Source organism: Scomber japonicus, chromosome 19, assembly GCF_027409825.1.
Source record: "Scomber japonicus isolate fScoJap1 chromosome 19, fScoJap1.pri, whole genome shotgun sequence".
NCBI lineage: Eukaryota > Metazoa > Chordata > Actinopteri > Scombriformes > Scombridae > Scomber > Scomber japonicus.
In genome coordinates this window covers 9414887-9486975 of record NC_070596.1, presented here as the reverse complement: position 1 = coordinate 9486975, position 72089 = coordinate 9414887, and positions in this window count along the sequence as shown.

Here is a 72089-nt window from a genome sequence, read left to right as displayed (position 1 = left end):
ATGGATTGTACTGAATGGTGTAATTGATTTCATCCAGAAGGGATGAGGTGGGATTTCGTGCAGGCTCAAAACAGACAAAGCTGTAGAACAATGGAATAAAACATTTATTTAGCACTGTTTTGCCTGTTTGTCTTACAGTCAGTCTATTATTTTACTGTCATTCATACAATCTACCAGTTCAAAGCTATTCTAACTATTATAGCACTTATTTTTCAAGGATTTACATAATTATATCCTCTACGCCAAGCACTGAACTTCCCATTTCGGCACAGTTCATATCTCACCCACTTATTATTACCTACTACAGTATTACAAACAGTCCTCCAAATTAAAACATCACATTATTTGACCATGAACTTCAGAACAACCCATACAAGCGTATTCAAAACGGTTCTATATTCTAAGGCAGCTCTATCAACAGTAATTGGCAGGAAATCATTTGTCAAATAACTGTTAGAATAATGGTGTTTTACGACATGACAACACTGTGATTAAAGGTTGAATATACAACATTCAGCTTCACAAGATGTTGCACTAGAGCACTAGCATCTCAGAGCAAAACAAATGGAACATCTGAACACATGGTTCATGAAACTAGATCAAACTGTCAAACTAGGCAGTGCTGATGAAATATGGAAAAAGATTCTGTTACTGCATTGCCTAGTATTTATCGCCTCCAATGAAGAAATATATTTTAATGTGCTGTTTAGTTGTAATATGAGAAAGTTTTCTGTCTCCATAGAGATAACATGCATGCTCACATGCACTTAGAACATACACAAAGAACAAAGAGGTTCACACACATTGCACACAGAGGGAGTGTGATTTCATTCGCTGCTCAGGACTCCATTACTTCATAATATCTTTACATAGCAAATAGTTGTATGCTGACATCTAGAGGGGCTGAATGTCATTTATTGCATTTTTAGGGTCTGGTTAGGTTAAGGCAAACAACAAATAAACAAAAACTTGGTTAGGTTAGGTTTAGGTTAGGGAAAGGTCATGGTTTGGGTTAAATGTAACACTTGAAACGTTAATACTTTCTTAAAGTAATGCAGTAAACTCCACAACAACTGTGTTTATAGTTTTTTAAAAACTGGAAATTGGAAGCAAACAGCAGTCTCCTGCAGCAAAAAAACACTTTTTGAAAGCTAGAATTTAACCAGCCATTCAAACCGACACCTCCGCATAGGAAAATATGTCAACTTATATAGACATCATCTGAAATGTGCCACTTCTCCAGGTTGTAACTACGGGTCATAACAATAGATCGTTTTTGGTGACTGACATTACGACCATTCATGTTGTTTTTCTGGAGAGGACAGGCTCCCTTATTAAGCTTTTTCCACCTGGAGTTCCACATCAAACTGATTTCAAATGTCAAACAAGGTAAACTTCGCTCTAAAAATAAGGAGCACTTCCTTGACAGTGAATGCAGAGGAATATTTCTGAAACTGAGGGGAGCTAAATGTCATGATGAATATGTAAAAACACCCTGACTGCCTTCATCAGTCCATCAATCTCACACTCCTTTGACTTGCATCAAGCAGCTCTTGTCAAAACAATGATCCTCCTGCATTTGCTCTCCTCGTTGCGGCGCAATATGCAGCTTGTCATATTCTCTTGTAATAATGCTTTGTTGATTTAGTTGGTTTTTCCCTCCTTTTTATGCAAATAAGTGTAAAGAAAATGAGTATATCTAAATAAATTTAATGAAAAGAAGTCAGTCCAGGAGTTTTCATGTGTGACAAACCAATTACTCATAAAAAGCTTTCTTGCATTCATCAGCTTTGTTAAATTAGCACACTTACTCGTTTTGCGTGACTGTTTTATGTGTGATTTTCTTACTTCATAATATATGGTAATTGTCATGCATCTACTTTCCGTACATTTTCAGGCCTTAGGAACTCTTTATATAGAATAGCTTAAAATACTGTCTTTGCTTTAATTTTCAGACAAAGCTGAAACCAATCAGCTTTACAATCTCATGTAACTCATCTGAGTTTGCAGCATGCCAGGTATGCTTTAGAGATGTTTGATGCAATACACCGAAATTTGAATTACAAATATGCTTGCTTGCACTTACGCCTCAATTTATAATGTCATATTGAGCCAAACTGCTGCCCCCGCCGCTGTACTTAGACAATCTGAATACTTTTAAAGCCCTAAATGGAGAGGGATGGGAGAGTTGATCATGTTTATTAAGTCTGCTTGGCTTCATGTGCAGAATCGTGCTTTGCAGCAGCCTACAGGAATGGTGTGGCGTGAAGCTGAGTAGATGTGAAATGTGGGCACAAGCTGTGGGCGAGATCCACTTCCTCTGTCTCCATAGAGATGACAGGGAGACAGGAAGGCCCTCTGCATGCTAGGCCGTCACTAATTCAAGATGGCAGCCACAGTCAGAAGAGCTGGCATCTAATGATAATGTGTCTGAGGAGGTCATTGCTGGTGACAACAAAGCAAAAACATCTGTAGCGGCTATGTGAAATACCTTGTATCATTTTCTGCTTGATAGAACTCTGCCATCTGCCTGTAATGCAGCATTCATCAGTGACACAGATTCACGAAAAAACAGACCATCTGCTTATGAGAGAAGGTCATTTGCCTATATTTGTTCTTTATGACAACAGTGTCTCACAGCATTAGTCTACTGTCCTCACCAGAAAAATTGGCAGTGGTTGCTTAAAACAATCTATATTTGCAATTTTATGACAACTGGACAAATTCTCTGCTGAGGGTGTTCATATAAGACGATTGGAGGCTCTGGAGCGGATGGAGCTTGTGGTTACATTACTTTGTCAAGATCTATTGTATGTTTACATTTCAATAAATAAAAAAAATGTTGTGGTTGTGAGAATAATGACTGAGTCTCAGTGGTAAAGTCCTACTCAGACTGTGAAACAGTGTCTAAAAAAATACTTCCCCCCTCCACCTTTTTATTATTTAAATTGGGCAGACTGTGGCTGACAATTTTTGCAACTTTCCAGAACTGACAATCATGCCCACTTCATCCAGTGACTAATGTGGAGTGGTGAGATAGTTAGGATTTAAACTTCTCTCGAGCTCTCTTTTGTTTTTGGTTCTCCACACTATTTTAACTTTTTGCATACACAAATGAGTGCAACTCTTGAATGCATCGCACGAATGCCTTCAAGGAGCTTTAATGGAGTTGTGCCGTTATCCCCAGTTGTAATGTTCATCTTGTCAAGACTGCAAAGAAGCGCAAAAGACACTGTGCTCAGAGTGATACAGCTAGAAGGAGACTATGGTGGCAGGCTTTTTACCCCGCCTTCACATGTGGCAGTTCAAAATGGGTATAACTACTTTTGCCTTCAGATTTGATCTTTCACACATACTGCCAGCTTTATCCTGCCACAAAAAAAACAGACTTAAGAAGGAGGTGTGGGTAGATGGTTTGGTGTTCAAACCACAGTCTACAGTTTGAACCAAATGTCAGTGTTGGGCTCTTAAAGGGGTGTTTTCACATTTGGACTGATTGAAGAGGTTTTTTAGTGCCAAAGCTAGTTTCTCTGAGGGTTTGTGGGTTTGTTTGGAGAGTTGTTGTTGATTTTGAGTGTGGTTCAGAAAAATGGTCTTGGGTCCACCACAGAATGGTGGTCTAGGGTTTACTTCAAGCAGGGGAGTAAATGTGCTCATGTGCTCACCAAAGGAATGGAAATGCCACCAGTAGCTTAAACTTATACTGTAAAGCCTCTATTTGTAATCTGAACATTTCCAGCTTCTCAGTGGTCATATAAAAAAAAAAAAACTACAAAGTACTCATCTACTTCCAATGGATCTGACCTGTAGACACCGAGACAGTAACTTATTGACTGTTCTGATTTTCACTGGAATTGTCTTATTTATCACAGGTCATTGTTGGGATAGTTCATATGGAACATACTGCTTAATGACTTGTTTTCAGTATGAGACCCTGCTTGTTTAATTTTTGTACAAACAGTGCAAATTAAATGCAATACAACTGCAGACTTTAACTGTTAAGAAGGTTATGCAATATACAGGTTACATCTTTTTAGTTCTGTGAATATGATGCAGATACTGACTAGAATTTGAACTTTTTGAAAACAGTAATATGCAGATTGCAGAAGGGGTAGAAAATTAAATATCCAACAAATGGCAGTCTTATACCTACAGTGTACATCCGTAGAGTCAGGCTAGGCTCATCGTAGACCTATGTTCTATGATAGGCTGTCTGCTTTTATAAATAAGCTTTTCCACTCTCACTTTTGCTCTGCCAACTGTTCTCCCTGATCTCTACTCATCTTTGTCTCCTGACATAAAAAGGCTACAGTTTCCTCAAAAAGAGAAGATCAGCAAGTGTATGAGTTGCTTTGATCTTTATGTGATTCCAGTAGGGAATAAAGACTGGCCCTAAAACTCCCTATCACTATGTCAGTCAAGTATATATTTATGTGCTTGACCTTAATAGCTGTGATTGGCTAACCTCCATTTAGCCCTCTTCCAGCATCCTGTCAATAAGTCAAGAGTGAAAAGATAATGGTTTGACTGTTCTCGTCCAAAGAGGCCCACCACCGGGAATAGAGGAATGGAAATACTCTGTGAGTGACACATCTTTTACAAATCCCTTTAGTCAAAAAGCGCTTTAACATGAGTCATCAGAGTGCGTGACGGGCTCAGTCAATACGAAGCCAACATCATTCACCTCTAACTGGTGGAGCCCTGTTTTGTGATGCCACTCTTGCTATCAAGTCAGAACGAATAGGAAAGCACACAGGGAGGAATGCGGGATAGGAGGGGTGAGATCATGGGGGGCAAGAAGACGGCAAAGGAGGAGAATGGAAAAGAGAATAGAACAAATTAGAGACATAAGCCAGATAGACAAGCAGAAAAATGGCTGACTCTTATTTTCTTCTATCAATCCAATAAATACAGGGTAAAATCACTCTAACAAATAATAATTAATAGCTAATCAAGCCCACATGTGTGACACAAAACAAATCAAGAATGAGGGTCTCTTGATCCCTTTCATTTAAATATATTAGAAAATCAACATTGTGTATTTAATTAACTTGTTTATTGTGTTGATCTTATCATTATCTCCTACAACATCAACAGCTATTCAGTGCTCCTTCCTTTACTGTTCATAAAGGCTTAATACAGAACTGTTGAACATTGTGTTGTACCAAGCTGGGAAGGTTTCCAGTTACCTGAGCACTGTCTTTGATGCCTTGTGGTGTGGTGGTATGTATCTTATGGCATGTATTTTATGTGGCAGCCGGTCAAAGACAAACTTCTCTAATGGGACAAATAAAGTACCCTTGAACAGTGAACCTCACCATCTCCATTCAGTTCCGGATCTGTAGGTGATTTCCCATTCTTTAGTACATCAACTTACCTTTTAGTTAAAGGTGAGTCTGCTTTGTGTTTTCAGACTGCAGTGTCGTCCAAACTATTCAAGGTGTTAAAGCTCTTCTGGCTCAATCTTAAAGTATGTGAATGTGTGCTTTCTGTTACCTCCTCCATGCTATGCTGTCTGTTGCCATAGCAATTTGGCAACTTGAACTTTTGTGAGGTTTTTCAGGTTATTTCACTTATTTCAGTGGCTTTTAGTTTAATCTCTATATAATAAAAGCACCTCCATCACCCAGCATTCAGATTTCAATCTTAAGGGCCACACTCAACGTATTATGTTTAATAGATTGTATAATTTTAGATACTTTGCACAATAGATAATATATACCTATACTAAATATAAAATAGATTAAAAATCTGCATCAAGTATATTGCAGCCATATTATCTTGTGCATGTCAGTGGCTTCATGCTATTTGAAAAGTACAAGAAAACCTACTATATCCCACTTCTAGCAGATGTTTTGAGTCTTATGAAACTGGATACAATAGAAAGGATTTAAATATGGTGGAGTGGGCTAATATTTTGGGAGGTTGCATTTGGTAATCCTGAGGGCAAAGCCGTAGTTCACCAGTTAATTAAGCACAAAATCACCCTGTCTAAACCATTAATCAAAATGTGCACATATGTGGTTAATATTGCAAGAAGAAACTAAAGAGGTTATTCATTTCATTTCCTCTCACTCTGGTACCACAACTATGCTGAATCAAATGTTTAAAATATCCCTGTTTAGCGAGAGAGCATGAGAAAAGAACTTTCACCTAAGCGCTTTTGTAAAGTGAATGGGATTGTCTGATAAAATGAGGCATTGCACATGTTAAGACCTTTGGATTCTTGAGGGCATCCATAGAAATATAAGGTGTACTGTCATTTGAATTCCATTACTGCTGCATGCTGCGACCAGCATTTGTTGAAAATATTGTTGAAGAAAATTGGAAATGCAATTTGATATCAGGACCCAGAATCACAGATGTGTTCTTACATGTTGATGAGCAACAGGAGCTGCAAAAGAGAGAGAGGGAGGGAGGGAGGGAGATAGAGACAGACAGACAGAAAGACAGAGATTGAGTGTGTGTCCTGCATGGATATTCTTTCTGTTCTCAATTCCTTTGTCTTCCTCTTTGTATTCCTGTATTCTCTCTCTCTCAAATACACACTCCTTTGGTCCATGGAGAAGAATGTAACAGCAAAGCACAGAGAGGAGGCCACACAGCGACATTTTTATCTGTGTTGTGCTGACTCGGCTGAACTCTCCCTCTGAGAGGCTGATGAGGAAGAATGGCCTTGTGGAGGAACCAACCGGGTGCATCCATAGCTGTCATCATCATCTGAATCCAGGACTGCTGAATCCGCAGCTTTGGCCCCCTACATGGATGGGAAATGACCTGTCTGTGCTCGCCTGACACCCTCTCTGTCTACAGCGAAACCGCTCAACCTCCGTCCACAACAACACAACCAAGCTCAACCCTGTCAGCAGGGTCGATGAGTTCTTCTTAATGTGAGGACTGACGCAGGTCCAGTCTTAACCCTGCATCTTCATTTTTCATCTGTGCCTGTTTTTGTGACATAACCTGTGTTGAAGGAGAAAGGAAGATGGGTTCTTAGAAGAAGAAGAAAAAAAAGCATCTGGGTAATGAAAAAAGAAAGAAAAACATGCCTCTTCAAGATTAACCACAGCAGATAGTAATTATGTTATGACATCCAAATTTCAAATCTTTTCCATGATGTTTTACAGTATATAAATGCTGAAAGAAAAACAGACAGTACTTCTAATCAGAATTTTTTTGTAGGCATAAAAACCATTAAATATAGACAATAAAGCAAAGGAATGTTTTGCTACTGATAATGCACAATACCTGTGCTGGTGGTCCATGCAGTCCAATAAATCTATAACCTCTTTGACACTACTCATAATGGTGGATAACTTGGCATTCTGCTTGTCAAACATCCTGCCAAGTGCCAAGCATGGTTTGCCGTTGACTTTTTCAACAGCAAACCTCTAGCCAGTTTAGAGATTAAGTCTTTCACCTGGCTGTTAGCCTAAGCTCCTTAGTCTCCCTAATGATCCCAAACATGTCCACATACCTGACATTAAAACACTGTAGGATTTGTATGTGCTGTTATAATTTATAGCTATACCAAACAATGGCTCATTTTGTGTGCTCTGGAGAGAGTTGGTCAAACAATTACCCTCCCATATTATCTCAATCTATATACTATTAGCTGCTATAGTAGCCATATTAGCAAGTGTAAAATAAGCAAATCATATACTAATACCTTTCATGATACACACAAAGTGAATAATATCATATACCAATATTCTATATTCATAGGTAAATGTACACTAATATTGCAGAGTCTGTTGACAAGCAATTTTCTTTGTTAATAATCTTACAGATTATTCCATAATGAAACTCGCTACATCATAGTGATTTGGTTTTAGAAAGCAGGGTTAGTAGAGTGCAGCCCACCTATGAGTCAGATCTGCCTTGTCAGCTCACAGCAGCTCTAGCTGTCATCATCCTGAGAAGTGGCGCTGCAAGTGAAAGCTAGACTGGACGTTACACAGATTCTCCTCCCAGTCTGAAGCATTGCGTCACAGTGGCTATCATTCCACTGTGCCTTGTCAGACATGGCCTGAGTGCAGGGAATTTGAGGTGAGCAAGACCACTGAAAAGCACAGAGTACCAACTGCTCACTTTTAAAACAGTGGAGCGAACTATGCTGATAGTCATTATCATGTGAAGCTGATGCCTCAGGGACACTCGCCACATTTGGACCCTGTGGGGCATTGGCACAGATCACAGCAGCTCAAATATGCTGCAAAGAGAAGATGATATGTTTTCCAAAATTTAAATCAGTTTTCAGGTATTGCACTCATTCTGTTCGCCACTGGATTGAGATTCCAACACCCTAAACTATTCTTCTCCTCCCCCTGTGGCACAAAGCGAGTCGTCAAGATACCAAACTGGCGCAGTTGAGGAAATAAGATTAACCCACCTCAAGAAAATAGCAGCCTGCGATTCATACCCCATAATTATAGGGCCCAGAGACCAGGTGCAATTGGTGCTCTGAATTGCCTCCTTATTGTGTACTTGTCCTGCATGCAGCATGTCTATAACCATGTTGCGCCTACATCTGGCATGATACACATGATGTATATTTGAGATGAAAAATACAATAACACTTATGTGTGCCACACTGTCGTCATAAGGACGTCTTTCTTGTAAATGGCTGAAATTATGACAGAGGTTCCTTATTACAAATATGTAAACAAATCAAATTCCATTGAGAATACATACAGGTAAATTGTTATCCATGCTGTGCATCTAAGGGTTACAGAAAAACTGGACAGGTCCAGACTGGGTTGGAGAACCAGTATGCATGTTTGGAGATGAAAAGGTATGCTTCCTCAGCAAGCATGGTGGCACATATTAAGCCATCTTAGATTTTGTCTAGGGATATTCTTTATTTTTCTTATTGCCAACAAATCCCATGAAAAGACTAAATCAAACTGATCCCACTAACAAGTATTTTTCTGTGTAGCCGAAGCCTGATTTAGCTTATTCATCTGTGCTGCAAACCTCCATTGTTGTCCAACAACTAAAAAAATCCAACAGTACATGCGGTGCATCATAGATGTTGGTTGGCTTTACAAAAATTTATAGTTTTTTTGTTTATTTGTTTTTTTGCTCCCAGCAGACAATGTTCGTGATATAACCCCAAATCTAACCCAAATTTATCCACTTCCACTGACATCACAATGTAACAGTAAATTATGGACTCAAACAGGGTCGCAACAAAATCAGTCTGATCAGAGCCACTGGATTGGGTTAGTATCTCAGGCTGCTGAAAGGTAATCAATGCTACCTTATACCTCGCTTATTTAGCAAAGTTTCAGGAGCAGGACCAAACCTCAACTGTTTCACTTCAGATTTCCCTTAAATACCCATCTAACCTGCTTTTCCCCTTTTGCTCTTGTGTTCTGCACTCGTTCTTGCTTTCAGTGCATGCAGCCTCAGTCTAGTTTCTTATTCCAGCAACAAGCTATCAACAGATATTAGCTGTTTTCTCTCAGATTTTTCACCAGACCATGCTTGATACCTAATTGCATGATTGTATTATCTAAAACTTGGACATATGTCAAAATTTCGATTTCAATAAAAGTCAATTCACCATGTGTCATGAACTGTAGATCAACCTGTCCAATTCAGATAATAATTAGTTTGATCCAGTTCCCTTCCAGCCACAACTCAGCAGTCAGACCACAGTCAAGCGTTGCAGTGGAGCCACTGTGCTCCACATAAAACAGCGGACACTAGCTTCAGCATAGCTGTGGGAGCAAGCGGCTGTCTCTCTACAGCGCACCCTCAACTTTGATCCAGCTGTCCACATCCACAAAAGAGCCCGACATCAAAGACTCCTGACTCAATCATCTCCTGACTCCAACTATTCCTGAAAGGGAAGGCATTCCCCTCAACTGCAGTGACAATAAAGCCAGACTGTTTCATCTCCACTCAGCTGCAACAACAATCAACAAGCCTCCCACGTTTCCAGTTTCCTCGCCAGAGCCAACTATGAGTCATGATTTGTGACATCACAGAGCCTCTGTCGCCTCCACACCCACAGCCTGCATCATCAACCCCTTCTGGTGGGGGGCAGGTTGTATTTCCCCCGGTGTGCACTCCCTCTTCGTGTCAGACTTCTCAGCCTCCTCCTTCATTTCCATTTGGCACTGAATTGCAAGTCACACATTCAGCTATTCCTACCACACATTAGAAACATCCCGCTGTTTCCACTATAGACACAGTGTTGCCAGTTACCCACTTGGCTATTCTCACTGATGTCACTTCATCTCCCACAATCCAGGTCCAGCAACTGCAGCAGCTTGGTTTCATAGGGACATCTGGTACCAGGATGCCAGCACCCCTGGCTGCCCACTTCAACAACTGCAGCAGCTGGCTTTAGTTTGGACATCTGGCACTGGGATGCAAGCGCCCCTGCTGACCCCTTCCAGCAACCACAGCAGACACAAACTCAGATGACATTAAGGACGCTGTTCCTTCTATTGCGTTTGGGCGTTTCTATGTTGGAATATGGTTCTCTGCTAAATGGTCAACTGTGATCATGCAGTTCTTGCCTCCAGAGAATTTCCAGTTGTTCATGATTTGCCATTGTTTTCGCGACCAGTACAACATAATCTTCCTGTCATTCGATCTTGTCACCATGACGATTTGTCACCATGGCCTCCAGCCAACCCTAGATAATTCCACTCCTCAGAGGACTTCTACACCAAGAGCTCAAACCCCTTGCCTCCTTCCTCTTACTGCAAACTTACAGTGTTTCTTGTGTTGTTCAAACCTTAGAAGCCTTGGTTCTTGATTGCATTCTTTGATTTCCTGAGATGCTCCAAATGCACGGCCTCAACTCTTCACTTCAGCCCAATCTACTACGTCTGTATTTCAAATTTGTCTTACTTCTCAGACGACACCATGGTATTATACTAGAAGTGAACTAAAGCCAATCAATCCAGTCAGTCAATACACGTTTTTACTTCAAAGTCCAATCTTTGACCATTGCAAGCGACTAGCAATTCCTGATATCCCGGAGCATATCATTGAAAAATCCTCTCTTCATCTCTGTATGCTGTTTCTGGTTCCTCCAGCACTTCCACAACATACTGGAGAGCATGTTGTGGAAGTGCTGGAGGAACCAGGAACCATCTGGCATTTTTCCCATTCATTACTCCAGACACGATTTCAGGATTGGAGCTGCCATATCAGCCTTCTGCAATGACATCTTTGAACACTTAGTACACCTTATGGGCCTTTGATCCTTCCAAGCATATCAATGCTCATCCATCCAGATCTCAAAGATCTCAGATCCGCTCGATTTTGTCTAATGGAGGTTTTTGAGCCTCCGTCATGCCCTGGTGCTACTGTGATTCAGACATCAACCGAAAAAAATACAAGCAAACTTCAAGCCTCAGACACCAGACATTTTCTTTTTTTATTTTAAATAAAGTGTTTAAACTAATTTTGCTGATGGTGTCGTCCTTGTGGAATTAAGAATTTTTAAATATTCATAAATGTTATTCATGCAAAAAAAGTAATAAAAGGTTATATTAAATATATTATATTAAATTTCATTTTCACGTTTTGTTTGTTTGCTTTTTTGTTTGTTCTTAAAAACAAAAAGCTTATTTTTCAGTTGCCAGCACCTCCAGCTCTGAAGTACACATTGTGTGCAAAATGTATTTATTTTTTTCTCTTTTTCACTTATCATTTAGGTATTTAGCACTCTGCTTGTTTACTCTGAACCTTTCATACTTCAATGCTGCAAAGCTCTGAGGTTACAGACAGGTGAATTCATTGTTTTCTCCTCTTTACTCATGCATCTTTTATAGCCATGTTCAAAGATCACACGTATTGTTGCCTGCTTTGTCGTGTTTACTGTTGTCATTTGATTAGAAAAGCAAGCTGCAAGCTGCTATGTGACTGTGTAGCTGACATTGCTAGTTTGCAGCAGTGCTTTCATTTGCTTTAGGAACATCTGGTTTCTAAGCCTTGAGGATTGGCTGCTGAATGGTAACTTTTTTAAGAAGCCAAAATCATACTATTCTTTGTCATTGCATTGCAATAAGTTTTGCCTATTGTTTTCCAACTCTCACACTAACACAGCAAACCCAAATTAAATCATGGGTTCTAGGGGCTTTGTTTCTTCTTATGGATGGGAATTTGAGGCGCAGGTCTATACTCGTTCTAATGTCAGTTTTAAAAAATGCTTTACTTTCTCTGTATGTTATTGCATTGGTATGCCCAGACTTTTGCTTTTGATCCATGGTGCTTTCATAAACCCAGTTGGACTGAGCCTGTGGAAGCCTTAGCTTCCATCTGGTGTGGTCTGCCAAGCTGGCTGCTACCTGAGAGCTGTGGGGAAACAGGAGGAGGAGAAGACAGGTGGCAGCTTACTCACCTGTATGTGTATGTGCGTGTGTTTGTGCGTTTAAGACAGTGGATATGTACATATATTGATTTATATGAATGTATATGTATACGCGTTTCTGTGCCTGCACTGTGTCTTTGACTGTGTTTGGGTGATGATATAACAGCTTATTCTGTGAAAAAATGAAAAGCACAGAACAGAAGTCTAGACCCTTGGGAAGGTTAAACTAGTTCAGACACGCAGGAAAGTGCTCATGAGGAGTGTGTAGACTTTGTTGTGTGCCCTATTTACTGTACATATTGTTTGTAACTGAAAACACACTCTATTTAAACTGCAGATAAAAAGCTCCAGATTAAAGCACGGCACATTTCAGATGGACTCTGTCTGGAGAATGTAGATAACTAAAAGTCCATGAGAGGTCTCACAAATATACAGTGCACATATGTATTGATAGCAGCAAAATAAAATCTATGATTTGTGAATCCTTTGATTGCAGTTTGAGTGCCCTATCCATATTTATGGGTTGCTGTCAGCACTCCTTTCCTTCGGTATTTTCTGCATAACTGTAAATCAAAGCCTGTCATGTTGGAGCTCTTTGACAGAATGCTAAGTAAGTGAAAGGCTCTTCATTTCACTGAACTGTGCTTCAATGATTGCAGATCCATATATTCTAAATGTGAAACATAGTCAGCGGCATGCACTGCCACCCCAAGTATTACCTCTTATTTCTTTCTTTAGTGTCACATAATGGTAACATGAAAAATGTAATTTCTACTGCACAATAACACACCCTAGTTTGCAAGTTTACCAGTGATAAATTGGAAAGTAAAGACACCAGAACAAAAGATAAAAGAAGCACTCTTTTTCACGCTGCCTCTTTACTATTTATTGTAATGAACTGTGTTACTCCCAGAATAGCTTTTCATACCTGGATTGCATTATAATACTGTTAGAAGTTGTATGGATGTGCATTCATTAATCTGAATCATGTTATGAACAACACTTCTAACAATGCAACTTTTTTTCTCTCTCTCTTTGCTTTGACTTCACACTTTGTAGCAGTGTAATAAAGTGCCAAGTCTATTCATCTGTACACATCCAAAACAAATACTTATATTTCTCAGATGAGCAAGCTAAAAATGTGATTCTAGCTATGTATACATGGTAATAAAGCTTTGAATCTTGAGCTAGGGGAAAGCTGTTTATAGCCAATTGGCATAAGAGATAAACGAAACCAAGCAATACTATATAAGTCAGTAACTGAGAAATTGTGAGTTTTCCAAAACCCCAAATTACCACAGATTTCCTGTCATCACAAAGCACTATTCCTTTCTCCTACAATAGATCAATTTACAATTAAGATAAATTATTCAGAGCTTTACTTTAAGGAATAATTGGAGTGCTGGAAATGAGCTGGAAATGATATTGATCTCTGACTTCCCCAATAATCCTTATCAATCCCCTTAATTACTCAGGAAATCCGTTCATAACTAGTTTAAACAGACCCTGTGTCATCATGTGCAAAATATGATTTGGGCTTTCATAAAGAGAGCCTTTATGCAAACAGCACATTTTCACTGAAGTCAAATCATGGATATTCATTTAATTTAACAGTTTTCTTTGGCTCACCACATTTTTAACCAATGGTGGCAAGCTCTGTCAGACATCTGCAGTTCAGGTAAGTTTATTCTGAAGTATTTATTAAGTTTGACAAATGATGTGTCATGTTATGTTTTATTAAAAGGCAGGGAGTTGCAGATGTGTTGACCAACTATGTTTAAAGTTTCAAAATCCTTGTGATATCGCACATATCTCAAAAACTATTGTTTACAGCCTGAAATAAAGAAAGAAGGTCTCCACCAGGGACAATATGATACATTTTTGAATCATCACACTGGCTTCTTAAAAGTTTCATTTTCTGCAAAGTTATCATCAAAACACTGGTCTCAGAGGGTAATTTAAATCTTAAAAAAAAGTGGCTTTGAAGAAATGTGTAGCAGCAGCAGCAGAGACATACAATGGTACACTTTGCTCGGATTCCTCCAGCAAGAGGAGATAAAGACTTTGTCATTGTTTGTTTTGCATTCACACACACAATATGCCATGGCGCATCCGTTGTTACAATGTCAAGGAAGTATGAACCTATTTCTCCTGACAAAACATATACAAGCAAGGGCCAGGCAGCGCGGAGATGCTAGAGAGGCATCACCTTAGATGTATGACGAAAAATAAAAATCATGACAGCCTAGCCTGAGAGAAGCCAGCGAAGAAGTGCAGCCAGCGAGTCCTCATCAGTTTCTATTACTGTGTCTTGCTTGCCGTGTGTTGTCACCAGTGTTTGGATCCAGCTGCGGGATAATTAATGGCTTGGGTCAGACAGGAGCAGACGAAGGCCAGCCAGATGAATAAAGGTGAGGGATTGGCTCTCTGACGCTGCAGGATCGAACTGGCTTAAACGGTTATCAGCCCACAGATATTGATATATTTCACCTGGGCACAACTGACGTGAGATGCTTCACTGAGAGCTGCACCAGAGGGAGGCACACAGCAATAGTATGTCACTGTGGCTTTATGGACCACAACACTTAAGATCCTAGGAGATAAGTATTACATGTGTGGCTCTAAAACATCAGATTGGGCATATTCGTTGTATTTTTTTTAAATCTTATTTTATTTTTTTTGTAATTATCTTTTTATTGATATCAAAATACTCAATTTCTTCCACACTTACATCCTGTACAGAGTCTTCTAGACACACAATGCAGTACACAAACTCCTACTGGAGATACTAACCATAACCAGACATAATCTCATTTATAATCATCCATACATCAAAATTAACATCAAGCCAAGTCCAGGTTTGTTTTCTCTTTTTTTTTCCAGTTCTCTTTCTTTCTTACACAGTCTCTTTCCTCTTAATTAAAATCTTATTGTCACACATGGAAGTGGAACTAAACCAAGCAACATTGTTTTCACTCGAGACCTGTCTGACTGAATAAATTAAGCCACAGATGACTCAAAACATGCCCTCAAAAATGCCATTTTTCAGTTTAGTGTGATAACAAAGTCAGTAAATTTAAGTTAAACAACTCTTTATGGGGAAATATCTAATTTTGTTGTCTCTGTCTGCTGTGCAGCTATCTGGATTTGTGTCACACATAGTTACAAGTGACAGCTTGTAAACTCAATTTGCTCACTCTGAAAGTATGTCTTATTTTTGGTAAATATGACTCATGCTGCTGTGTTTGAAAATAAAAGAATGAAGAAGCTGTTGTGACAGATGTAATGTCAGTAAGAGTGCTGCTTATATTGAAGCCAGAATACTGTCAACAAGTGGACATCCTTACTTATGATGAATGGTAATTATATAAAACCAATACCTTTTGACTAATCTGTCACCTGCCGTCCTCTCAGACTGACCAGCCTACTGGAGAACTGGATGACAGAGTAGATACCTTTCACCTGACTTAACACAAAACTGACTGATACTAGCACAGCAGGCATTAGAAGTCAAATTTGTATACATCATATGTACCCAACAATCAGTTAATGTTCTTTAGTTATTACAGCTGGTCCAATCATTTAGGGATAAACACCCAGAGTAGTAATTGCCAGCTACTGGCTGCATCAACTGACAGTTGTCTAATTATACTCTCCTTCTGATCCTTGTAAAATTCATTCTATGAGTAAACATGGCCAATTAAGGTCATTCTGATTCTGATGGTGTTGGAAAACCACTTCCACATGTTGCTGTGTAATGACTCAACATTCACTCTTCATAGCAAATTGCCTCAAGAGGTACTTTGGGATTACAGATGAGGCAGAACTGACCCATGTAGGGGTCAAAAGTTGAAAAATATTAATTGTATAAGAATGAGAACACAATTTGCCAGGAAGTGATGCATTGAAGCTGACAAATAAGGGTTGGTGGTGGACCAGCAAGCTTTTGGAATAGGTGCTAATAGATGTTTCGTGAATTTACATTTTAAGTAAGTCTACCAGATTTCAATTGCATCATGACACAAAGTAGCACAAATTGTTGGAGAAAGCGATAAGTTGCTCAGAAATGCTAACAGGCTAGAACCATAACTCAAATATTACCCAGAAATACATGCAGTGGAACTTCCTGGATGACATGGTGATGAAAATATCTCCACATCCTTCTCAGCCCATAGCGACATGCAACAAGTGGAGGAGGGTATGTTGAGGCATTTGCTCGCTTCCAGTTGGACTTCAGTGTAACACAGGGACAGTTTTTGCCTTCAGATATGAGGCTTTACAGATTAAAAACAATGTTATGCTAACATGGACGTTACTTGAATGTAGTTTATGTGATCGCGTCTGTTCATTTGTGCACACAAGTTATTACTTTAATGGATTGAACAAAACAAATTTAGGTGCTGATCACAAGCTGATTTGAAGGCTCAATTTAGCATTTTGTCTGCATGAGTTATTCATTTTAGGAAAGAAATTAATTAAGTTTTAACCCTGGTAGCTGCTGGGATCCATATAATTTCTCTACAGAAGATGGCATTAAAATTCAAGCGTTTAAATAAAATAGTCCACCTCAGGGCAGTCCCCCTGACACTGTCTGTATTTTATTTGAATGTACTCACTGGTTAGAAATGAACAATATGATTAATTAATGAACACAGACTATTAAGTGGACAGCCTTTTTTGTCAGCTTTGCTTTCTTTTTACCTTTGGTGCCTGAAGTGAAGGAAACAGATATGAAGATGTATTAGAGCCAGAGAGAGAAAGTGTATTATATGAGATTTTAATGAAAAAGGAAAACAAACAGGTTGGCTATGACAGATGCAGAAGGATGTTCTCTTTTTTTTCCTTCTTCTTCTTTTCTTTTTTTTCTCTCAGGCATGCTTCTCATCAACAAATTTTTTCTGACCGTGAATACTGTTCTTCGTCCTGTAAACATGTGGGAGGGAGTCTAGCAGGGATGGCCAGAGCTGTGATGGTGGGAGGCCACAGTGGAGACGGAGAGGAGACGAGCAGATGGTGTAGAATTCTTAGGGTTTATTTCAGGAGAGTTCAGCCTTTACGGCTCATATACTGACTTAATTATGAGACAGAGGGGAGAGTGAACCCCTGGAAGAAGGATTTAAAGAGGCAGGGAAATCTTCATTAAGCCCACAAGGAGAGAGCAGCACTCATTGAAATGACTTTGTTATCTTATCGACACCACTAAAGAGGGCAAAAAGAGTGGTAACAGTAACAGTGGTGGTAGTACTCAAACTGAGTGGAATTATATATATTTATACTATAAGATATGAACAAAGAGTCTTTATTATAATTGTAAAGATATCATTAATGCGAAACATAATGTATATATATGTTCCATATTTTGGAGTTTAAATATTTAATAGTATTCTTTGAAAGCAATTCTAAACTCTGAGAGAAATTGTAAAAGGGATAAAACTGTATGATTAGAGACAAATCAAAGCAGAGCCTGGTTATGGATAATGACTATAGAAGTCAGGCAGTCCTGAATATAAACTCTAGAGTAAAGTTATATTGAATATAATTTATAAATAATTTATTTTCTTCTTATATCCCTCTATGTGCAGAAAGGATGCTGAATAAATAGGAGGCAAAAAGGAAGTAGCTCTATAACAACAGTCAACAGAAGACCAGTGGACTGTGGACGTGTGTGAGAGATTGCTGAGATTGGATTGAACTGTTAAAAGGAAAGTTCCATTAAACAGGTCTGTTCTGTCTCTTACGTTTCACCAGACACTTCAGGTGGGATGCAGTTAAAGGCAGCAAGCTTCTTTTATCTGGTCGATACATTCTTACTTTAAGAGGAGGGTCCCTGCAGTCTTCATCAGCTCCTTAACCTGCACTGGCTGAAAGTATAGAGGAAAACAAGAGTGTGGGACAAGGACAGATGCTGGAGGCTGCCCAAACTTTGCGCTCCCTCAAACACTCTCAAATGCAATTATCACCTCAGATGGCCAATTTGGTGGCCAATTTGGTTATCCTCGCCAGGTCCTCCTGTTGTCCTTGTGAGAGCGGCTTATCCTTTATTTCTCCTCCAAAGGATAGACTGGTTGGTTAGGTCATAAGAAAGGAAGTGAAGAAGCATTGTTCCAGCCACGATTCACATAGAGCATCTTTGATAATGCCACATGCCTTTTATATTGCGCAGTAAATACAGCCTCTTGTTTTTTCACCGGCTGATCAAACACCTAACAGAGCTCTGCAGGAAAGACTTAAAAAGACTGATATGCTCACACAGAGTTTTGGCCCAGGCCAAGGGCTGAGGGAGATGAAAAAATATCCACTGACTGACAATACAGGCACTGTTTTACACAAGAAACAGGAAACTATCTTGTATGTACCAGTTAGAAAAATTCAAATATTGATTCTTATATGTTAATGACTCTAAGATTAATCTCGCTATATATGCAATGGCAATGAAATCAAGCAGACAGAGTGCAGTTAGTAGCTGAAAATGCTATAAAGGAAGCTCTTTAATAATGGCAAGCGTTTGGAAGCAGTTCAGATTCAATTATCCCCCACTGAAGAGGAAGCTTGAGATGACACCTGTTTTCAGGGTCTTATTTCATCTAATATGAGCTGCTTTTAGTCTAGTGTGAAACATAGCTGGCAGATAATCTAACTGGTCACTGACAAATGAATGAGACAGTGGCAAAAGTGGGAGTATGCAATTTTTTTATTTTATTTGAAAAAGTTCAGATAACTGCAATAATTTGAAACATATCACTGGCAGTCATATTCAATAATTTATCTCAGTGCTGCGAGACAGCTCCGAAATAAATGGTAACATTTCATCATACAAAGATAACATTTCAAAACAGCGACCTCAAGAATCAAAATGGAATTAAATCTTAAAGTTCACAAAGAGACTCCAATCCCTGACAATTATAAAAGTCTTTGTTAAGAGAGCACTGTATTGGAAGAATAGATGCTTTTGGTTTCTTGTACTAACACAGCCCACAAGGATATCAAATACTGCATTTGATGTGTTAAAAGAAGTCACACTATTCCAGGGCTGCGCAGATGAAAAGATCATGGTAAAGGCTGTTACTGCTTTTCTTATTCGCAATTCTATAAGGGTAGTACACATGGAAGGCTCAGCGGGTCTCTGGGTTACACAAACATCTCACAGGTTCAAGAAGGCTTGGGTCAAACACCCAGGGAAGAGGAGAAGCCAAATATCAATGAAAGCTAACAGCAACTGCGAGGAAACAGTGGTTGTGTAAGCAGTGAGGATTGGTACCTTGTTTTGAGAGCTGCTGGACCTGGTTGTGCTAGTTTAAACATGCTCAGGAGCAGAATGGCTTTGATATGGCCACTGTTGAGCCGTTGTTTTCCATGAGGAGAGAGCAGAGACTTCAATCCTTGAGGCACAGCTACTTCCAGCGTCGCACACCACTCTAATTTTGAGCCTCGTCACATCAGTTTGAAATGTGGCATTATTCAATGAGTTGAGAGCTGTCAGTGGTGTGACCTGAATTTGACGGTGCAGTAAAGCTCAGAACTCACTTATGCTACACCTTGCCTCTGCACCTTACTTTGAACTTCTGGACGGAGAGGACAGAACTTAATTGCTTCTCTGATGGGGCTGGCAACGGATGTTGTTAGAGAGCTGCTGGACAGTTGTCTCAACTCTGGCATTGCTTGCCCTCCAACTTGTCAGTTTGTTCTCCTGTGTCCCTCTAAACGCTGATAATCCCTCCTCGAGGGAGTTCAATTACACCTAGCGCTCACCGGTGGTGGATACCTGAAACTGAAAGGCCAGAAACCAGGTCAGTCTCAGTTGAGTTCTCATGATTCATGAGTCTTGCTGTAAGTTGTGCAGACGCTCCACAGAGACGGACGGTTAGTTCAAAAATGAATCACTGAAGAACACACGGCGAAGTATAGAGGAAAAAGAACAAACACTACTGCCAAGGCAAGACTAACAAGACTATTTAAGGCTCTGCAGAACTGTCTCACTTCACAGAAACAGCACAACAAACCAGACGCTGACCTAACTGTATACTGTATATCTGCACAATTACCACACAAATGATAATACGATGTCAAGCCTGTTGTTGTCTTTGCATTTCTTGGATTTTGTTCCAAAACTCAGCCATCTGCAAATGTGAACACACAGTTAAATAAGGGGCATATGTGCTGTCAGCATCAGCTGGCAACACACCACCATAAACAAATACAATACAAATGATACAACTGACATCCATGCATTTAGCATTAATCCTTGATAAATAGCAGTTGTCACCAGTAGTAAAGCAAAGTCACAACGAATTATTTATTTTCACAAACAAGTTACTAGTGTATCATATGTTCACTGTGATAATGCGTGAAACAGTATCATTTAAAGGTGTGATCACGCTGTATAGTTTTGGAGTGGGGAAAACAGGAAATAGATTCATCTGTAATTGGCTCAGGGAAACCCTACTCATCCATGCTGTTGAATGCATAATGTAAAAAGCAAATTAATCTAAAAAGAAAAGAAAAAAGAAGCTCAGGCTGATTTGTTTGTGAATGTATGTTAATGTGGTTGTAAGGCAGGGTTACTGCAGCACCATGCTGAGACTATGTCTGAATGCACAGACTGTGAGACAGGCTTTATTATTTTTGCTTGATCTGTAAATTATTATATAATTTCTTTGGTGTGTTTCAAGGTGGTCTTGCTTGAAGCATTTCAAATGTAAAAGCAATAATTTGTGCATTTTGAATCCAAACTACCTATTGTTACAGATGATGTGCATAATTTAGACCTTGTGGATATTCTAGCTATAGACGTAAGTAAGCCACCTGATCGCCTTAGGCTCCATTCACACCAAATCAGGCATGAGGCACCTTCCCGCGGGGTTGTGTGGCCGTGTGGGTGTGTTTGTTTGTGCTTTAGAGCATAACCGCTGTTAAACAATCAGAAAACAAAGAATTTTTTTCTCTCATTCACTAGCTTAGCGAGAGCAAAGCTAGTGAATGAGCTTGCTCGCTCTCTTCATTGACTCCCTAGCTCAATCGACCACTGCTGCTCTCTCTCTCAGTGGTGCTCTCAGCTCAATCACTCTCTCTCTCTTTCTCTCATATTTTTTAAAATTAGTCTGGAAGCTGACAGCAAAGCCTAACTTTATTTTTAACGTTATCAAGCGAAGAGAAACGTCCTCCCTTCGTCCTGGTAATGTCGTTTCTCCCTCATGGCAGGGTTGTACAGCTCTGATCAGTCTGATCGCCGGCTCATGTGATTGACCACCACAGCATGACGTTGGGTTATGTTTCTGCACAAGTTGTCTTTACAAGTCTAGTTCAGGGCTGCAGTGACTTTTTTGGCATCCCCATGCAGTCCCCACTCCTGCAGCCTTAACACACAACTCCCATTGAAATGAATGGGAGTACTGGCATTCTTCCAGCAATGCCTGATTTGGTGTGAATGCAGCCTTAAGGTAACAGTGTTCCTGACACTATGTATTTCTTTTTCTTTCCCCGAGTCACTGACTCACAGCTACTGTTAATGTAAGAATATGCTATTTTCTTTGCCAGTGGGCAAAAGCAGTAATGGTACATAGATGATCCCTAAATTCTGCCCTCCTCCACTCAAAGTGAAATGCACATAGCCTCTGGACTCTCTCGCATCTCCAGTCTACGTCAGATAGCTTCCTAAAAGTGCTGAGCCTGACTGCCTGAGACAATTACTGTAAGTTAACAATGAAGGGAAACGGCTGCTGAAGAAAATGCAGATGATGTGCTGAAGGACAGAAGAAACGACAGCTAGCAGAAAGATAAGATGGGAATTATTGGCTAGATGAATTAATGTTCTCATGGAAAAGTACTTTAACTGTAACACAGATTGCTGTTCTCTGTCTTTAAAGATGACAAGGACAATCACTGTTCTCCATGTTGAATCTATAGCTGTATTTTGCTGTATTTTGACTGCAGGCGCTAAGAAACTTTTGAGCAACTCAGTTCCTCTACCTGTGTTTACAGTGAAGGGACCAGGGTCTAAATTAAGTTCCCGGGAGACTTTTTTACCCATAGATATAAAATCTCTAAATGTGTCATGATAATATGCCATTCTGGGATGGATCCATATGGCAGCCGTCTTACCTGGGTCCAGTTTAAAACTTGCTGTAATTGGAACATCTGGTAAAAGAGGCTTATGTTGTCATTATAATCCTTGTGTTTCTCTACCAGTACACCCATAGTGTATTCAAGGTAATGAGAGGAAGACAACTATGCATGTCTAGAATGAACGAAAAAAACAAAGATTATGGTGAAATTGTAATTATTATACCTCCAAGACAATGAATCACACGTTCAATCATGAAGATAATCCCATAATTGTGCATTTATATTACAGAAAATTATTTTTTGTCAGTTTTCCTTGAACTTAATATGTAAGAATTGTCATATTCTACATTAGGCACTATATTTTATGTAGTAATCCTAAATGTGCTTTAGATTAAATTACATTGTTTCAACACATGTGAACATGTGTATGCATATGCAATAGCCTACTTTCACACATCAGTAATATTCAACTACTGTTTCATGGTATGCAGTTTAAAGTCTAGTCCCATTTTATCTCTGAGACTGCAAATCTATCTCAATTATTCATTGTACACAATATAGGCTGTAGTCTAAGCCTATTATTATTCATGCATTACATCCAATTAAATTGCCAGGTCTTCATATGCTTGTTGAGTCATCATGCGGCCACATGAGGGTTTGAAAAGAACTTGACCTGAACTGATGAAGTACAAATCTCCTTTTCCAACTGGATTACTTTACCTGACCATGGACATGGATTTTTTTTTTAGTTTTCAGTTTGCTTTAGTGAAAGGAAAATTGTCTGACTACTAAAATCAGAATTCAAGATCTTCATTCAAGAGCATCATTTTCAGGTTGTCTTTCCAAAAGCAGTGGTATCCCATTAATGTTGGTCAGATGAAACAGGCAGCCACAACCCACAGCAAAGCTAGAACATAGTGTTGTTTGTGGGTTAGCGACAGGTTTTGTTAGCTTTATGAAGTATCCATATGTCTCAGTTTGGATATTTCTATCAGTACACTTAAATGTAGTATACTGTGTACACTATTTACATACTTGCAAAGTGTGTGAATTGAATATGGCCACACTTACTGGAAATTACAAATGCAACATTTGGCAGTGTCCTCTCTCATTGGTACTCCAAAGTCAAACTTGTCAACACTTTAACACACCTACCTGAAAGTACTGTGACAAAATAATCTCAACAAGAACTTTTTTCATTCAAAATAACCTTGTGACACAGAGATGCAGTTAATTATGTAATATAGGAGGAGTCACGTGGGACTGCTGGAGGAGATGGTCGCCTAGAACTTTCCTCCCGAAAAAAATCTCCTATTTTCATGTACATTCGATAATTTAAGCCTATATTTTAAGTTACAACAAAGTGTAAAGTGTAGTATCACAAGTGTGTGCGAGTACGAGTGTCTATTTCGCGTCTTTTCCCTCCCCTCATGGCAAATACGTCGAAAAGTAGAACGGCTAAGCAAGGAATAAACTATGCTAGTATGGCTAGTGGCGCTACATCCAAGACAGGATCCAATTCAACCAGCTCAACCAGTGCTCCTAGTCTTGCAACAGATGCTATGGCCGGACTTCAGGCTACTTTGGAGAAAACAATGCAGGAGATGGCTCAGGTTAGTGGTATACTTAAAGAGCTACAAGAGGATGTTTCCCAAGTCAAGAGAGTACAAGCTAAAACTAGCATGGACATTACAGCAATATATGAAAGAATGGATGAGGCTGACAGCCGAATTATGGACTTGGAAACTGAAAATGCCAGGCTGGCGACGGAATTACAGAAAAGAGCAAAGCATTGTGAGGAGTTGGAGAGAGTCATGCAAAATGCAGAAAATAAGGACAGACAACTGAATTTGCGGCTGGTTGGATTAAAGGAAAATGAGGGTGAACATCTGAGGGAGCTAGCTCGTCAGCTCATTGATGACGTTCTGGGGGTGAAGCTAGCTGAAAATGAGCTACAACGGGTGTATCGACCAGGGCCATTTCAAACGGATGAGGAGTCCCCTCCGCGACCAGTCGTTATGAGATTTCATTCTTTACTGGAGAGGGATCGAGTGATGGCCGCCGCTAAGGGGAAATATAAGAGCAAGACTACGCTGAAATGGGAAGAGGCCAAGATCTCAATCTTTCCAGACGCGACAAAAGCCGTGGCTGAGAAGAGGAGAAAATTCACTGACGTTCGGAAGAAACTTCACGCGATGGACATTCGATTTACACTCGCCTACCCAGCGAAACTTTTCTTTACTTGGAAGGGGAAGAAAATGACTTTTGAAGACCACAAGAAAGCACTACAATTCCTTAACAAGGAGACAGAAGGCCTGGAGTGACTGTGGGTAGGCTTGTTTTCTTAATACAAACGTGCAGTTTGTGGATGACAGGTCTTTCAATAGTCTAGGACTTACAGTGCTATTGTCTTGAAAATTAACCTTGTTTTTTTCCCCCTGTTGTGTTTTTAATTTTTGTCTCACACAAGTCACTTGCAAAATAAGTTTTCACAGATTTGCTGCTATTGTCATTTGTAATTACTTAGCCATATAGCTAACAGGAATATGACCAAAAGTTTTTGATTTGTTTGTTTGAGGTGACTGATTTTGCTTTACACGTGTGGACCATTTCTGTTGATAGGGCTTAAATATTTGGGTTAGGAGAGTTGAAAGGTAACCATTGGATAAGCACCTCATGGACCAGATCAAGGGAGGGCTTTCCCCCATGGGGTTGGATGGTCAGATTGCATGGGGGACTGTGGGTGAAGATGGGGTGGTAGTGTTATTTACCCTAGGTTCAAGGGTACGTCCAGGTTGGAGTGTGTTGTTGTATGACTTTTACAGTCTATGGGCTTTTTTGTTTGTTTGTTTGTTTGTTTATTTTTTCCCCTCCCTTATCCCTACTGATGGGTGGTGGCAGTATGACATGAGGGCGCGTGATGTCCATGACTACACAGGGTAACAGTAACAGTCATATTAGAGTGATTTCTTGGAATATAAATGGGACACAGAATCCTACCAAGTTGAAAAAATGTTTGCTGTATCTTAAATCAAGGCAGGCAGACGTGGCACTTTTGCAGGAAACTCATATGAGAAACTCAGAGGCATTGAAACTTCAAAAGGGCTGGGTGGGCCATGTCTTTCATAGCTCATTTGATACTAAGAAACGAGGTGTCGCAATACTTGTGCACAAGAAATTGAAATTTGTTTTGCTTAAAGAGCACAAGGATGACGAAGGGAGGGTTATCTGTATTGAATCTGTAATCAATGGAAAGAAAATTAATATATGTAATATCTATGCCCCTAATGAGGATGACCCTGATTTCTTTCACAAAACTAATGCACTTCTTGGGGCACTGGAAGATGGATGTACAATACTGGGAGGGGACTTTAATCAGACGCCAGACCCTATATTGGATAGATCCAAGTATTCCCAGACACCATCTAAGGGTCGAGTAGCATTGTGTCAACTCCAAGAGGACCTTGGCATGGTCGACGTTTGGAGACTGATGAATCCTACTAAGAGGGAATATACCTTTTACTCACATAACCATAAATCACACAGTAGAATCGACTATTTTGTAATTTCTAAGGACCTGGTTGAATCAGTAATTGATAGTACAATAGGGGTCATAGCACTAACTGATCATGCCACAGTAGAGCTGTCTGTATCTATTTGCATGGAAAAAATCAAAAGTAATAGATGGAGACTCAATGTATCTCTCTTACAAGACGCAGTATTTAAACAGTCACTCTCAGAAGATCTTACAAACTTCTTTCAGATTAATATTGGTTCTGTCTCAAAACTGGGCACAGTATGGGAGGCCTCAAAGGCGTTTATTAGAGGCAAAATCATTGCCGAAGCATCAAAAAGGAAGAAACAAGATAGGGCGACAATCAGCCAGCTGGAGGATGAGATAAAACAAAAAGAGGGAGAACTGTCAGAAAGCTATAGTGAAGATTTGTTGAAACAGGTGTGTGAGCTGAAGTATAGCTTAAATTACATATACAGCAAGAAGGCGGAATATGCAATGTTCAGGCTTAAGGCCAGCTTCTACGAAAGCGGTGAGAAATCTGGTAAACTGCTGGCTAGACAACTAAAAAAACGGGAGACTGCAAGTGCAATCCCTGGTATTAAAGGAAGTACTGGAAATATAGTTACTTCAGCTAAGGAAATTAATCAGGTGTTTGTGGATTTTTACAAGAATCTCTACACATCAGACACGGTTTTTGACACTGAAAAATTGGAAAAATGGTTTTCCAGTATCCAGTTCCCTAGGCTGTTGCCAGAACAAGTGCAGCGGTTGGAAGCTCCAATTAGTGAGGATGAAGTTAGAAAAGCCATTCAGTCAATGCAGTCAGGTAAAGCTCCAGGATTAGATGGTTTTTCTGTTGAGTATTATAAACTGTTTATTGATATCATAGCGCCTGTCTTAACAAAGGTGTACTCAGAGTCTTCATCAGCCGGTCAGCTGCCTAACACACTTAATGAATCAGTAATTTCTGTCATTCTCAAGAAAGGAAAGGATTCTCTAGATCCGGCTAGCTACCGACCCATTAGTCTGGCTAATGTAGACTATAAAATTTTCACTAAAGTTCTGGCTACACGGCTTGAACAGATTATCCCATGTATTATAGACCCAGATCAGGTGGGCTTTGTAAAAGGAAGGTCTTCCTCTGATAATCTGAGACGTCTACTCCACCTCATGTGGCAAAACAGAGAGGCCGGTGAACCTGTTGCTGCCTTCTCCTTAGATGCAGAGAAGGCCTTTGACAGGGTGGAGTGGCGTTTTTTGATTCATGTTTTGGAGTCATTTGGGTTTGGACCTGGCTTCATCAAATGGATTCAGTTGATATATGCAGAACCAAAGGCATCAGTGTTGACCAATGGGGTAGTTTCATCTTTTTTCAATATATCAAGAGGCGCTAAGCAAGGAGACCCTCTCTCCCCACTATTATTTATTTTATTTCTCGAGCCACTTGCAATGGCAATCAGATCAGACACAAGCATACGAGGGGTGAGAGCAGGAGGTAGGGAGCACAAACTGTTCCTTTATGCAGATGACATCCTTTGGCTTTCTGTAGATCCTGTCTCCTCAGCTCCCAGGCTCTTGAAGACTATGGAAACCTTCTCTGAAATATCAGGTTACAAGATTAATTGGCATAAGTCTGAAGTCATGCCAGTGTCTAAAACCTGTCTACCGACAATAAATAATGCACTTCAATTTAGGTGGATAGATTCAGGTATGCAGTATCTTGGGATTCGCCTTACTCCAATTGTCACTGACATGGTCCAGGCAAATTTTTTCCCATTGCTTCAGCTTATAAAGGCTAACCTGGATAAGTGGTCACTGATCAATCTTAGTTTATGGGGTAAAGTAAACACTGTTAAGATGATAGTTGCTCCACAGGTGAATTACATATCCATGATGGTGCCACTGACTGTCCCAGATTCTTTTTTTAAGCAGTACAACAAAATAATTAGAGACTTCCTGTGGAAAGGCAAGAAGTCACGTATTAAGCTGGAAAAATTATATACAACTAGGAACAAGGGAGGGTTGGCTTTGCCTAATGTGGAGCTATACAGGACAGCTTTTGAGGTAAATAAAATTGCTAAGCACTGGTGTGGTGAAAGTTCAGCTGTGAGTTGGTTGGATATAGAGCGGGAACTGGTGTCTCCATTTGGGACTATTGAGGCTTTGTCACAAGCTGTTAAGAAGATGTGGCATCCAAACCCAATCTTGCAGTATTCTAGGGAGACCTGGGCGAAAGTGCATAAGCAACTGCATATATCCCAATATAAGCAAACGTATTCATCCATATGGAATAACCCATCAATCAAAGTAGGAAGGCAGCCTTTTGTATGGACAACCTGGCTGAATAAAAGCATCAACAGGATTAGTGACTTGTATGTTGATGGTCTGTTTTTGTCATTTGAAGAACTTAAACAAAACTTCTGTTTGATGGATAAAGCAGACTTCTGGAAATACTTACAGCTCAGGAGCTGTGTGACTAGTCTTAAAGTCTCATTTGATAATGACACTAATAAGCTGCTCTACTATTTGAAACTGCCTGAGTTGGTCCGTAATGCCTCTAGTTTTTATAGAATCATGGCAGATAGTTTGTATGGCCATTCTAATCATTTGAGGATAATATGGGAGAGGGACTTGAACTCAAACATTGAGGAAGAGGCATGGGAAAAGTTAGTTTCCAATGCAGGGTGGCCAGTGAGGGATGCGATTAGCAAATTCACACATTATAAGGTTATTCACAGGTATTACTATACTCCAGTCAAGCTGCATAAAATGGGATTAATGAAGGACAGCCTGTGTTGGAAGTGTATGAGCGACACAGGCTCCTACCTCCATCTTTTGTGGGATTGTCCCCTGGTCTTTCCTTTTTGGAAACAGATCATTAAAACTATTGCTGATTGGTTAGCCACACCATTGCCAGAATCCCCCCAGCTGTGTCTTCTTGGAGATAGGTCCCTTTTGCCACCAGGGGTTTCTAAAGCAGAATCCGCTCTGACACTAGCTGGGTTTATCACTGCAGTACGAATCATTCTTAGACACTGGAAAAGCCATGTAAAGCCTAGTTTTGCTGACTGGCTGAAGCTAATGACAGACACAGCCTCATTTGAAGAGCTTATTGCAAGGCTGAACGATGGTAAGGGTAAATTCTATCAGGTCTGGTCTCATTTCCTGCATTTTATTCAATTTGAACTGCCTAGTGCCCCATAATTAATGTTATTATCAAGCTTAGCTTAATCTAAGCCAACACCCCCCTGCCCCCCCCCCCCACCCTATTTTACCTATTATGTATGTGTATGTGTTTCATGTGTTTTTTTTTGTTTTTTGTTTTTTTTTTTTGTTTTTTTTTTTGTTTTTTAATTATTATTATTATTATTAGTATTATTATTGTAATGCCCAGATTGCTATAATGTGTTAAGTGTTGTTACATGTTGTAAAATGTGATGAGTATGCTATATGGTGTGTTTCTCACATGGAAAAACAATAAAAAACTTTGATTACAAAAAATTATGTAATATAGTCTGTAAAGTACAAATACAACTTACAAATACAAACTATGTAGCTTAATAAAATCTAATGAAATGTAATGTAAGCTGATCTGGTTATTCTAATATGTTTATTGAAATGTGGTGATATATAGAGCCCCAGAGGCAGTGCTGTTGAGCTGTGCATTAAAAACATGAAGCTTCACTTTACATTCAGACAAACTAATGAGGAAGCTGCAATTATTATATTGTATCTATGAGAGCTCCATTAGTTTCCCGAAAGGAATTGTATCATATATGAAAATGTTACAGTGACATTAGATCCAGTGGTACATCACCACATAGCTGCAGATCAGTTCATTGGATCATTTCTACTCAGGATGACAGCGTGTTATTGGGCTGCTAGCAGCTAAGATGACCGGCTAAGATTTAGGGTGAGAAGTGTCCAGCATTCCCCACTCAACCTTTTCACTGTACAAGTACATCATCTGGGTACTCATAGTGAACTATCTATTGCCATAATTATCAGTGTGAATGCACATATGCACTCAAAATATATAAGTATGAGATTTGAGACAGAGCATTTGTCTTCTCTCCCAGCTCCCAGCTAAAAGGTTTTGAAATACAGTATTTAGCTTAAACCTACCCGCAGTGCATGAGGTGCTTAAATGCATGGTTAGTTTGAGTGAGAAACAAACAGCTGATGTTGAAACAAATGATCATCTCAGTAATTGCATTTTTGAAGAGTGATGGCATAACAATGAGAATACATAACAATCCTCAGATTGGTTAATTAAAAGTGGGCACTAGGAGGACGCTACATATGGCTCTGGAACACAATGAGATGATCAACACTCTACTTGCATGTGAAGTTTGTCAAACAGAGCATATATTCCAAGATAGCATCTAGCTGTGCTGATAAGGTGCACAGTATCCCTGCTAGTGTGAAGCCAATATAATGACCTCAGCATGGATGGAGCACAACATTAGGTGCACATAAAAAAATGATCACAGGACTCTTTCCAATAACAAAAATGCAGCTTTTAAAAGAAATACTGAATTTTTAAAAATGTTTATAGGTGTTTATGGGTTTAATATGTCAAAAGAAATACATTTTTCTACATCAAAGAAATCTTAGTGTGATCTTGGATTTATTAATTATTCAAGACATAGTACAACGCACCCTCTAAAAATGTCATTTCATTTGAATAGTTTGTTCGCTTTGTTGATGATTTAATTATAATACAATTATCATATTTTTTCATTTCAAACGATATGTTTATTGGTAAACATATCGTGATTTCAGGTGATGTGTTTTCTTGTTGACAGTTAACATGCATTTTCGACAGGTGGTGAAGAAATTAAAGACTAAATGATTTCACAGACACAATTACATCAGTAAGGCAAAAAGTCAACCACTGTGAAGCAATTCCTGCTATTTCCATGCATGCATTCAGTTGAAAACTGTAATTAATTGTGTCAAGCACAGTAACAATATCAGAAATGAATTTGCATCAGTCAGAATCAGCTTAGAAAAGTTGTTTATGTGGCATGGTATTACAGAAAAGTGAAATTAAATGACTGTAGTTCCAAAATACTATTGTTCCTTTTAAACTCCTTAATTACCCATAACCAAGAGTCCCCAATAACAGTGTTCCTAGCTTTCTCAACATTTAATTTCATTACTTTCCGTTGCAAACATAATTTGGTTCTTTTGATCAATGTTTAAAAGAATCAGGAATTTAATTAAAATCTGTATTTGGAAAACTCAAATTTTTCTGTCAGTCTTTTAATCATTTTGCCAACTCTCCAATTGATGGTTGCAGCTGCAGCAGGGCAAGTAAAAGCCATATAGCCAGTATGAGCATATTATACATCATTTTAGTGAGAATGGATGAGGACTCCTTTAAAAATCTCTTACAAAGGCTGCCCATGTATCTTTAGTGATTTTACAATGAGGTCGGTATAGAAATCATCCAAAGCAAACTTTAAACTTGTCTTTATACAAACAAAGCAGTTGGAAAGAGAGGCCATTTGTCTCCTTAAGAACTGGACTCAAATAAAATGTATTATGTGAAACCAGTGATTCAACACACGGCTGAATTTACTCTCTGTGGAATTCAACAAGATGTATGAAGGATCTCTTTGTTGGCAGAAAGGAACTACAGTCATTTTTTAAGATTTAAGATGATACAGGAGCACTTTTTCCTGTCCTTACACTATGATTAAGATACTATAATTCTGAACTTTTCACATCTGAAGGGATTTATGGAGTAAAAAAAAAAAACTTGCTAGGAATTGTACATTAAAAGCATGTCTTTACCTGAGGTATGCTAACAAGAACTCTCATTCTGAAACGCTGCAGCAATTAAAGTCAGAGGAAGATTCATGTTTAATTAAGAAAGCAGACTACCTTGTTAATGAATACATGGTATTATGAAGTAGAATGTATTTTCTGGTGCAACTGTCTTGCGCCAATAACTGTCCATGTCTGCTAACCAAGAGAAAGAATTTTAATGTAATACGATCAATAATGAAAAATGCACAAGATGTGATGTAATGATAATGTCTGAAACACTGAGGATCCACAAAAGACAAGACACAGTTCAAGGAGCCATGAGAGGAAGAGATAGTGTGTGTGCAAGTTCACTGCCCTTATCTGTACGAGCTCAAATTCTGCTCCATTATTTATCAAGCTCAGCAGACAACAGTTACTCACCAAGATATGTCAAGTCAGTGCTCTCTTTGACTTCAGACCTAATGCTCCTCAACATGGCTCACTCTCTATCAGGACACTTGGTGTGTGGTATCATCGCTGTTTCTCTGTGTCTCTGTCACATTTCCGTTCATGTTCTCATTTGTACATGTAAGACAGTGACATGCAAACACATCACACAGTCTGGTGTGTTTTTTTTTTGTCTTCAAATATGAGAGCTACAGTAGGTCTTTAAGGCCCAAATAGAAAGCATGACTGGTAGCAACGCTGTCTATTACACCTTGGTTCTTCTTTAGGGGCTTTATATTTTCTATATTTATCCTAAAATGAGGTATTTATGCAATGGACACCAGATTCTTGCAACTAACAGGTGGTTATAGCCCCAAATATAAAAGTGAGATGACCTTTGCAGTCCGACCTTTTTGGAGACAATTGTTTAGCCCCAACCCCAACCCCAACCCCGCTCCTCCCTGACCCAAGAATGGGCAGGCCAACAGCCACCAGAGTTCACAATGTAGCAGTTTATTTTGTCATCTTCAGAGTTGAGCATTGCCCAAAATATCAAACAAAAATCAACCTCCTGACAAAAAGAAATTGAAACAAAAGACAAAGCTGTAACTTAACTCCTAACTGGAAAACAGGAGACACAATCATGTACTTACAGAAAAAGGGCTTGTCATTCCTACTGATTGTGACTGCTACTTTGGTTTTAACTATTTACAATGTACAATCAGCCACCATCTGCTGGCAGGACAGCTGTTTAACAGTTTTAGCCCACGCCTCAGTTCCAACAGAAAAAACTACAACATACTAAACCACTCAAGTACTCTCAGCTAACACTCAACTCTAAGCTTAGAGGAAGGGTCTCCATTGTTAGGAATGGGAGAGAAGAGAGAGGGGCGGGAGTCAGCATCAGCTGGCGTTTAAATGATCTGTCTCAGCCAATCAGCCAGCTGCTTACCCATCACCTATGGGCCAATCAGGCAGCACCACCTGCAACTTATTAACACACATACACAGAAGGCACAGGACACAGGAGAGGAGAGAGCTAGCACAAAAACAAAAACAAAATGACCATGCTGGGTCATAGCATGTGTTCTACTGTACTGTAAGGTTATTTTGTAACAGAGGAAGGAAGTGTGTCTCTATGTTGGTTGTGTTTTCTGTATTTCACTTGAACATTGACCTCTCAGGGCCACTGTATTTCTTTGATCACTTTTTCACAAAATGTCCCCGTATTCATTATAATGTGACTTAATAGTTAACTGCCAGGTTTCAACTACATTGGCTGAAGAGCTACCCAACACAGAGGATACATTCTGTTGTTTTTAGTCATGATACCATTATTTTTCTTTAGATACCTTTTCCCAAATACTGCATGATCCTTCTCGTGGCAAAAGTGTCAGTATTACACATAATCGTCAGCATACCAAATCCATCTCCTAAAGTGGATAAGTTGGTTTTATCAACCTCATAACATTTTCTCTAGTGCCATCAGGATAAACTCAATATATTTAGGCCCACTAGTGACATGTCTCTATGGATTATGACTTTTTTTTTTTCTTTTCATAGTGGAGTATGACAAACGTAACAACTTGTCCAAGCAGCTAGTGTGGCTGTTCATCACAGTAGATTCATAAAAATATCATTTACACCACAATCTCATATCCTGTTTAGGATGGTGTACTCTCAGAGTGCCATTTGAATGCTGCTATCGCACATTCACTCGGTTGCTGTTATTGTTTTATATTGTATTACCATACATAAATATTAAACATATTAAAATCAGTTTCTCACACTAGACAGAAGTCTGTGTGGAAACAACACATTATTTGTAAGAGACTATCTTCAGAAAATGATAGATCATTCTGACCTTATTTCATCAGAAAAGAGAAGAAAATGTTTACCTTGACAATACACTATCTGATGTCCTGCTATCAGTTATCTTAAACTTGAACAAAACACTGTGTGCGTGTGTGTTTGTGTGCGCGTGCATGTGTGTGTCCCTGCCTCTAAATGACTGATAGGGCCAGATAGACAGAATACTAAGTTTCCATGACACTTTATCCCAAGATAATATATTTCAAACATGAAATGCTTTATTTGTCTATTGACTAGGGTACTTGCTTAGCTGGCATTTAGAATTTAAATGACTTTCACTGTGGTCTATTACCCCTGAATTGATATGGACTGAGTAAGCTGGGCAGAGTCATTAAATAAAGAAAAAGTCATTAAGCAAAATTAGCTAGCTGCTGTAAATATAACCAATTCAAAATGCCACAACGGGGTACCTTTCCCTTGAAACAAATATGCCAGATAATGACTTGGCTAATGTTTTGCTGCACATACTGCTCAAATATTCTTATGTAATCACATTCAAACACTAAACTATTTACAGCAATTGGGTGGTTGTTTTTTTTTTGTTAAAGGTTTTGCTTGTTTTTGTGATGAAAACTGTACGGTGAGACCAATCTTTCCCCTTTGTGTGTGCACATCAATGGGAGGGAACATTACTCTAAATGGCAGCCTGATAAGTCAAAGTCACAGAGGTGAACCCTTTAATTCAACAATAGGTCAATTAAAAAACAATTTAAAAAAAAGACACATGGTTAGGACATACTTCAAATGAAAGGTAACTGTGCAGGCGCTTTAATAATGCTTGCTTTTAACTCAAGCCATTTGGACACCTCCTAATGCAAGCATGCCATACTTATTACCTAGGCAGTTACTGTTCAAGCATAAAACGCCTATCTAAGTGAACTTGATTTGCACTTAGTGTGGATAATCAAGTTTACTCTCCACGACTACACTAAAAAATGCATGTTCACCACATTAGTGCTAATGGATGAAACGGAAAAATATTTCTCTTTCATAAAATGCAATTAGTCTACAGTACATTGAAATGTAGCGTTTTGTTCTGGCCCAGAGAAAGGTGGCATGTAGTCTGGCATCACAACAGTTGCGTAGGTGTGTAATGCAGTAGTATCCAAGCTAGAAGTAATACATCTAATTGTGACCTTGTTGGACTTGGAGACAAAGACAGCAGGCATGTAGTTTTTAATGATTAAAAGAAAGTGTTGTCGTTTAGAACAGTGGAAGTTATCATTATCCTTCTTTCCAGATAGAAAAAGTTTGCTGAATGCCACGCACTTAAGATAGAACCGATTTGGTGTTTACGGCTTGTTCTCCAGCATGTTATTTTTACACTGTTTTGTTTGCAAATTCACAGCTGAGACAAAGTGATTATCTTTTATTATGGCTGTGATATGAAATTGAGTATGGCATGCCTCCATTTTCGAAAACACAGAGAAAACTGCAAATGGTTTGAATATATAATGTTTGATCATGAATACTTTTCATTTTTTCATATATAAAAACAATGTAATTTCTCAATATTTGAAATTGCCTGTGATGAAGGCAACATAAAAAAATCAGATCATTTTAACACTGGCTCTATCTTTCTTCACGTCATGATGTCGCTGAGTATGGAATATAAGGTCTAAAACAATACAATACCATAGATCATGGTTGGAAAAAATGATTTTGATCTGATGGCATTTACTGACATTCTCTGACCCCATCCATCATGTCTCTCTGACACATTCTCTTCCCTTTACTTGTTTTAGTTTGATCTACCATTCGCTTGAGATGCACAAATTCAATAGTAAAAAAACACATTAAGTTAGCTGCATTACAGGTGAGTGTAGCTATTCTTATAACTCGCAAGTGGAATACAGAATAATAAAGGTTAAGAAGTCATATCAACACAGTTTGTAATTTGAACGCTGGGTGCTGTGCTGCTGAGAGCTTGAATATATGAGCCAAGTGTGCCATTGAACCCAATTAGTTGTTGTTGTTTTTCTTGTATAATAGAACACTAGTGATACTTACGCCTTTAAATTGCTAATATTTGTCATTGGAAGTATAATAACACTGTACTATTTAGTAATTTTCATCCATTACGGTTAATTATGTATTACCATGTTGCTATTAAAGTTTTTTTTTTAGTGTATCATTGTTTCCATATTTTATAGTATGTTGCCTGAATTCTACAAACATCATAAATTAGTGGTTTTCAAACTCTCAGACTGTGGGCCTCCTGTCAGACATTATAACACACATGAGATCTCCCATTCCACCCCTATAATTTGCTTGTTTAGTTTTGCTCAGTTCCTGGGTGGGATCATGATTATGCTATTTGATTGAGCCAAGATAGCCTAATATAGCTGTTTGACTTCAGAAAACACCAAATACATCAAAATGTCTGTTTGAAGGTATTTATTTGTTTGTGACTCTGGGAAAGTGGGAAAAACTGCTTTGTCTCTGAACTATATCTTCAACCAAATCACACACATTTAGGCTATTCTATGTGATCTCCTTTTGATAACTAATGTAATAACTAATATTATTGATTAATATTAATATGTTTTCACTTCCATTCACTGGGCCTCCCCTGAAACTGTTTGGAGCCCCTCTGAGGAGGTCTCCCACTTTGAAAACCTCTACCATAAATCATTAAAATTGTATATTCATGATTGAGGATATGCATGTACATATGTCATTCTTCATTGGTGTGCTAATTACAATACAAACATAAACGTTTGCTAATATGTTCAGACTTTAAATACTCTCTTGTAATAACCCTTTAGGATGCAGTAAAGTACAAAACATTGATTGTAAAGATTAAGTTAAATCAATCCTTCCTGAATATTCACCTATGGTTAATAACAGCTGTTCTCCCAAGCGCTATAGACACAAACAAGGCTATGTAACGTTGCCATAGAAACCATCTGTTTCACTCTAATGTCTCTTTGTTATAATGCAGAAGGAGGTGGGCTAGAACTAGAGTGACTCCAGACAGGCATGACTGCTTTTGTTCAGGTCTCACCACATTATGCACAAAGACTGCCATCTTCATTTGTTTTAACCTCGCAGGCATTTCATGACAAATCTCATAAAGGAGCAGACTGTGACACCAACATGAGATTTTTCTGAGATTGGGTATTTAGTGACTGATCCTGCAGTCAAACTAAGGCACCATGATAGTTCACAGCAGTAAAATGTATAGCTAGATGCTCTGATGATGTATGGTAAGTCATGCATTCTTTTACAAAAAGTCTCTCAGCCATGGAGGTTATACAAGTTAGAATGCACTATACTGCACAGTCTATTTTACAGTCTTGGATTAAGTATTTAGAGCTTTTGCTAAAGTAAAAGCAGCAATACCGCCTTGATATTGCATAGAAAGAGTTCTAGCAAGTATGTCATAACACAACAAACATTATTCCTACATTGCATTCCAATAAAGATCTGTTTGGATGCTATGAAATAAGCCATAAAACATAACTATAGGGCCTAAGATGTAACTGCACCCAAAATTTTGTTTAACTAAATTATTGTGTTTTTTGTGCTGTTCTGTTATTTTTACACTGTTATGATGCCAGATGTCAATATGCACAGCTTTGTTTTGTTTTTGTAACTGTAACACATGTAAGGATATTTCAGGAGAGTCCCAGAAAATAAATATAGACTTGGAATGTGTATGATATGCCCTCTTTAAATTGAATAAAATGCTGCACTGCTCAAATCTCAAAGCAAGTGCTGTCAATTATGTTGAAATATCCCAGTGGTATAATTAGCTCTAATGGCATTGCCAAAAAATATTAGTTATGTAATTCAAATATTGACAACAATGTCTGAAGAAGCATTTAAGAGGTTTGTATGTGTTAACCAGCCTTTGGCACATTTGACCGATCAGCCTACTCACCAAACAGAATGCTGCTACTGACAGATTCTGCAAATCCAATCCCTGGATTATGATTTATGGCATTTTTTTTGCTAACATGTGTTTAATTATATTAAAGTCACCGTTGATTATTGGTCTGAAACAAAACACAATTCACCCAGTCTGTCATTGTTGAACACATCACATGTCAATCCAACACCTCGACCTCAACATCACCTTTCACCAAGCTAAATAACCATTATGCTACTCATAGAATTATTGCAGCATTGGCTGTAAATCATGTCTTGCAATATGCACATAAATCCTAAGTAGACATCTGCTGAATCAACAACCTATCTTGAAGTGAATCACATCTCACATTTAAACATCTAAATCTGGCAACATGAAAAAAATATGAGCACCTGCTAGAAAATGTGCCCTCTTCTGTGGAGTCAAATGGTACCGTCTTGAGGGGGAGCATTCATACATAAGTTGACACTTAAGGGACCAGACAGTCTTATAGTTAAACAAAATATGAAAGTTCATCTTGGGTCTGTTTCTCTGACAGTCTGGAGACAGGCCTGGCTGATGGCTCTCGATCTTATCCTTCACTGGGGGGTATGTGACAGAAGAGAAGAGAGGCAATGCAGACAGCCCTTGGAGGCAGGTCTCTCTGCGGCGTTCTTCTAGAAAGGTCACTTGTGCTTTCAGATAAATAAAACAACACCTGGCTCTTAGAGAAGCTGCCGGCTCCACGCCAATTCCTGCGGAGAGACAGGGGTCCCAGGTGCCAAGCACAGCAACCACTTTGAGCTGCCTGAGGCTGAACATTACACCCTTTATCCTTAAGATGGGCTCAGTGCACACACACCTGACAATACTTTTTTTTTATTTGCTCTAAGTGAAAACACACAATAAACAGCAACAAAAAAACATCTTAGACACATTATTTTGGTGCACATTGGTCTATACAGTTGAATAGGAAAAAAATGTTAGCACTTAGAAAAGGAGAGAACTCTTTCTGACATGTCCTCCAAATGCTTTTATGAACGAAGAATGTGAAAAATATAAAAAGTATGTAAAACCTGTGCAGCTCAGATGTCCGTCCTTGGATATTCCAGGCAAATTATGCTTGTAAAATTCTATTAAGTACAGCACCAAGGGTACAATACATGTGACTTAATGGATTTAACGGCTTCTTTATAATTGCCTTAAGGTGTTCTTCTAGCTGACAAAGCTCACTTGAACCAACATTATGCTCAGGTAGGTTTTATCTGTTTACTCAAACCTATACACAAACTAGATATGTGGCATTTGTCTTAACATCAATAGGCTCATATTCAAATACCAGTCAGCAGACGGAGATAGAGGAGGGCAGGCTAATATGTTTCTGCAGACTTAAAATAAATGCATAGGGCCAAAGGCTCATCACAATCGAGGCTTTGGGAAACCATGATCAGCCTTTAAAATGTCACCCTGAAAATTGCCCAATCCAACAGATGAGGGGCACCAGATAAAATGAGTCTCAGAGACAAGACAGTAATTATATCCTGTGTAGTGCACCGCAGTGGATGAGAAAAGATTCCTTACAATTTACAAACCCCTGATGTCAGAATATTTTGCTTTTTCTCCCCTAATTTGACATCTACAGTGTGCTTTGTGATGCTTCAAACAACATGGTTTCTGACTTTTCTGATCACAACAGGCTCTCTCTGGCTGCCTCAGCTTCATCACATTTGCACATCATGCAGGAAGTGAAAGACTACAAGATTGTCATTGTGTAGTGCCATTGGTCTTTTGGCCAAGTCACGGCAGGACCATGATCACCTAATCTGACACTGTGACCATCTGGAAAGACACACTGTGAATGTCATGTAGCCTAACTGAACAAGCTAGAAGTACTCAGAGACATCCCAGGAACCTGGCCCAATAATCAAACTATGTTGCCTTTTTATTTCAGATTGACTTTGATCAACCTGTGCAGCTGCATCAATCTCATCCACTCTTGTCATCACTGATGTGTCCCTTCTTTGACAAAATTTGTGATGATGAATCTAGCAATGCAAGCAGATGACAATGACATTAGCAATCTTTCCTGCAAAGTACGACTGGTCTGCTGCTTCTCCAACTGATGGAAACAGCTGTCAATGGGAACAACAATGAGAAAATTGGAAATGTTGGTAATGATTTAGAGGATTCAGGAGGAACCAGGCCAAGAGGACCCCAAAAGCCAACAATAGAAGCCAAGCCCCAGGTACCAAACCATCTTTCCACCAATTTCCATCTTCTAAGGATTTGTTGACTTTGCTTGATCTTGTGAGATGAATCAGAACATTTCCTGCCAAAACAACCTGAATGACAGTTCGAAAAAGGACTTGTTTAAGCATTTTCCAATCAGCTAGCCCTATTGTTAGGGTTTGGTTCAGTAAACAAGTCCTCCAAATTAAGCGATAAAATACAGAACATAGGGCTTTGGGTTAAAATGATTACTTATGGTAAGGAACCTTGTTTGTCAAGATGACCATAGCACATCCATTCACCTTGACCACCTCTTTATGTAGATATTTTTTTCTTGGAAGGACAGACTTGCTTTAATTACACAACTATAACTACTTGATTAAGGTTAGCAAGATACTGTTGATTGTTCATAGACTACGATTGATCCTGGTGTTGCCCCTAAGAGGCTCATTGTAATTGTAACAAACATAGATTTGAATCCATTTATGTTGTTTCATTCTCTCTCTCTCTCACTATCTCTCTCTCTCTCTCTCTCTCTCTCTCTCTCTCTCTCTCTCTCTCTCTCTCTCTCTCTCTCTCACTCTCTCTCTCTCTCTCTCTCTCTCTCTCTCTCTCTCTCTCTCTCTCTCTCTCTCTCTCTCTCTCTCTCTCTCTCTCTTTCTCTCTCTCTCTCTCTCTCTCTCTCTCTTCTAAGAATTCTAAGAAGTTTAAGACCTGTTGAGAGCTTCCTCAATGGTTTTTCTGTGCTTTCCCTTCACTGAGGATGTTCTGAACTTTAAATATAATGTCAATTGGAAGATAGTCTTTTGAAATACCAAAGACAGATTTTTATGTTCCATTTAAGGTGAAAATGCCTAATTGCAGCTCAGAGGAAAACAAAATCAAAGACACATGAGAAAAATCTTTATTCTGTGGGCTTAAATATGTACAATGCTCCAACACATTAGCTATGGGCCTTCCTCAGGGAACACATAGTAGTTTCAAACAGTACCATATCCTATATGAAAATGGAAGAAAGCTGTGGATTAAGCTTCTTTACTTATTCTGTTCTTTTGAGTTATAACCCCATCGACAACTATTCATTATTGGCTTCTCAACTGCTTCTCACAAATCAGAGATTGCATAACTATTTGACATTTCTCAACATTCATTATTGCTGTCTCTATTATGTGCTCACCTCTTAAACAATATATATAGAATTTCCTAATTATGTTGGAACATACATACAATATCTAAAATGTCAGCCATTTGGGCAGTACTAACCCACTTAGATGGTTTTAAGTATTTTTTTAAATTGTACAAGACAGCAGTCTTCACAGACATTGGTTCATTTGAAGTGATTATTCTAAAAGTTAATAGTCTAAAGTTCTAATTGTCTCCCTTATAATCAGCTCATTTTATTCATTAATATTTCCATTTAAATCTCACCTCCTCTGGTGTGAGACAGAACAGAATATACAGGGACAGCAGGAGACAAAAAGTCAAGAGTGAAACAAATCAGAAGAACTGCAGAAAGGAGATCAGACACATGAATTCGATTCAGCTGGTCTGTCAACCTCGTCATTGGAACCACCATGCATGTAGAGGCATCATTCCTTTGTGCACAATCATTATTCTGGACAAGGCAAAAGCATCCAGGTAAAGAAAATCAACAGTGTGCAAGGCAATGAATTGATAACAAGAAACAAAAACCAATAATAGCAAGCAGAGGGTGACCCAGCAGAATGGAAAATGAAGGACAGTGTGTGTGTGTGTGTGTGTGTGTGTGTGTGTGTGTGTGTGTGTAGAAGTGATTGTGTGTATAGGAGTGCGTGTATGCATATGATGAAACGACAAATAATGATTTGTATGTAAATAAGGTTCATCATTTATTTGATGTTATGAAAAGGCTTGAGGCATTTGTAATTAATTTGATGATAGGTCTTTAAAGGTCTCATGATATTAAATGCAGATTTTTAACTTCATGGACTATAATGTTTTATTTTATCATTGCAATAAAATAATTCATATTGTAAAAAACAAGATTGGGTCAAAACCTAGTATATAGCTGGACTGTGTGTGGGTGTGCAAAATTGTGGCCAGTTTGTTACAGGAATATAGTGGTGGCATCTATAATCTGAATTCCTGGATATTAAATGTTCATCTGAAGGCTGTGAAATTAGTTTTGACAGCATTGGGTGACAATTCAGGAGGCTCATCTCTGCCCAGTTACAGCAAGCACACCTGCACTAAAAACATAAAACAGCCCACGTGAGTCTCATGTTTTACCTGCAAGGCTTCTATTTTAATATAGTTATTCATCATGTGAAAATGTCAAAAGAAATAAAAAGCTTGCCTGCTGGTATTAGTTCGGAGTGTCTCTCCTTCTGGCTGATGACAGCGCTGCCAGCTGTAGAGTTGAACACACTGGACGGTGGAGGAGGAGACAGCAGAGACGCTGGTACGTGTCTGTTAAACAGGAGTTTAGGCGACTTCACTGCATGTAACACCAGAACTGAGAGCTTGGAGCAGGAAACACAGTCGCTCTGCGTCCCACTGTTTCCATCACAGTTATGTTTTTAGGTCATTTAGAGACAAAACTGTAAAAGTTTGCAGTCTGTCATGTTGTCACACATACCCAGTGGGATAAAGTCAGTAAATCTGAGTAAAATACAGACTTTGCTTATCTTGTGTGAATGTGCCGAATGAATCACAGATGTTGGGAAGTGGGGGTGGATTAGTTATTTTCTAAATTACATGAGGTCCCCAGGTAATACTAGTCCCTTCCAAATAGAGCTTTGAGTGGAACACCTCCTGATGACATAATAGAAAACTGTTCACTCTGATTCATTTTGAAAGAGCGATAGCCAATGGGGAAACACTTCAGTCAACCAATAGTGTAACTTCATCACTCAGTCACTCACAGACAACCATATGTGTAGGGTTGATGCTGTTGTTGCAGCCCGGCCAACAACTTAGAAAACAGAAAGAAAAGTTATTATTATTATTTTTCTATATATGTTTTTTTGTTTTGGCTTCGGCTACAAATTTGTTTTTCATGGTTTTATAGGGCTTACATCAATGTTAGCTTCTCCAACAGGCTAACATCACCTGCACTTCATGTATCATCAATTGTTTGGTAATTTATCACAGTATTTATTTTCATATCTACCATAAAACCAATATTTAGCTATTATTTAAATATGTATATATATATAATGTTTTTATGACATAAAAACATTAGGATACCTTTGTATCAAATCTAGTAGAATAAACTCATTTGGTTGTATAGCCTGTATATGTTTGAGCATTTTGTGGAAGGTTGCCGAAATGTGAACAATGTTGCTGTAAACTGACAACCACATAAATACTCACCTCGGACCCATGATACTGATGCTAGCATTAGCTTATGTCTTCACGTTTTATATGACAGGAGGTGTGAGGGAGAAGAATTTGATCCCTTAGTTGAACAGCTCCTGAATCTTCACTCTAAATGGTTTATGTAGTGTAAACTGGGCACTGAGTTGCCAGTTTAATAGATGCACTGAGCTATATCCAATACAACAGCTTTGTAATAAATCCTACCTTCATGAGGCCTATCATATTCATTTTTTGTTGATATTGTGTCAGAAAGGTGTTCATTCAATTATTTGGTTGACCAATGGGGTGAACAGTTGTTTTTGAGGGGGCTTATGAAACCACATGTGGAACAAATAATAGACAGTACCAATATACATACTGTCATAAGGGCATGAAGGTTCTCATGCAAATCCATTGAATATGTGTGTCAATATTAGGGCTCTCCTTATATTAAAGCAGGAATGCAGGAATTTTGACCCCTCCTCTGGTAATTATAAATACACTGTTGACATGTGCTAACATCATTAACATAATTTGACCAATTTGGTCTGATAACATTAAAAAAGTCTATAAAAGTCACACAATTCAATTAGTTTAGCCCTATTCAAGTTAGAAGAGGGCTTACTGGAAGATAGGTGCTCAGCCGGTGGTATGTATCCATCCAGCCAGTGAAGCAATACCACATTTAAAAACTCTGTATACTGTGAAATACAGAGAGAGATTTATCTGTGATGTGAACTCATTTGGCAAGGATGTTTATATACATGTAAAAATCCAATACTGCAGGACTAAGCAGGCAATTCCACAGTATGGAGGCTACAGTACTAAAAGCATGATCTCCTCTAGAGTAGACTGCAGAGCAGCCAGCTGTTTAAGGTTAGATGTCCTAAGAGGATATAGTGGAGACGTGTGAGGTTGAAAGATCTAAGACATGAGTTTCTTAAAGCACACAGTGAGGCTTTAAAATCAATTATATCTCGCAAAGGCCACCACAGGGGGAGACGTGGTCTATTTGGTTCTTGCGGTTTAGGTTGTAGACTGAACAGAGAGGAGAGACTACTTCTTAGGGAGTTTTACAGTAAAACAGCTGGAAAAGGACTTGATTTTGGAAATTGTTATTAATGGGAGGAGAGCAAAAATAACTTCAAAATGATAATGTCGGTCAGTTCTAAAAATCTGGGTCAGAAATGATGCCAAGATTGTTAGAAAAAGGTTTGAATCTGCAGAAAACTGGGAAAGCAGTGATGATGGAGTTAATCTTGCTCATTAAGCTTTACAAACTCATTCAACTTTTGATGTGTTGAACAGGTAATTAAATCATTTGGAAAACCAGGGAGACTAAAATATGCACCAGAAATGTGTTTTGTTATTCAAATGACTTCCTTCCTTTCCCTTAAAATAGTTTAAATTAAACACAGTAGACCCACACTTGTCTGCAGTCAGCCCTGATCAATTTGGTGCCCTCGGCAAGATCTTAGCAGGTGCCCCTTGGATCACAGTCAATTCCACAACAGTCACATAAAAACTGCATAGCATTAAATCTTTTAGAATATCTTTATTTAAGAAACAAACCAGTCACCCCCCCTAAAAAAAGGGTTAGTGATTGATGCTGTATCGCTGGAAGGTGCTGAGGTGGAGAAGATGTCTCTAGATGGCCCAAGACTGGTAAGAGTGGGATTCAAATATTTCAAAAGTGCATCTGAAGAAAGAAGAGGAGTATATGTGACCATTGGGTATTACATTATATTAATAAAAAAGCTGCTGATGGTGAAACTCAGCCAATAATAGCATCAAGCCCCCCCTCCCACAAAAATTGCACCAATCACAAATGAGACAGAACCACAAAACTCATTATACAAATGATCTGTGATGATCCCTCTCTGCCTGCCAAAGGACCAACTGATGTCTCTAGCTATATCTAAATGTTGATGAAGGGAAATCTTGGTTGTGTGTGTATGTGTGTGTGTGTGTGTATGTATGTGTGCATGCATATGTGTGAGGTTATTCATTCATTTGAACTTGTTTTATATATTTGTATAATTCTAATTGTACTGTTTTAGCTAAGCTAGAATTAATTGTTTAATACACAATACATTGTTTTACCCGCCTCTTATTTTTGGGAGTTTATTGTGATACTGTGTATTTATATGAAGCAGATGTGACTGATATCGCTAACATTGCTTGTTATATGTGAAGACTGTTAACAAGTAGATACAGATACAAATTGGATCCAAAAAGTTCAAGAGTTATTAAGTAATGATAAGAAAGCTAAAAATTGTTACAACTGTGCCCGGCCTCCCCTACACTTAGCATTCATGCTCAAAACACGTATTGCCTATACAATGCTTGCTGTTGACTATACATATAAGACACTGATTAATAAAGCTAATGGAAAGGCTTATAGCCAATAATGACAAAAGTTGGATGGAAAAAGAAAAGCATTTTAATAACTATAACAAACAGGGCTAATGTTGGCTAACTGGATTAAGATGTAAATAATAATATGCTTGCTTTGTTGAGGCAGTGGGTGGTTCAAGCAGCAGCACACTTAAAATAAAACAGGGTCCATTTAATATCTTATGCTAAACAATGATGTTGTTGTTGTTGGCTTGTTGTTGTAATATTTTGAAATAATAGCAATAGAATACTATTAATAAAAAAAAAATATATATTTTAACATTATTTGACACACAATGAGAGAGGATGGTGCAGTCCAGTCACAGATTTTCAGATGCAAAATGACATTTTTATGTTGCTATTTGGTGTCCTTTAATTATTCAACAGCTTCATTTCCATCCAGCACACAAATAGGCACTTGTCATTATATCTCAATCTATTATGATGGAATGAGATGTCTAATTAAAGATTTTAATCTAAAATCATAATTGAGCCAATACTCAATCTGATGTAATGGTTAGTTCTTGACTGCAACAGGTTTAATGCATTTGGTGATAGCCATGGTACAACTGATTGTGATCATTTATCAGTTATAGTAATGGGTGATTTGTGCTTCTTGTTGAGCTATGGCTGTGAAACTATAGTTGAATGGCTAACTGTGAAAATGAGTGCGCCATCTTATCAAGTCCCAATTCCCTTACCCCATAATATACCATGATGCTGTAATACTGGCCCAGACTTTGTACCTCTGTAGCAGAGAAAGAAACAGAAGGAAAAAAGTAATATTTAAGTCAATGAGGCCATAGTTCCAGCTGGTTCACTTGGGATCCAGTATTCTGTTCTGGAGAGCACTTTCAGCTATTTGTGGAAAATAGCACTAACATATCATAAGACATTTTCAGCACATAGTGCAAAGTAGCTACCAAATAGACAAATATCCCTTAAGATGATGTATATGCGACACATGCAAGCTTTGTATTTGGGCAGGGGCAGGCTAATGCTAAGACAAGCAGTGTAATTGGAAAGGTTATATTTTAATGCATTCACTTTGATAGATGGTGTACACAGAATGCCTCTTGTACAGCACTGTGGTTTCTGAGGAGGGAAATAACTGGGGTTGAAATGATCGTACCCTGTGGTTTATTAACACATAGTGTATCACTGAAGAATTCTACATCATAAATAATGCACCTAAATTTTAACAATATGCAACTTTTTTCCTTTTTTCCATTGCCTTCCAGGCTTTCTGATTTATAGCAGCATCCAGCACTAGGCCTAAGCCCCTGCTGAAAACATAAGCTTTAAAATAATAACTCACAGTGAACTTAACAAAGATCTATGATGCAAGGGGACACTGATGGCACTCCAAGGTACAGTCACTTTCTATGAGTGATGTAGCTATTGCAAAATCCCATATCATAAACAAAGTTTGTTGGTTTATTATACCACACAAAAAACATTAAATTACATAAACCAGGACAAGAAAAAAAAGAACACCACAACCCTACATGTATTACAACTGATATCCAAAGAAGACAAAGACAGTAAAACCTTTCAAATATGCATTGGTGGATAACAAGTTTTTCTCCATCTATTTTATTAAAAGGATAGATTTGACTAAGAGAAGATACTGAGCAAACCTGACTTGGTAATTCCCTAAGCCACCAGTCTTAAAATTCCAACACTAATTGATGTCCCACTTGCCCAGTGTACGCCTAGCTCTTATGCAGCAGATAAACTTTCAGCTATCCAGAGTCATCTAAAAGATGTTAAAATGATATGACAAGTAGCACAGTAGACATTGTTTAGGGAATAGCTGGTTGATTTTGCCTCTGCCCTTTTCTAAATAACTTCTCAGTTCACTTTATTCTCTATCTTCCTGGATGTTACGCAACAATATTACACCAAGCGATTTGCAATATGTAAGCAGAGGGAGTTCAATGTTGTGCCAGTGATACTTGAATCGGAAGCACTGTTCTTGATTGGAAAGGTTCCATTAAAAAAAAAAGGCAAATTGCCAGATTATTTCAACTGTTCATTATACCAGCATATTGTAATAGCTGCTGGACATAATATGCATTACTTTTATATATCATGTGGGGCTAATAGTAGAGATTATATGGGAAAAGAGTAATTTCAGGGAGATGAGAGCACTGCAGGAGTTTGGTCAGCACACAGTGAATGGGAAATGAAATGATATTATCTCTCATCTATCTTTTGGTATAGACATTTACAGTACAGTAACATTCAGATTTTGCCCTTGAATACTCTCTTAAGGCAATCTTGGATTACATGTTTTCCTGTTTTCACACATTTAACACCACCGTCCGTGTCCAAACCAGTATCATTTCAATCAGGAGAGACAGGTGAATGAGAGAAGAGTAATGTTTATCATACGGATAGAAATGATAGTTATAATGTCTTTGGTGTTTGGACCCCACTAGGACATCATTCCACAGTAGCTGCGAGATGGATCCCCCCATAGAGTCCAGACACTTGTGGCGGTGATGGCTGATGACTTTGGATGAAAACGACGGCCGATGAAGTGATGGGACTGCTGATCCTGCTGGGAGGAGATGTGAAGGTGGTGGGGCGTATATAACAGCTGCATGCCAGACTAGAGCAAAGACAGAGAGATACATATTTAAAAAGACAGCGAACAGATGATAGGCTAACAATGCGAGTGTGTCATTGTGTTATTGGATAAACGTGATCAGCAGGTGACAACTGAAACTGAAACTATTTGCCTCTTGAGCACTGATAACTAAGCATGTTTGAGAGAAGAGTATAGCAGGGTGGAATGAGTAACAAACTATGCCTAGTATGCAAATGATTGTCTTCCTGACTGGAATTTGGCTGAGCTTCATTTCGCTATAAAGGTTAGCATTAAGACATAAACTAGCCTGACTTTAATAAAGACTAATATCACTGTAGTCAATGTTGTGTCTATTTGCTGAGCAACATAACACAGTTCTTTGTTTTGTGTATCAAGGTCATTTGCTCAATGAAGCTAATGATTTACCGAGGCTTGTTCAGTGTTGTTTGAGTAATGGTGTTGCATACAGTGCTATTGCAGATGTTGTAGCTTCCTTGTTGAGGATGAACACAAAGATACAGTCTTTGTCCAGTGTGTCCTTTATACTGCAATTCCTCGGACGATTCAGAGTCACGGCATCGTAAGATGTCAATACAGCCTGCAGTTATTTTTAAGGGCTGAAAAAGGAAATGTGCAGTGCCCCTGAGTTTAAAGTGTGCACTTTTATCTACTATATAATCACAGAAAACATAGAAACAGTCACTTTATTGCGTATTGCAAATAATGTTTTAGGTTAGAGAAGACCTTTACTCATAATAAAATTCAGAAAATGACTTGTGGGTATTTGCTGAGCTGCCATCTCTGTGGTTAAGGTATGTTTAAAGTTCAGATGGACATTTATATAGCACTTTCAATCAAAGAGATTTATAAGACAGGTGTACGTGTGATCTGGAGTGTGTGCAAGCTATCCTGGCACTGGCCTAATCATCAGGAGCAATTAGAGGTTCTATATCTTACTCAAGGACATTGACACACAGACAGGAGGAGATGGGATCGAACCTGCTATTAGTAGAAGACCCATTCAACCTGCTGAGCCACAGCTGCCAAATTAAGCAAGAGAAAACGTTGCTGTGTCGGTAATATCACCTACCAGATACATTGGTTAAAGAAATGAACAATGTTGTAGGAAAGAAAACATGAAACATGTTGTCAGTCACATGATTACTAGACACAGAGCCCATAATATCTGTAAGTGCCAAAAAATATTCAGTCACAAACAGGTGGTGCTGGAAGCTTGATGCCATGTACTGTAGTTATTACTTGCAAGCTAATAAAAGGGAACATATCTGTACCATCTTGGGCTGTCACTTTTTATTCAAGAGACTCCTGTCATAGTTAATAGGATACCTTCCTCCATACTGAACTCTCCAGTTTTTCCCCTTCTTTTCTTTCAAAGGTCAACTGCAAATTAGTCTTCTATCATATGTGGAAATGTGTATATGGAGAGTCAATCCATTGTTCCTAGTAAGTCATTTGAAATGAACTCATTTTGATCCAAAATGTTATAAATACTGGAGCAATATGTCACAGTTTTTTCTTACTGAGACATGGCTGCAAGAAATCTTCCACCAAGCAACAGCAGAGGCAAACTACCTTGTAAAGCATATGACTTGCTGAATAGTGAATTAAAAAAAAAAAACAGGGAACTTCTATTCATCACCTATGGAGAGCAGCAGAGTGGAATAGAAATTGCAGAGCTATTGACAGCATCACAGCCCTCTGCAAAACGCTGACTTACAGTCAACCTCTAAATGACAGCCAACATGAAATGTTCGATTATTTCTCAAACATGTAACACTTCATTGAATTAAAGTATTTTAAAATGACGTTTTGCAGATATATCATCAACATGCAAATGAGTTGACATCACTTAACATCTCCCCACAATATGTTCTGGTATAGTCAAACACAATGTATCACATTCAGCACAAACAAATCCATATGGAGGTTTCATTGGTGGTACTGAGGCTCTGTGGGACTGAAATCACACAGCGCACATCAATCAGCTCCGCCCTCTCCGAATCTAACAATGACTTTATTTTTCATGAAGGGGTCTAGGTACCCCGCATCTACAGAGACAGTGATTTCCCCAGACAATCCACAATATACTGCAGAGAGGAAACCATGTGATTAGCAAAGACATGCAATGTGGGTGTTTCGGTGTGTGTTTTGTGTGTACACGCTTTAAAATCCATGTTTAATTAGCCAAAATCTTCTGGAGCAGCTTTAATCAAGCTATTAATGTAATTTGCTTATTTGCTATGTATGGATTAGTGTACATGTGTGTACATGTTGACATTGTGTAAGTTAACACATTTTTTTTTTTGAGGCAGCTGATGGAGTGCTGCGTGGAGGCTGGATTGAGAATTGTTTAATTAGACATTGTTGTGATACAAAATAAAACATCTGATGGACCATTCTGAGGGAAGAAGGGCTGAGACAGAATTTTCATATTAGTATGTTTTTAATGACACCAGACTTAATCATATCTGACGGATTACACCTAAGGAAGCTGTGCCTATTACTTATAGACATAAATCCAACCATTAGGAAATATAGAATGAAATTTCAAAAGAAAATTGTGAGGTTTAGTTTGAAGTCTGGAAAATTAGGAGCTCTTGTTGTCAAATGTCAAATATGAGAGATTTCTTAGGATTTGCAAAATTGACAATAAAAGTAAGGGTCGGGGGGTTTTGTTTGGGGAGCGAAGGTCAGGGATCAGAGGTCATGTGGCATTATGACGGTTACGGTGGACAGGGTCAGCTCAGAGATTAAGTGCTTTCTTTGGCTGTACAGGACAGTACACTCCAGCTGTGAAGTTTTATTTTGTGGCTGTGGTTCCTGTGGGAGCCCCAGTGGAGCAGGGCTGTGTGCAGGCCAGTTGGCAGATCTCCCAAAGCTTCTGCATGGTTGATGTAGGGCCAGCCTATCTGCTATGACAACTCCTTATTAAAATCTAGTGAGTTTGTCCTTTTTCTCCGTCCCCTCATCTCTCCTTCCCTTCCTGTTTCCCTCCCCCCTACCTCGACAAGGGGAGGTTGGGGACTGGAAGAGGACATAAATTCACCGAGCCGCTCCAGGCAAGGTCTTCATCAGAAGCTCATTTCTCATCATTTTACCTCCAGTCAGCAGTCTGCCTGTATAATTACACCGGGTTTTAGTGAATACATCTCAAGGAAACCTGTGCCCACTTTGCATTGTTGAATTATTTTGCACAATAAGGATCACTCGGTTGATCTGTGACTGAAGAAGGATGGTTGCTGAGAATAACAGGGGGAGAAGAAAAACTGTCTCCACTGCATTAAACATGAAACAGTGTCATTATGTAAAATTGTAATAAATTATGAAATGTGCATATATCTTCTATGTAAAATATGCTTTGAATACTGCATGGCTACCAAAATCCATGCATTTGTACACCTGTCTGTACAATGCAACAAGCGTCTGTCTTTATTTTGAAAAGATCAGACACATATCAGTGTTAAGACATTTGTGGTATTTACCAATTGGGAATAAAAGAAGTCTTCTGAAAAATGGAAACCAAAATGCATGCGTAAGAGGTTCTCCCGCTGGAGTTGATGACTTTGCACTCGCCCTTTGTCCTTGTTTCATTAGTAATTACGCAGCCACTGAAATATTAATTTAGTATATTTAACTAGCAGCCATTAGAGCCTTCTGTTATAATGCCCTGTCAAGAAGGTCAAATCAATTCAACAAATGCTAATAGTGACCAAGACAGTGGTCATATATGTTTGACTGAATCAGTCCCTCGCTATAAAGTACGAGTGGGCATGCCTGCATGTGTGTGTTGAGGTGTGACTTTGCAATGATTAATGTCCTGTGTCCCCACTCTGTGAGAGGGAGATAATACAGGAGGCTGTGGCCTTTGTGTTCTCAGTTTGTGTTAATGCCTGCACCTATCAGGAGATTTTAAAAGGCCCAGAGAATCACATTTGCCAGAGTTCATGGATAGACTGCAGCAAGCGAGACCCACAGAATGAAAAACGAATGCAAAAAAAAAGAAAGGAAAAAAAGCTTATTTAACACCTTATCTATCCACCGCTATTGTGTCCTTGGTCATTTTCATGTCAATTATATTTGATAGTTTGACATGTTCATACAATTTGAAATACATGCAGTTTATATTAGGTCCTGCCCAGCCTTTGATTAGTTCTTTTTGAAAAAAATGCATTTGTTAACCTTCAAAACCTCACTTTCCTGCTTCTGGCCTCATTTCCCTCTAAGATATTATAAAGGTCAACTTGACTGTTGATCTTGACTCTTGTGCTATTAAATTCAATTTTGCTGTGAGGAAATTGTTCAATTCTACCACTGCATTTGTATTTCATATACTCGGCCAAGCGCATTATCCCAGTGCAGCACAAACTAAATGTTAAGTGTATTAATCCACAATTTGTATTCCTTTGACAAGAAAAATCAATGGAAAGATTTACCACTAATTATTTGGATGCTCCATCTGTGCTGGTTTGATTTTGACTATAGTGAAAGACAAACTGACTCTGGGTTTCGTGGTTTTTGTCCGACAATGTGCAGAAAAACAGTCTGATGGCCATTCTGGGTTGACAAGTGCATTTTTCTGGGTGTAAATGTATCCGCACTTCAGCCCACTAAAAGCAAGCATTTTTTTGCTTTCCTGCCGACATTTTCAAGAGAGGAAGGAGAAGTGAACAAAACACTGCAACACAATGCACAGCAACAAAGAGAACACCTCCTAGCTTCCCCAGAGGAGGAGGAGGAGAGGAGAAAAACAAAGCTTTATCTAAGTCTCTCCGTATTTCCACCACCATTCACTCAAGTAAATTAGAGCACTATAGCCGGCAGCGGTGCCGGAATGAGTTTTAAAGTGGGGGGGGGGGGGGGCATCCAGCTTTGGGTGATGTAATAGGCCAGTGAAGTTTTTCATGTCAAATTCCTTTCAATCTCAGCCCAGCCTACGCTTGTATGCATTCCCTTGTTCAATCACAGTACTTCCAGATCAAACTTGTAGCAGCTATTTTTTCATGGCCTGGGCCTAGAACAAAAAACAGGAAAAAAAAAGGTCAAATGAACTGAAGGAAAAGAAGAAACACAAGTGAAGGAAGAGGAGGAGGTGAGAGAGGTAAAAAAAAAAAAACGAGAGCACATAAATGATTCTAAACGTCAACCAGACAGTTGATTTCTCAGTGGAACAGTCCTTAGCCCTTGTAGACTTTGAGCCTGCACCTGTCAAAGTCTGTGAGCGCGTATATAAACTGGAACTCGGCCAAAGACAAAGAATAGTAGATGGTGAAGAAGAAGAAACGAGCAAGTGGAGAGAAGAAAACAAAGAAGAGAAAAAAATGGTGAGCGCAAGATGGTGAAAACACTGGTAAAGAAGATGAACGCAAGCTAAATGGTAAAGGAAGACATTTCAAGTTTAAGAACTACAATTCTTTTCCAACTCTGGAGAAAGAGAGTGCTGAATGTCTCCATTCAGAGAGGGAAAATGAAGATTCCCCCAGGGTTCAGCATCAGTGGTGAGCTGAGTCTACAGTGGAGTAGAAAACACACTTGTACTTGTCTTCATTGCTTATTATTCTCTTGTGGGAGAATGCAGCATTTCATATTGAGTTCATGTAAACATGAAATACCCAATACAGTGACAACAGTGAGAATAGTGCTATTCTTTTAAAGCATAACATACACACCTCCTTCATAATGCAGCTGATTTAAAATGTAACTGGCATTTGAAGAATTGGTTTGAATGGGGTTTTTCTTCTTTTGCTTTTTGCATTAAACTGCAATAAATAAGAACAATGACAATATGTATTTTCCCTGTTGTTTGTTTAAGACCCAAACATTCACAAAGAGACACAACTTATAAGTAAACTTTGAATTTGACTAAATACAGAATAAATAAATTCCACCTACACTAACCACCAAAGAAATCTGCCTGCATGTTACAGCAAGGTCCAAATAATAATAATTTATTATTATTGACAGAGACACATAGGTTGGCTGGGACAGTTTGAGGTTATCCAGTACATACTACTTAAATGTCATATTCATAATCTCCAAAATGGTGTGATTTAGAGGTAAGTCAGACTTAGATATGTGATGTCCTGAGTGGCTTCCAGCTGTGACAAGGTCTAGTTATATACTGGCCTGGAGAACCGTCTGATTGCATGTACTGAATATGATCAGCAAGCAGCGGCAGGATCATTTTAAAAAAAAATGCTCTGCAAGTAAAATTCAAATTACAGGTATAATGATAGACTATCACGCACAGGTTTTACCCTCTAAAGGGGTTGTGTAAACTTAGAGGGCAAAATCCAATAACTCAAGTTTTTAGTGCATCGGGTCAACCAAGAATGACCTGCCCCTCCTATCACTTATCCATCCTGCTGAGAAAATCAGAGTGCAGAGGAGGCAAACACAAGCCAGACTGACTACAAATAAGCTCCCCAATTTTTTATTTCCTTTTTTTTTCATTTCCTTTTTTACATCTATAACACACTTTTTGTTTTCATGAAAAGACAAAGTAGAAGTCACCAAACAGGCCTGGGAAGATTTGACAAATATTAAAAATGTAGTCTATGTGTTTACTTTATTACTTTGTGAATAATGCTTTATTCACAGCTGTGTGAGCAGTAATATCCACTCATATTCATGCAGATGTACAGTGTGAAAATAATCACCTGACCTCACCATGTATATAACCTATTACCCATATGTCAGGTTATATCCAATTATAACCTGTCACTGTTACTCTGCTGATTATATACATGCCAACACTGTTTGCTGCCATTGCTCCCACTACCACCCCAACCTCCTCCTCATCCTCTTCCTCCTCCTCTTCCTCCTGTGGTATCTTGTATTGTGTAACTGAGGTTTATGTTCATGTATGTTTATTTTGGGAGATTAGCTTTCTCAGCAAAATCTTCATTGCTGGTGAGATTCTTTTAGAGATCCCTTACAGAGCACAGGGTTTTCTGCCAAATCTATATGTATATAACCATCCACTCAAAATTCAAGCTTGCTCAGGCAGTGAGCCAACTCAAGTGGAACAGATCGGTAGCATCATACTACATGTGCACAACAGCCAACTAAAAAATCAGCTCAGCCTCAACAATGCAGATAACCAACGAAGATAAATACGGCAGGGTGATTAGACCATTACCTCTAAACCAGTGCAACAAATCCAGCATGTAACTGTAGCTCACTATTTAAAAAAAAAAGAAAAACATATAAGAAAGGATTGAACTGAGCCAGGCATTTACTTATGATGTGCATTTTACCATAGTGCAAGCAACAAAAACTTGGCTTGATGAAGCAAAGAAGAGATCCAGCTGATTCTCTGTCTAAGATGCCAACAGGACTGACAATGAAACGCCAGCTCCTGCTTTAAAATGGATATTGATACAGCAGGAGAACAATACCCAGAAACATGTACGGTAAGTGTGGAGTTCTTTCAGATACATAAATATTTATTTTGGTCTAACAGTCTGTGTAGGTGCAGGAGCACACACACACACAATGACCTTTGACCTAATGGCATAAGGATGTCAAGGAGACATGGATAGGAGCTACGCCTTCCTCCACCAGCCATGGGAGGAACATGGACAATTGGAATTAATGATTTTGTTTGTCTTTTCAGATACAAATAGAACTGTCCTCCCTTCTTCTGCTAGCTCATTATCTCTGAAGTCGTAAATTTCTTCGAGTCACTCCCTCTCCCCCTCTCAGAAAATGTTACTACATGTGTATGTGTATGTATAGACTTGTTTAACTTTTACTATTGTGTTAACTTTTGCTTTTATTGTGGAAATTCAACACTGAAAAAAATTTGCCAATTATAAGTCACATATATTTTTCAACTTGATTTATTTGATATTAATCAGTGTAAGTGTGTTATTTAGCTATGGTTCGATTGTCAGGATAATGCTTTCTTAATAGGTTTAATTACAAATTAGGAAATTAGGGTTTATTGATTGCGTTCTGTATTGTATGTGATTAATCAATATTGCAACCTCTAAGTGTTTTTTCACTGGTTCTCCTGATGTATCAACATTGACAACAGAATGAGTGAGTATCCAATTTACCAACGTGTGATTTTCAGGTGTAGTATAAGAATAAAGTTGATGACTATTTTCCTCCTCACAAAAAAGAAATTCATTAGTAAGTGAGGCATTCACTTCAAAACAGTGCCAAGGATCCTTTTAGGAACCTCCTTACAAAACACCTCTCTAGATGAGAAAATGTACAACCTTTTGCCTAGCTTGGCTTTTGGTTTTGAATTTTTTGGGTTGTCTATTTTTACTTGCTTGCAAACCACTGCTGCAATGTCTCCTATCCCTGAACCTGGCAAACCAAGTTCCATTTGAATAATCTGTTATTTCTGTAATCTCCTATTTTTATTGTGTAGTACAACACTTTAAAGACTTTTCCAAAGACTCTTCTGATTAGTTTGGAGCTCCACACATCCCTGCAGCCTGCCACTGAATGAATGCAGTGGACACCTCCCTGCTGTGCCTGTCCACTGCATGGCCTCCGCTTGTCTGAGACAGGATTCATCCTCCTGAGAAGCAGTGAACAAATCTCTTTCACTGAACCCTCTACAATGGTTCTCATCTGGCTGTCACTCTGGCGACCTGAAGATAACCGAGCCTGCTTTGCCTTGCTTAGTGCTTTCCGGGAAGTTCGCCCATCACCACGGAAACAGCAGGAAAACTACCATGCTTCTGTCTCAGAGTTAAATACATATATATACACTGTTCTTAGAGTGTGTGACCCCTAATTTTTGACAGCCTTCATTCATAAATTCATTTAATCTGTTAACAACCAGCAATTTGATTTACACAATAATGCATCCATCCATTGTAAGTGTTGTAATACCAGCTTCATTAACAACCAATGATATGACAAATAGCTGACAAACTCAGCTGCAGAATGCTGGCAGTGACAGGAAAAGGCTTGAAAACATGATCAGATTTGTTGACAGGTTGCTTGAAAATGTATTATAGAACTGGCTTATATGAGAGTATTCTAAAACTGAATATAATTTGCCCTTTGTTGATGTGATAAAAAGTCAAATTGGCAGAAAATAGTGGCACCATGCAATTTTTATTTCAAAATGGAGGAAGGAATATTAATAAATTGTATTCAAAACTCATGTAAAATACACCTTTGATCACTGCAGACTGCTACTACTGGCAAACTGCATTCAAAATGTAATATATGGGAAAAGCAGGTGTAAAACTTGTGTTGGAGAGATTAACAGGGTTGAAACAGCAAGGCTTTTTTTTTTACACAACTAACGTTTTACCCTGATTTTTCTTGGCTCATAGCAGGTCCAGTCCAATTATACGACTGAGACAGCAGGTAGGCTGAACTGTTATTTCATTATTTTGTTTATTTTTATCTGTTGCAGAAAAAAAAAAACTAGTCAAAAGGAGTTTAAAAGTTTAATCAAAAACTCTCCCACTGTGATTTTTCATTAAATCACTGATGTTTTGTTGAGCTGACAACAGTTGGCCAGTTTAAATTTCATCATATATCCTTCTCATCCAACTAATATTCCAGATTCAGTTACAGAAAACACTTTAATTTCAGTGGTTTCAAGACATGCGCAACACGTGTTAAAACCGGGTGGCATCAGATCATTTTAGCAGCAAATCAGATGAATAGGGGCTGGGTCCATTTAGCTATAGAAACACTAATAAATACCCTGATTTGGAAAATTACGGTGACGCAAAATTTTTAGCACCCCTGACATTAATTTTCCAACGAGCTTAGTAAATACATCTGTAATTCAGTTTGCAACAACAAAATAGTTAGGGATATGCTACAGCTGGGATGTGAGTGCACTAATCAGCAGTTTGAGCAGAGATGACAGAAAAAGCCTTTCCCCTGTTAACCGTCGCTGCAATTCATCTTGTTATACTGTCAGGGTATAATTTGGTCACACTTAAGAATTCGCCATCTGTAATCATTTCCATTTGTTAGCAAAATGAAGAAATCACTTAGGTTGGGGTACATGAACATGACATCTGACTAGAACGGATTGATCTATTTCAGATTTGAATGAGGTTTTGGTGAATGCAGCACTTCTATGTGGCTTCAATGGACTGATGAAATATCATACAATAGCACGGGGGACAAAAAAGCAAAAATTGTGTGAGAGAGGAGGCTATAGATGCATGCAGAAAGGCTGAGAGAGGGAAAGAAAAGAGGATGAAAAATCTAGGGTAGATCTGTTTTGGAGGATGCTAATAGAATTTTACAATGTGAATGAGTGGAATGGACAGTAACCGAATGAGAATTCTACATTGATCCTGACACACAAAGCCTTACGGGACAAAAGACAAAAGGGAGACATATAACTTGCAACATAAAAGGAGGAAATTAAAAAGTCATTCTCACAGGGTTGTGAAAGGCGAGGTTTATAAGCCCTTGTCACGGACTCCCAATAGGCATAACCCCATTTTCATATACAACTAATTTAATCAAGGTGACTTCTCCTTCCTGCCTCTCCTAGGATAAAGGCGGGCGTTTTCTGTTCCCTTGTGTCCGCAAGCTAACATATGCTAAGATTTGTGTCTGCGGTTCATCCTCCATATAAAATCAGCACGGCACGATCTAATCTGTACTGTGCATAGTCTCTCCTTGTCCATACTCTCTTGAGGAGCCTTGTTGTTTTAATGACTGCCCTAAAACTTTTCCTCTGCCATGTGCAATATTTCCTATCTTTTGAAGGTCAGAAAATTGGTTTATCTGAATTTATTGCAGTTCAAATATAGATATTAATGTCAAATATGAATTCACACTTTTAGATACTGGATTACATACATACATACACACATGAAAAGAACCTCTTTCTCCTTGCAGGCTTTGTTTCAGAGTCAACCTGTGTCATCCATATTAAAGATCAAAACCGTGCATAAATCATCTGTCACTCCATCCGTTCATCAGGTTTCCGTGTTAGTATTTTCCTGTTCAGATCTTCAAAGACCTATTTTAAGACACAAATTAGCTGTGACAGAGTCAACCATGTGACAGAGAAGAAAGAGAGCAAAAATTAAATCAAAGTCTGCTGTGTCAGTGGATGCCGTTCGGGGGTTTGTAGTCTTGTACAATTGCCTTGGTAAACAGCTGCTCCTCACACATCAAAGAGCCAGCAGCGCAAGGGTGAGAAATGTTTAAGAAGTGCAAGGATCCGTTCCTTTATCCTGAACTTACCCTGCCAACGGTGGGAAAATAATGCAAAGCTGTGGCAGATTTATTAACCAGTAACCGATGCCCTTTTTATACGATAAGTATGAGTGTAAATATTGATTTATTCTCTGCTGCTGGAGTAGAAATCAAAATGGGTTCCTGAAACGGCGTGACACTTCAAACCAGATGCAGAGGATTAAGATTTATGACAATGACGTCAGTTTACTGAGGCCGCATGTCCTCTGCAATCCAAACTGATACCTGATTTTTAGTTAGTGAGTCATTTGGTCATCTGGTAGTTTGTTTGGGGAGGGTACCATTGAGAAATCTCTTAGTTCTCTATCTTGAGAGAATACAGGACCAATCTCCATTTAAGAATGTTGAAAATGTTAACTGACCATTCACCGGTGGGATCCAAATATTAGATTTTTACAGAAAGGTTACTTTTTTATCCAAGGAGATAAAAGATGACTCAGAGAAACATCTGTCTCTGATGGACATTTTCTGTCCAGCAAGCCTCATGAACAGTTTTTGAGCTAGATTCCATGTCCTTTATTTAATTCCTTGTTGGATTCTATGTAAATAGTTGGTGTGTTAGAAATGTTTGGATATGTGCTGCTGTGGCTTTTCTTTTTGGCCCTCACCCTCTTCCTTCAAGTGGCTTTACCACGTGTCAGACCACCATTGTAAATAAGCATTTGTTCTTAATGGCCACCTTATTAAATACAGGTTAGATAAGTAAATAAAAGTAATGACTGATTAATTGACAGCTTAAGAATATGGCCATGTATCGGTAACAAGACCAGAGACACAGAGAGCTAATATGGGCATGTAGCACTTTAAAAGAAACCAATGTTGACTGTGTATAAGAAATGGGAAATGAACAGTAATCCAACACCATTCGCTCTGTTGCTCCCGACAGACAACAGTCATAAGTCCTGCAGCCGCTAGAGGTCACTTCAATGTAAAGTGATTTTAAACAGTATTTGTTGGTTTGCTGCAACAGTTGATGTTGTCATTTTTTCTTGGGGAACAATGTCTTCACAACTGTTGGTTGGGATGCAAAATGCAACTATTGTTTTCTGGCATGCTATGCAACAAAGACAAGATCTGTGTTTTATCCTTAGATGATGGAACCCTGATGAAATACTTTGCAGAGGGAACCAAAAAATACTGAAGTGCTTGACAGTAGTTTGCTACTAAAAAGACGAGTAGTGTCATATCAAAAAAATATCAAATGAGGAGTCCACATCTGCATTTATTTTTTTATTTTTTAGACATTGTACTGTAATGTTGCAGTGTTGCAGATCATGTGTTATTATGTTAGTATTCAGGGAACCTCAAGTGGTTTTCCTACCTGCTCTCACAACCCTTACTGGCACTTAGTGACTGTCAGATACCATGACACAGAGAGATACAAAGGCAAACTGTTATCCTGTTTCAATAAAATAATTAAATTATGTAAAATCATGGACATGCAAGTCTTTAGTCTTTGGATCCTTTTACTTCCTCTCAGGGGAGGGTGGAGACGAGTGTGGGATTTCAAATTTCAGGTCGGCTAACGCTCTGATGCAGTTTCACCTCAAGGGACCTTATTAGTCGATGGGTCACTACACACTGCACCCTTAACAGAACAGACTCCTGTGCCCATGCCAGAACTTGTCTTGATTAATTATCAACAGCGGCCATATCCAGCTGCTACAGGGAAGAAGAGAGACAGAGAGAGAGAGAGAGAGAAGAAAGAGCTCACAACTACCATCACTACTATCAATGCAGCTGCTATTACTACTGCTGCTATTTATGTAAAACCATTTTTGAGGTTTTTTGGTTTGTTGTTGTTTTTTTTAATCTAGCAAAGACATGCATCAAAATAATTTAAGTCAGAGTATCTGCTTAGAAAGCTAATTAATACTGATAATCTGTTTGCTTGTACAGTGAATAAGGCCCAGTCCTTTCAGCTGATTATACCTGTAGCTATCATACATCAGTAGAAGGATATACAGTATGAGCTTCTGCAGTCTCTATTTTGAGGGATGGTTTCCTTGTAATTAAAAAGAGGTCAAACACAATTATATAAATTAGTTAATTCCTCAAAAACAAAGACTGTGATCTGAAATAAAAAGGCATGGAAGTATCTGTGCATTACACTTACTAATTCATATTTAAGCCATTATTAGGGCTTTGTACTGTTACAGACTCTCAGCCTCTGTATCTTTTCTGCTCCTCTGTTTGAGCCTTCTTCTATATCTGAGCCTGAACCTGTCTCCCTGTTTGATCCAAGCCTGATCCTGTCTTTCTATCTAATTCTGATGCTTTCTTTCTACCTGAGATTGACCCTTCGCTTGTCTCCGCTTGAGCTTAAGAATTAACCTGTCTCTGTTTTAGCCCGAGCACGAACCATTCCCCTGGCTGTACCTGAGGCTGTCCAGCTCCTCATTTTCCAAGCAGTCAGGTTCTTTTAAGTGAAGTCCCCGCTCCAGAGTCTGTGCTTGCCTCTCAGATTAAGCCCGTACCTTTATTTGAACACTAGACAAAAGCATCCAACCCATATCTCAGCTCCAGTGGGTCTCCAGGTGGGTTCTCCAGTCGCGAAACAAGTATCTAGACTTGCAGGAAAAGGATTGCCCTCCTTCATGTGAACACCAGGAGCTTCCTGTCTGCTCCATTCAGCAGTTTGTATCACCAAGTGGAGCTGCTGACCCAGCTTGACATCCTCCTTGCCGCAGGCTGCACTGTCAGCTTCCTTCAATCCCTCCCTCTAACTCTGCTTTCTCACCATACCCTCTACTTTCTCGCTAGTATCACTGATAATAACTCCATTGCCAGAGACATATAGGGCAAATCATCTGTCACGCAGTTTTCCATGCATCACCATTTTGAGAACCCCCTCCCACACCCCCCACTGCCAGCTCCCTTTCTATAAACTTGTGTATTTATAATGTTATTCCATGCTGATAGAAATAATCACACATAAACACCATTATCGTAAACATGGCAAATTGATTTTTTAAAATGAGTTTTTGAATCCCTATTGTTTAACAGAATATTTGTATTTGAGTTACGCAGTCTAAATTATTTGTTTGTTTTGATGTTTTGTGTGATTACTACCCATCTTTTTACCAAATATATAGATTTTAATACATATGTATACCATCTTCTGTAAGTTATCATTTATTAGGAGATCCCTGTCTGCACATTGTGTGACCTGATGGAAGGCGCACAGAAAAGAGGGAGGGGTTGGTGGAGGGGGGGGGTCAAAGGTGAAAGTTGTTTACAATGACAAACTAGAACTGTCTAATCCTTGTACCCCTTCAGATAACAGCTGCATTCTCAAACAGGCACAAAGTTGGAACCCTGTGGATGTTTCACCTTAGGGTCTGAAGAACAACCCAGTTGATTGTGTCTGTTGTTTATCCAGCAAGTTTTCTGACATTGCAGGTAAGGGGACTGACAATGAACCACAAATCAGTAGATCTCCAAATTGAAATAGAAGTGTGTAGAACTGGATTGAACTGAATAGTGATGAGAAAAATAATGTTATCATTTACATGAACCAAATGGTAATGGTACTGCAACTGCCAGAAGATAAATCCCAAGGAAACAACTTTACTCAGTGAGAGTAATGGCCTCCCCAACATGTGATATTTCTGCAGCAAAAACAATTCATTAAACTGATTCATGTGTGAGGCTGATGTAAATCTGCACATATTATTTACATTGAGTTAAACTGTGATTAATTTTAATTTCCAGATTTATGCTGTTGACCAATAGCAAGCTGTCATGACATTTCTGAACATTCATCCCATTCAAATTCTAATTAGATAAAGCTATCATAGCTGTGTTGCACCATCCCCAACCTTTTCTGTTGACGTATTAACTGTTCCCCAATAGAGGAGGTATTTGTAGATATTTATGAGTATTCAACAGTACAGATAGTACTAATAAGTCTTTTGAATAAACTGTGTAAATTAATTGTCCCATTAGTAACCAAGCCAACTCGCTTGCTAATTGACAGTTAGCAGGGATTGTTAGCTACTGCGATTAGCGCTAGTCCGACTGTGTATTGTGTTTGCAGTTGGATCAGCAACAGTTTACCAACTAGTTGTCTCTCAATGATGAAAGCCTCTAGAATCAAATGCACTGCAAAGACACAGTGACAAATTTTTCCGTCTCTTCAACCATAATTATTGCGTCTTGTAAGTGGAAACTATGGCACAGCATGAAATTGAAGACTTCTTTCCAAAATCAGCCCCAAAAACACAACTTAAGACATTAATCACTAATATATAGGCCTATAAAGAAGCATCAGATCTTAGGCAACAGGTCAGTAATATTGCCTTTTTCAAAAGGTACTAAAGGCTGTGCAGTGCTATGAGCAACTGCAACCAGATGGTTGATGCAAGAATGGCATGATTGGTTTCCCATCCAACAGGATGGCACAGTAACAGGTGTTGTTTACTTTGTGTTAAACATTCGCTGGTAGTGTTTATGTATATCATTTTACCAATTGCTGTGTTGAATGAAAACATGCTGTTTTTGTTTTTAGGTCCACCATCTGCATCCAGCATATATTTGTTGTCTTCTCAAGCATGAAGCAAAACTTAAACACTGAAAAAATGTATTTCACATTGTTTTCTCTTTCACTGTCATTGAAATGTTCCAAATAAGCACAAACAAAGCAGAGATACTGTCGGATAAGACTACACTGTTACATTCACAACATCATTATTAATCTACTTTTTATAGAAACCTGGAAGAAAGTGGTTGGAAATTGAGGTCAATGCTGTCCTTTTCATACAATAGGTACAGCCTAGATATCATGAATAGCTTATCATAGGCTTATCCTGATTCAATAACAAAGGTTATGATATTGTAACCCTAATTCTATAAGCAGAGTCCTCTACTTAATTGAAATCATGGTGAACTGAAGTCGGAGGTAGATTTTCGAAGGTTAGCGATGTTGTGGACACAGACAAGAAATCATCATCAGTGTCCAGCTGAGGCATCCAGAGGTAGTGGGGCACCAGGCAAAGTGAGGCACTCATCATTGATGTGAAGATCTATCTTGAGCTCCAGGTCACTCCCATCACAGCGTAGCGAGACGTGAAACGTGGAAATGGAGGAAGTCCTCAGTAGTGAACGCAGAATGGTGGTTGCATCATGCCCCCATGCCGTGAAGCAGAAGAGTTGTCTGGAATAGGCAAGCTAGGGCATGACGGGCAGAAACAACACTTGCTGGAGTTGTGGCACCATCTGTGAAGATGTAAGATCAGTGAGAAGATTCACCATCACGGCAGTGAGAGGGATGAGTGCTGCCTTATATAGTGCAAGGGACACATGCAATCAGTAGGAGCGTTGGCTACATACATGCAAATTTCAGTGGGTGATTGCATTCATGTGTATTGAGATGAGTGTTACTCATAGAGTCCAGTAGAGGGCACAGCTTGTGTATACACTGTTGTACAAATATGCACATTCTGAGTAAGTGGATGTGCAAACATTAGTGTCTCAGGCCTATAGGGCTCCTGGTCAAAGCATGGTTGAAACAGACTTGAGACACATTATATCTTTTTGTATTCCTGCATAATGATCTGAACTTCGGTTAAAGAGAGGCTTGGTGTGCAAAAGTACACATGCATTGCCGCCCTTGTAATATTGTGTGGAACCTGAACTTATTAGCAAGCTGTACAACATTTCTTGTTCCCATTGCATGTATTACATTATATATTGCTATGTTACTCCACTGCATCACACTGGCGGAGTAATTCTCAACAATATTTCAATAACTTGTGGCCCCCATTTGATTTCCTCTGAGAGCTTTGCTGTGCTTGTGGAAATGGCAGATATCTTTTTTTTCCCCCCTGATTTTCTTTCCCCAAAAGTATTGTCATTTACAATGACGTATTTGATCCCAGAAGACATAATTGCCAGACAAAAAGGAGCCATTGTGCTGAGGTTGCTTATATGTGCACTCTGTATGCATGCTTAGATAGAGCCTGACCCAAACCATTACCTTCCTCTCTGGAGGACAGCTTTGCAAGATAGAGGCTCGCTGATGCTAAAGTAGGTCTGAATTAAATTGGACGCTCTGAAACATGGCATGACAGACAGAACAGTCTCCATCAGGTGAAATTGTGGGAAGCATCCCTCCAGGACCTACACAGTTGCCTCAGGCAGTAAAATATTAATAATTGAATAAATATACATGCATAATAAAAAGACCATTAGTTTCAATAGAGGGATGATTAAATTATTCACAGGAAATGGCAGAATAGAAAAGACAGGCGTTAAATCAAACTATCTCAAATATTTCTAGTTAGTGACAAACTACTGTTTTGTTTATGTGAATTCTCTGTGGGTAAGACAAACTGTAAGGTACCCTGTGGAGTTTTATTGTAAACAAACACAGTTATGCCCAAAATGCATGTCCTTCCTCATTTAAATGACTGCACACTTGATTTGTTAAATATTTCTTTAATCTGCATTATTTATATCTAAGTTCACTTTCACAGTCTTTGCTGTTGTGCTGCTGTCAAACACGCACCAGGTACAAACACAATGGGGACTGGATCATGAAAAAAAGTACCTTTAATGAAGCCAATGAGTTCAATACTTTGACAATGTGGGAAAGTTTTCATCCACAAATTGTGACATCAATATACTGGATGTGACCTTTGTGCCTGGATTCATTAAGTCACTCTATCTTTGGATGCTGTTATCATTAAAGTCATATCATTCTATCTTTCAAGTCTACTATTATATACCCTTCCCATTACCACCATCACTTCCAGGCAGAGCTGTTTTAAAACTGTAGATACAGGGCCACAGTGTCTACCAGCGAGGAGGTTAACTACTGTAACACTTAACTTTTCTTCAAGTGTTGCTAAGCTTTTCAGAAAAAAAGTAGATTGACAGTGAAGCTACTATACATTAAAAAAAGAAAAGAAATCATCTATACGTAATATAGAAACACAAATCCACTTATACATTTGCGGTGACATCTATTTCAAGATGATACAAATTAAATTAATGTGGTTGTCAGAGCTGAGTGCAGGTGGCATAAAATTAAATTAAATTGTCAAGTTTCAGTTCTCTCTCTCTCTCTCTCTCTCTCTCTCTCTCTCTCTCTCTCTCTCTCTCTCCCTCTCCCTCTCTCTCTCTCTCTCTCTCTCTCTCTCTCTCTCTCTCTCTCTCTCTCTCTCTCTCTCTCTCTCTCTCTGTCACACACACACACACACTCCAACGAGGCAATAAATTACTTATAAACATCAGCCTAATTAATAAGTTAATTGAAGGGTGTACGCCCATTAAGTGATGTGGCACTTCAAATCAGTATATGGCTTGGCTATATATTGTCTATTTATTGGCTTTTAGTGCATCTGCAGTAGGAGGAGTAACTCAACAAAGTAGAGCACAAGAAAAGAAAAGAAAAGAAAAGAAAAGAAAGTACAGCATTTGGTCACGCTGCCTCACTATTTAGACAACACAATTGTTCTCCTCAAGAACCTTCCATACTAATGAGTAGCTACAACACCTCAATATAAAGTAGCTAATTTCAATATTGTACACACTGACTTCTCCTTATTGAAGTGCACTTTCATGGTCTCCTCAAAGATAGAAGCCTTTGTACATTGTTTGCTGTAGCCATCACTTTTGTGGAATGCCAATAAGGTTATATTTTGATTGTGCTTTGGCTCATGAACTGTTATCTCTATTAATTTTAATCTAGCATGAGAAAATGTGTTTAGACCCTCCTTAATTAATCACTAATGTACTAATAATTCACTAAATTAACAAGCCTTAGGGATACCTAAAGGTAAGGTAAGTTAAAATGAGATTTTATTTTCCATCTACTGATCAAATTGTTGCTGTAGATGAGGCAACTAGTTCAGCCAGTGCATAATGATTTGCGCTGCTGTGTTGTTGAGACTGTAAGTACACTTAACTGTCTGCCTTGGGCCTATAATTAGCTACCCATGGTGTACTTTACCATTGTGCATTTTCTCATACTCTTTCAGTGTTGTCCTCTGTAAATTATTGAGCAAACAACAACACTCCTGGCAAACATGTAGAATTATTCATGGGCTGCAGCACAATCAATGGGAGCAATTGATGTAGCTGTGGAGAAGCATTGGAAATAGCAGTCCATCATATACATACATATATATATACATATATATATATATATATATATATATATATATATATATATTCGTATATGTAATTAAAGCCATGAATATGGACCTCATAGGAGGTCGTTGTTTGCTTAATCCTGCTTAATTAAATCTAGAATAAACACCATTATAGCAGGAACATCCATTTTTTTTGCAAATGAGGCTCATGTCACAAGTTGACATTATTGGGTTACATGTGGTGCAAAGCATGGCAGCAATGCATGGTGGCATGGTGAAATTGTACCAGAGGAACAGAGAAGCAGGTCAATAGTTCATGTAGAACTTTAAAGCAATAAACATGCAAAGTGTGTGGGAGAAACACAACACATGTGTGGCATCGATGACAGAAACTGCCATGATAACTACTGTAAGTGACCATACAGCACATGAATGATTTATCTATCGGCACATAAACATGAGGATATCTTAAAACTAGAAAAAAAGTACATAGTTCAAATACCTTAGAGTATTTTTTTTTTTTACCTTAGAGAATTTTTCTACATTCAGAATTGTTTTGGATTCATATTTTTGTGTGTTTATTTGGTGAAATTTGGGAAAAAAACGTCCAATTTTGCTTTTTTAAAAAAATTTATGACACCATTTCAATAAATTATTATGGTTTATTGACTTGCATAACATTTTAGAGAGGATGTAAAATAAGAATATGCTGGCTGCTGGCTTTGACACGGGCAAAGAATGATCTCAGGTGGTGGAGAAAAACCCCTGGGCTTCCCACACCACCTTGAGCAAATTCCTATCTCCAAACAAATCCGCTTCAGGGATAGAAATGGTAAATCACTACCTTGCCCTCTTTGCACTACCTGCTGAGCAATGTTAGGTGATGTCACCTTTAAAAATAATTTGTTACGTTCCATCATTACAGCCGTTACAAAAGTAACTCCAACTGCCAAAAGTCAGACTGGAGCACTGGAATCGAAGTGGTTTGTATCAGTGATGTTACTTCCTTAGAAAAGTAGCTAATTAGTTGGAGTACTTTTGTCTTACCAAAAATGAAAAGCCACAACACACAAACACAAACACACATAAACTGACACAACTGCAGGACTAGTATTCAGCTATCCACCAAGAAGTAGAATATATAGTATATACTATATATATAGTAGTAATATTTTAATGGTATTGAACTACTTATTTGAAAAGATAACTGACTAACACGTTACATTACTCAAAAAGTAATCTGAGTATGCGTTGCACTACTCAGGTCCTCAGAGTACCTCTCTGGAGGGTTAACATCGTTGCTGGGGGACTATTAGGGCAGCGTAGCCTCCTGAGGTTGACTCCGATAGAGAGGTGAGTAGACAAGGACTGACTCATCACACTCCACAGCTTGAGTGTGAGTGTACCGCTGAAAAGTTCAGAGACATCCTAGGTGTTTTCCTAAGGGTGGAGAATGGAGGTCTTTAGGGGGATTCTCCGTGCACTGTTCAGCTTGTCTGATCCCAGCAGGTAGACCTTGTATAAACATGTGTCTGTCTGCAGGGGAGGCAAGAAGGCAGGAGGGAATAGAGCGAATGCAAACCTTCATTATGCTAAGACTGGTTGTATGGAGATGAGGACAGAAACAACAGAGCCAAACAGCCAGTGACAATCCCTGGATGTCATAGACCACCCAGCTCGTCGTATTTCCATTCATGCCTTCCTCCGGGTAGCGATGGGGCACTGGGACAGTCTAGTAAAAGGCAACATAATCAATCAAAGCAGGCAGTCTGACATTCAACACAGCAGAACATTTCAATGTGGGAAATCACAGCTGAAGCAGTTTTTCTCTCATTGGGTCTCTGGTGGGCAACAGTGCACAAAACACACTGGTCAATCCACAGACAGGCTGGAACCTGCATGCAGAGCTAATGTTTTATTCTCTTTTGATGAAGATATTATAGTTAATGCTGTGCACATGTCATGTGTGAGTTACAATAATTAAAAGTCTATTTTGTAAAAAAAAAAACATTCACATAAACATGCAAGTCATGATCATGAAGGGAAAGCTCTGATGTTTATATAAGCTCAGTTTATCCTACATAGGAAGCGCTTAAAAAAACAGACATGAATGCTTTACATCAGTCTCTGTCTATTCTTCTGCAGTTTTAATGGTTATACTGTCGTACTGATCATGAATGTTCAATCTAATGAATCACTCAATTATTTGACGTTGCCTGATGATGTGAATACACTCAAATCATGATATATAAACCTGTCTTATTCTGAAGTTAATCAGCAACATGCAACATGGATGCAATTTCATCCTGGGACCTCAGTTTCCCACATGCATGCAAGTGTATGTGAGGGACCAAGCAGTAAGCCCCAAAAACACAAGGTGTGTAAAGCAAAAGAACAAAAAACAAAAAAAAACAACTTTATTTAGGCAAACTAAACAATTGCAAATTCAAAACTAAGGCACTTTAGATCATACAGTAACTGACAAACAGCTACCTAAACTGAACTCAACATAATTTACCCGACAAATAACAAAATAGGGGGGTCTATAAGGCTAGCCTGCACAGACATACAAGGGAACCAGGAATAAACACTTCATTCTATATCACAACTAAACTATGACATCAACAAACATTTAAATCAAGAAACATTTTATAACCAAACTAACTGTAAAACCATGAAAAACAAAACTTAAAGTCCCAACTCCCCTCTGGCACCCCAAGTCCTCTTCCACTTCCTAACTCTCACAGTATAAGAGGCCATCTTTGCTGGCACTGCTTCCTTGTTGGCCAGGGGAGAATTTGCCAGATCCGTGAAAAAGAGAACAAAGGCAAACTTAATTTAATGTAGACAAAGCAAATGTTAAATGACAGAATGTTAACCATAATTTGTGCTATGTGTGCTGTTATTACTTGTAATGTTTGTATGCAACAGAGTTAAAGAAAACTACTAAATGTTAGTGTTATGTGGTGTGGCCACCACAGTGTAAATGCAACATCACTGATCTCAGACCTTGGTTGCATGTCATATCCTTTTGTTTATGTATTTATTACGGCTCATTCCCTGATGATAACATTGGTAGTCTATGAATTTTCTGCTCAATGCCAAAGCAGGAAGTAGTGACATCAATCTTAACTCTGACAGTTTCCTCACCTCAACCAAGTGTTTCAGCTGACTAAACCTAACAATACCTTACCTGACCATATGGGCAGCAGATCAGGAACAATAACGCTCAAGGCTTTAACAAATGACCCAAAAAGACTTCTAGGATAAATTAAAGAAAAATGCAAATCGTAAGTATAGAAAACGTGTTTCAACCTGCGTCCTACTGGATTGCTGGAGGGGAGCACACATGCTCTGTCTGGAAAGCAGCTGTGCTGTGTTACTTTTAGTCTTGTGAGTAATTAGCATATAATATATTACATACACAGTTGAGTGAAATACATTTGATTTATCGTGTTTATTATGATAGATAATGTGGGCTCCCATTTATTTGCTAAATCACTGGAATAAAAAAATAAAAAAACACAAGGAAAATAAACCTTAATCTAATGTTAGAATCATAACGATTGAGAAATGTGCCCACTGTTTGGCCTAGTAACAGCTCTCTGAGAGAGAGAATGGGCAAAAAGCCTAAAATTCTATATTACATCCTCTCCATATTCCTAATATGGCTAAATTTGAACCAACTCAGGTGATACGAAAATAAAAGAATAGAATCTGTCCACAAAGAGGTCTGTAAGAACGTCCTGCTTGTTCAGCAAAAGACTAACAATGCCTGTAGAGCAGATCTCCGCAAATATCCCCTCATCTTGAAAATTTGATTTGTAAAAAGGAACAATTAATGCCCCCCAGACATACAATCACATAGCCTTAATCTGCCAAAAGCTAAAGCCAGAGAAGAGTCCCATCAGCCAGCTGGTCCTGAGGCTCAGTCCAGACAACCTGTCATGCCCTGGGCAGCCTCAGGACCACAACACCAACCCAATCACATCAAACCAAATCATCAACCTGCAAATAGAAAACTATATCAAGTATTGGAAGGGAACAACTGAAACACAGTGAATTAAAATGGCATCTGATCTTAAAAGTCCTAATAAGCTACAGTAAATAATCTTAAAATAAGAAAAACCTTGTCTATGTACAGACTCACACAGCTGTCGAGAAGGGTCAGTATAGACAGAGCTGGCTGCCAAAGGGGGAGAGACTCTGCTCTCAGTGTAACAGACAAGAAGTAGAGTCAGAGCTAAGCTTCCTCACCTCATGCCTCAAATATCAGGCTCTGAGAAATCAACATTTGTTCCCAATATAATAAAAAATATACCCTGAAAACATAACAGACATAGAGAAAATCCCATATA